A 53,721-nucleotide genomic window follows, 5' to 3' on the forward strand; every position below is an offset into this window, starting at 1 on the left:
CCTGTTTTTGAGTCACTGGAAGAAGACACCACCCGACATGTCTATTTTGTGTAGTCTGGAGTACTGCTCCGAGTTTCTTTCCTCTAAGTAGAGATTTTCGGGTAACATCCATGCCCAGCTGTCACTTAAATAATAGGTTCTGCCTCATACACATTTCCTGGTTCTTGTTTCCTATCAAGACTGCCGCCCTCTCCCCTTTTGGGGCAATGGGGCAACCCCCCAGTAACCCAAGCTTTTCCCTCCCTATCTGCATGCTTCTTTAGCCATTTCTCTGCAAATATCTTCCTCACCCCCCTCCTCCACATCCCCACAAGCTGTTGCTCCACCCACATCCTTCCTCCAGGGACACTTCTCCTGTCTACCACTCCCCCATCCACACCTGAAGTTAACAGTTCCCTGCTTCCTGCTCCTCCCTCCTTGAAGTGAGGCATAGGACCATGACACAGTAGGTGAAAGGGGAGTGGAGATGACCCAGCTTCCAGGTGGGAAAGGTCATAGCCAACGTCTGGGTCATAGTCCCAAGAGTGTTGGGAATACACTCTTCCATTCTTCTTACTTTTACTTCGGCCACCAAGGTCTGTACCAGCCTCATGGTTTCCTGAGCAGACTACTGAGCAGGTCTCCCAGGAATCTTCTTTAGATTCCTTCCGTGTTAACCATCTGCTGGGTTGAATAGTAACTTCCAAATGTACACTTCCCCAGCCTTTGCGAACAGTATTGCATTAGGAAATAGCTGGTGTGGCTTGTTTTCATTTTCTGATGATTAGTTGAAATGAGATTGCCTTAATCACACTTCTCTAGAGGGACAGACCTCATAGAATAAGCCTTGTAAAATGGCTGGCTGTGTGCTGGAGAGGCTGAGAGCCTAGTTGGTGCTCAGTCTACACAGCTAAACACCTCAGCAGTCCTCATCTGCTGATGAAGACCTGTAGGACTCCTGGAGAAATCTTCAGTCTACACTGAAGGCCTAAGAAAGTGGCTTCTAGCATCAGTGAGCAGTCAGGAACAGAAACAGTGGGATAGACTCACTGGCCAGCCAGAAGCAAAAAAGGCACAGGGAAAGTCTTCTTCTGGCAGATAATTATTGGAAACACATCACAGATGGAACCAGAGGCTGTCTCTTAGTTGAGTTCAGATCCAGTCGAGTGAGCAATCACAATTAACCACCACAGATAGGGCCAGCAAGCTGGCTCAGCAGGTAAAGGCAGATGTCACTCGATGCAAGCTTGCCAACTAGAGTTCCATCTGCAGAACCTATACAAAGATGGAAGGAGACAATTGGCTCTACAAAGTTGTCCTCTGGGGCCAGAGAGACCCACATCAGGCAGCTCACAAATATTTGTAACTCTGGCTCCAAGGGATCTGGCACCCTTTTGAGTTTGAGTTCCCTTAGGTGCTTGGACACATGAAGCACACATACACACACAGAGACACACATGCACACACACACACACACACACAGAGAGAGAGAGAGAGAAAGAGAGAGAGAGAGAGAGAGAGAGAGAGAGAGAGAGAGAGAGAGAGGACCATATATAAAAACTGTCCCTTGACTACAGTACAATCACTGTAGTAGATGTGCCCACACACATAGCATATATGCACATATACATACATGTAAGAATCATCACATAACTATAATAGAAGTCATTCTGAAAGAACACTTAAGAAGAGGAGACCCAAAGTCAGAGGGAAGGACAGCAAGGACCATCAGTAGCACCAGACCCCAGGCAAAGTTTCCCAAGGAGTAGGCCCCATTTTGTGCCTTGACACTTGCCTCAGTTCTCTGGAACTGAGGGACAATAGCCTTGGTGCCTTTATTTCCCCCCAGATTGTGAGACTTGGTTGTGGTTGTTTTAGCAAGCTCATCTAAGTCAGGAGCCAAGAGACATTACTACCTTCCTGGGGACCAAATGCCACTTCTTCATTTATGCTCGAAATATTTACTCTGTGCTTGGAAGAGAAGCCTCTGTTTTGCCCAGTTTAAGCTCAGTTTTCTTTCACAGATTTCTTAGTGACTCACAGTTGTTCATCACAGAGAACGGGGTCATTTTCCTAGAACCCAAGATAGAAAGGAAGGTATACAAGACACCAGAGATCTCCACATTTTTCCCCAGGAGACCAGCTATCCCTGGGGTCTCTTCCAATCCCAGTACACAACAGACTACAAGAAAGAAAATCAGAAATAGATGAGTCTTGTAGCCATCTAGAAATCTAAGGTGTTGCCCAATAGAAATTTCCAGTGCCCATTAATCTAGAAAATCTAATCTCGCCCTGTGCGGGGCTGGCAGCCTGTGTGTATTTGCTAAGCAAATCCAATTCTCTTGCTGACCAGCGAGAAAGAGGACTCATTCCAACAGCTCAGTGCAGTGAGAGCCACTTTCAGCTCAACAGACTCTGCTGCCTCAGCTGGCCTGGGCTGGGGAGGTGGGTGTCCAGGCAGGGCTCAGCTCCCTGGTGGGTGACCTAAATTGAGAGCAAGCCTCTACCATCCTGGGTGTGCCTTCACAATGGCATTAGGGAAGTCTCTTACCTATGCTTTTGTGCTGTAGCCACACACATTTGCTTCCCCCAATACTCAATGGACCAATCAATTGTATCAGGAACGGAAATGACGGCTGTTTTGGGGTAGGGCAACTTACAGTATGTTGAATTCAAATGGCCATTATTCAGAACATTCCCGAGGTGATTTGGATATGTGGTTAGAAGGTCCCTGCTATGAAAATTCTACACCAGGGTCCAGTGGTTCCTCCTACCTCTGCTCTTCTCTCTTCCACTCTCCTGACCCCGTTTTCTTACTGTTGTTGTTTTGAGGCACGGTTTTCCTACATAGCCCATGCTGGTCTTGGCAATCCCCCTGCTGTAACCTCCTGAGGGCTGGAATCGCAGGTGTGCCATCGTGGCCCAGCTTGTCCAGCTGAGAATTTAGTGCTGCAGGTTGCCTAGAAGGTCTGGCTTCCTCCACACAGACTCAGCTCCCACATGCAACATACTCAAGACTTCAGCTGCAGGTCTGGGCTGTTCTACATGCTTTGTCTTAAATGAAGACTTCCTCAAATGGACAGGAAATGGCTTCTGCTGGCAAAATGCCTTCCTTCAGTCCACAGTGATGCTACATTTCCCATTGCTGGGAAGGTCGACAACACTACCAGCATTTCAAATGGGACAGGCACTCGTTGACAGGGAGCAAACTGTCGGTACTCAATAACTGTTTGTTGAAAGCCAAAACGGAAGACTCTGGGGAAATGATTGTTAGTGGGGTTTGTTAACCAGCAGGATGGCTCCCAAGGATGCCAGTGTTCACTCTCATGGCCCTAGGGTCTAGGGCGTTCTTGAATATAGTAGGTGCTTAGTACAGCTACATACTGAATAATCTCAGGTTAGCCATCTCCTACCGATGTCCTGGGACACTGAAATCTTAGGGCTCAATTTTGCTATACTCTCAAAACAAAGGGCTTTCCTTTTTTTAGTTCTTTTCCAGTGCCTTTGCACAGGCCAGGTTCAAAAAGCAGCTTCCTAGATATTCCTAGACCAACAAAATGAGGGCCAGGGTATCTAGAGCAAAGAGGAGTGTGGGTACTGGGCTTTGAGGTTATGGTTTAGTAGGAGTGGGAGGAGAAGGCCACTTGGGACAGAGAGGTTGAACAGGTGGCCTTGAGACAATGACTAGACTGGGCCTAGTTGTGACTCAGTCTCTCTATTCACAATGTTTTCTCGGTGCTGGGTGCTGAGGTTCTCAATGCGGTTTCATATTAGAGCCAATCGGGTAGTATTTGTTTATTTAGTAGGGATGGGGAATGTGGGTTCTGAGGAAAACATGGTAGTGGGTTCTCTTCTTTTACATTTTAGTTTCTGGGCATGGAATTTAGGTTCTCAGGTTTGCCAGGCAAGCACCTTCACCATGTGAGCCATCATGCTGCACCCATTGCGGAGCCTTTTTAAAAAGCCCCAGTGTTGGTGAACACGCCCCAAGATTCTGACTAAGCTGCTCTGAGGTGTAGCCAGATATCCACCTGCTTAAGAAAGGCCTCTCTAGAGAGTCTCCGGTGGAGGTCAGGGCTGAAAATCTGATAACAGGCAGGTCAAGATTTTTTAGAACAGCACCAACGCCCGGGCCGGTCATGGTTGAAAAGGTTGAAACTCTGCAAGTTCTGGTGACCACGAAGGCAGCCTGTAGAGTTCTCACTGCTGACCATGCAGGTTGGTGTAGCAGGGAGACCGCCACTCGGGACCGGTTGCTGCGTATAGAATTGGAAAGGGCCCAGTCGTGGGCCGCCAGGATCCTAGAGAATAAAGAGAGCTTAGGCTACGCGGGGAAGGAACCTGGAGAGAAAGTCTGGAGCCTTGGCTGTAAATGGGGCTCCTGAGTGACTACGTGGAGACCCGCAGGAAGTGGATGTGCCGCCCAGTAGGGCGTGGCGCCGACATAAAGCTTAGGAAACTCCAAGAAGGCGATAGGGGCCACGCGGCCGCGCAGAGATACAAGGAAGCCCGCAGGCATACGCACGAGCGCGCACGGGAACACACACAACCACTCGGTGCACACACGTCCGCAGCGCACGCCGCGGCCCCTAGAGGGGATTGCAGGGAGGAGCCAGAGCCCGGGCCTGGCAGTCCCTCCCGCCGCGCCCCTGCAAAGGCTTGCGCAACAGGCGGCGGCTCCAGCCCGCCCAGCCCAGCCCAGGCTGGGTGCAGTGTGGGGCGAGCCCGGGAAAGGGGTGTGTCCCCCCCCCCGCAGGCGCCGTGAGCCGAGGGTCGGGGAGGGGCAAGGCCCTGAGGGCGGGGCCCCGGCGCCTATAAATTCGCCCTACGCCCGGACATAAACAAATCTTGCCAGGCCAACCTCTACCGCGGCTGATTGCTCGCTCACTCATCCTCGCCTCTCTCTTCACCTCCCGCTGGGCACCTCGCCGCCAACCTTGTTGGCATCTTTCCGTGCTCGCTCATTAGGTAAGCCCCCCCCCCCCACCCCGTATGCCTTTTTCCTCCGGGGCACAACAAGGACCCTCAGGAGGCTTGTCTTCGAGGTGCTGTTAGACTCCCCGTCTGCCTTGGTGGCCCTTGCGAGGACCTCATGGCTCCGGCGCGGGAGAGGGACTCTTGGCATCACTGGAGGGCGTTTCGATTACTATAAGAGGGAAAAACATGTTCTGTCTCGCTTCTTTCTAACTGGGGACAGGGGTCGAAATTGGAGCGGAGAGCCTAGGAACACCTGGGTCCTTCTTCCTGGCGTCACCTCCAAGTCACAGCTGACTCTTCTGAGTAGGCTCATGGGAACACCTTGTGTGTTGAGAGTGTGAAGGGGTGTGGATGGGTGTTGGGATGGCCAGGGAAAGAGTGACTGACTGTACAGCGTGTTCCCGCGGGGTGAGTAGTGTTGGGGCCCGGGGAGGGGGGATTTTGCCGAAGGGGGCAAGGGTATGTCTGCTTCGGAGCCTGGTCCCGAACCAGTGTGATCTGAGCCCAGGTTCCCATCCCGTCGCAGAGCCGCGTGCTTTTCAAGCTGTGCGTGTGAGAGAACGTGTGTGTGCTGGGGGAGAGTCCGGGGTGTGTCCCGGCGCGTGCTGCACGCGCCAAAGCGAGTGTCCGCGGCGAGCGCTGCACGGGCAGGGTTAGGCCCTCTAGGTATTCCGGGGTTGGCGCTGTGGCTGGTGCCGCAGGGTCGCTTGGGCACCTGGCAGCCCCCAAGTCGGCTGAAGCTCCGAAGCTCCGAGTGCCGTCATTTTCGCCTCCGCCTACACCCCTCCCCTTTTTTCTCTTAGGCAGTTCTCCCTGCTGTTCTAGCCCGGAGAGCAGCTGGAACTAACTGCTCGTCCGTTCCCGGGGGACCCTTCGCGGTCTCTGATTCAGCCTGTTGGGGGAGATTCGGGAGGGGCGTGCGGAATGCTGCAGACTCGGGGGAAACACGCTGTCACCGCCTCTCTCAAATTAGCTGAAGCTGGGATTCATAGATAGCTTCCTTACTCTGCCACCTTCCCTCTTCCCTATCGGTCGCCCCTGCTGGCAGTTGTCACAGATCCCCAAAGCACCACCCCTTGGGCTTGAAAGAGGGATTCAGCTCTTCCTCACAGGTTTCCTGGGCATGCCAGCCTGTTAGTGTTCTTTAAGCTCCTGTAGAAGGTGGGAAATTCAGCTCGCCAATGTACTACCTCCAAGTGAACTGATGGGTGAAATGAGTTTCAAGGCAAATCTTTCAGGTTGTTTTTTCCAGTTAAAAATCCTAGCATTTTTTAAGCCCAGCACTCGGGAGGCAGAGGCAGGTGGATCTCTGTGAGTTCGAGACCAGCCTGGTCTACAAGAGCTAGTTCCAGGATAGGCTCCAAAATCACAGAGAAACCCTGTCTCAAAAAACCAAAAAAAAAAAAAAATCCTAGCATTTTGTTAGTTTCAACTTCTCGGGCAGTGGCAGGGAAGGGACAGACCACTGTTGGTGTGTGGGGTAGGTGGCTCAACCAGATCCAGGCCAGGATGGGTACTAAATGGGGGGGGGGGGCTAAGAAAGGTGTGAGGGAGACTTTTCAGGAAGGGCTGGAGAAGCTTCAAGGGGTGGAGCTTTATAGTTGATGATGTCAGGGAGTTAATCCTACCTGTACCTTCTTTGCTTGGTGGGGCTTGGTTTCCTAGTAGCCAGTAGCACCAGGTACTTGGGTAAGGATGCTTGCTACCCCTAGGACAGTAGCCTGGCTCACAGGAAGGGTTCACACATACATTAAAAATGACTGGGACAACCCTGCCTTCTGCGCTGACTTCCTTTGGTCCCAGGTAGGCGTCTGATGCAATCCTATGCCTGAAGGAATTGCTTGGTTCCTGTAGGGTCTCCTGCCCTGGCAAGCCTTCTTCCGGTGAAGGCAAACCAGAGATGGCTAACCACTGACTGGCTGGACTGTTTGGACTTCCTTAGTCCAACCAAGCTCATTCACCATCCTGTCCCATCTCTTGCCGCTTTAGAGATGTGACCTGAGATCAGAGATCAGTGTCGGTGTCAGCGTGAGCCAGAACTGTATCCAGGGTCCCTTCTCAGAGGTCTCTTGGTTGGCATGGAACATGATTTTTTGCCTGTATGCTGCAGAATGAGAATGAAAATTTGTCTTTTTACTAAGTTTCAGGTGAGGCTACCTGGAGGGAAAGGCACAGTAGAAGTGGTTTTTGTTTTGATTGTTTTCTTTATAAGCATTTAAATCAGGTGCTGAGGTTGAAGCCAAGTCAGTTTAGTGAAGACGAAAAAAGGGTCAGAGTGAACTGATGGGTGCTTTTCTGGTGGCTTTCTGAGTTCGCTGCCCCTTCCCCAACAGTGCTGGGGCCCCCGGGTACATTGACCCCTGGTGGCCTGAGCTCATCCCAGCAGAGAGCAGAAAGGCCATGTGTTTTTTCTGATGTCCCCACAGCTGCAGGGCTTCCCTTACGACCTAGTTCCAGAGGAGCCATTTAAGGTATGCCTCAAAGGTCTTGTGGCTTCGGAGCTAAACCACCATGATAACTAGCATCCTTGGATCTAGCCAGAGCAGGGAGAATACAGGCTAGGAAGGAAGTTTGGGATGGGATGGACAGAGTATCCTGGGGTCCCTTTAGTTCTTCCAGTCTCCACAGAGATGCTGCCTACGCTGTATTATCTCTATTGAGTCGATGTGGAACCCAAAGGCTTGTGTGAAGCTGTGTGTCTAAAAATGGGAGAACCAGACTGAATGAACCCTTTGAGTCAGTCCTCAAAAATATGTGTTCTAGCCTAACAATATATATATGTATATATGTGTGTGTGTGTGTGTGTGTGTGTGTGTGTGTGTGTAAATATCTCCAGGTCCCTGGTGAAAGCAGGGCAGAATGAAACACGCAGGAGCTTTGTGCCTTAGGTTTCCCCTTCTAGAAAGGGAGAATAACCCAAACAATCTCATCTGGCTGTGTAGAACTTGGTTAGGCTAATTTGTGTGAAGTGAGGCCAGGGCTCAGCACGTGGGGGGCGGGCACTGTGTGGATGTTTCCCATAACAACTGCAAAGGGCACTAAAGAGCCACCTCCTTGACAATGGGTCTGGATCACTGTTTGTTATAACCCTAGCCAGGTCTAAATACTCCCAATGGACCCAGACTTTTCTTTTTGAGAGTCTTCAAAAAGCTAAACAATAGGATTAGGTTGAAGGTACTAGGCACTGCCCCCAGGAGCATTTTGCTCCAGGAGGCTGGAGGACAGCAGACTGGAGGAGGCCATACCTGTCACGCCTTCTTGCCCCCCTGGGTTGGGAATTCATAGTTGCTCAATTCCTAGTCCCTTGTCTACCTAGGTTGCCTTGTGGTCTAGCATATTGGCTCAGGCAATTGAGGTAGGAGATTCTTAAGTCCCAGGTTAGAAAACAGGTTGGGCACTTCTTCAAAACCAGGTGAGTGGATCTGGGCCAAATGCATTCACCCCTGACCACGTTCACACCCTACCCCTGCCCCTCAGGCCACAGAGAGCCTCTGGGGTGGGTGGTCAACCTGGTTGGACACACTGCAGGCCCTGGGGCCTTCTTGGTCACTTCCGATTCTAGGCTAGCCCTTCTCACTTGCTCTTTCTCTTCTTGGGAAATGGAGCTGCTAAACCTGGCCACCAGTTGTTTTATTGGAAGGGGGTTTGTAGAGATGCAGATGGGAGCACTGTGATCCCACAGGAGGTCAACTTCAGAGGTGGAGGACAGCATTTGGGTTTAGGTGTTGGCATGGAACTTAATTGTCTAGGGTGGAGAGAGCTCAAGCCCTTAAGGAGAACATGAGGAAGTCTGCCTTGGCACCCCAGAATAAGAACATGCTTATTAACATACAAAATGAGGCCCACAAACAGCCTCTTTGGACCGAGAGTTTCTTATTTTTCTATCTGTTTTGTAGACCTGTATGCCCACTGCCTACCCCTGGACTGTCCAGGACTGTCGGTCTAGCCAGCCCTTCCCTACCCAAGGGGGCCAAAGAAAGGCTCAGGAACCTGGGAACTTGCAGTTCATGTTTTGTTTGTTTGTTTTGTTGTTGTTTCTTTGTTTTTGTTTTAATTTTTTCTAGAGAGGGTTTCTCTGTGTAACAGCTCTGGTTGTCCTGGAACCTGCTTTGTAGACCAGGCTGGCCTAAAACTTACAGATATTCTCCTACCTCTGCCCCCTGGGTACTGGGATTAAAGAAGTGTATCACCACTGCCTAAAGCAGTTGATTTTTTAAAAATAGGTTCACTCTTTCCTTAAATCTGAAGAAACCGTTAAGCCTTCCTCAGCTAGCCAGCCTCTGCCCTTCCTTCCAGACCCTCCCATGGCTCCCACCCTGCTCCCATTTGTCCTGTGGGACCACACTGTCCTGTCGTCTCTGCTCTCCCATGCCCCCTCCCAGGGCCCAAGAGCCTGGAGCTCACTGAGTACTCTCTCCGTGTGCACCCGAAGGAAATCTCCACTGATGAGGGCAATAAACCAGCCTATCCATACAGGAAAAACTACAAGGGACTGTTATGGAGTATGGAAGTGATAGAGCCGTTTGGGGGAAGGATCTCATTAGGGAGGGTGACCAGTGTGCTGTCTGATCTTGGGGACAAAGGGCTCGGTATGAGGATCCATTTCCGTCCTAGGCTAACACTGGCTCTGTGATGTTAATAAAGTGTCTCAGCCCTGCCAGCACAGCTTACACCCATCCTACGGATTCACAGAATAGTCCTCTAGTGCGACCAATGTCCTTCTTCGGACTTCCAGTTACTGGCTTAGGCCTCAGACAGCCGTCTGCCAAGCCACTAACTGCCAGAACTCCGGTGCCAAGACACCACTGGGCACTGTGGGAAGATCACGGAGGGCAGGTTCCAGGCACTTGCTCTTCCTACTGTTCAGTTCTAGCCCGCCCTCTACTCTGCCCTACCTCACTGCTCGTTGCTCCATTACTCTGATTGAACACGCATGTGCACACACACACCCTTTCAGCAGGTGGGGGAAACCCGAGCACGTCCCAAGGTAGTTTTTCCTGGGTTAACGCAGGAGTGAGACTGCCTTCCAGACCTTCCTGGGGTTACCATATTATGCTGTGCAACCCTTGGTAGCACACACTGATCTCCAGCCCAGGCTCGGTAAAGGGCAGGCTGGGAATATCCATGCTTCTGTGACTGCTACCTGAAGGGCAGAATCTGGGCCAGCTGCTGACTTAACAGTCAATGCTGAGCCAGCCATGGTCCCCTCCAGTTTTCCTTTCTCTGCTTCAGTACAGGACTCCAAGGGCCTGTTGTCTGCCTCCAGCAAAGGAGTGAGTTGTGGCTATCCTCCAGGCTGGAGGATTGAGATGTGGAATTGTTGGCAAGCCACATGAGGGACATTCACAAGGCTCCTGATTCCTTTCTGTGAAGTTGGCAATGCCCCTGCCGAGGACTTCTTTGAACACAGGAATGAGTGGGGTGCCATAGAAGTGACCCTGGCACTTACTGTGGTGTAGCCATGTGGGGTTTCATGCTGTCCAGTTTCCATGGATACTCTTCCTGGGAGACTGGGTCCTGGAAGCCCTGGAACAGTTCATAAATGGGTCTTTACTGAATGCCTCTTGTTTCATCCCATGGGGAATCTAGGAGATCCAGGAGAACTTTCCCAAGAGGGTACACGGAAGGCTGAGCTCCACAGAGTAGCTTCAGCTTCAAGGAGTGATAGAATTAAGTAGAAAACTCAGTGTGAGGGATCTGAGGCCTGATGAAGAAGAGGGTGAGTGAGGCATTCAGCCAGAGCTGCGCACAATGCAGGTGGCACTCTGGTCTCAGGTCTACCACTTCCTACCTAGGTCCCCATGTGTACCAAGTTTGTTAGGACTTCTGCAGTGTCCAAAGGACAGATATGCATCCTTTGTGGGAGATCAACTTCGACAAGGATACCACTTAAAAGGGTAGGGGCATGGGGATAAGAAAAATAAGAGAACAAAGATACAAGTGAAAATAATAAAGCAGAAACATTGGATAGTACCGGGAGGGAGTTCCAGTGAATACTGAGAAATCACCCATGTTTCATTTCCATTTGCTTAAGTACCCTGACCCCAAAAGGTAGGACTAAGATTAAAACAAACAAACAAACAAATAAACAAAAACTGCATTAACATGATACAAGGAAATGAACAGACCAATTGAAGGATTATGGTCGACATTCTTAAACAGTCTGTTGCCAGAATAAGACAAGTAACGCTTACACCCTAGACCAAAACATTCTGGAGGCAAACCACTCCCTGGGTGGAATCCTTACTTATCTCCCTAAGGGAGTAGGGATCTAGTTGGATCCTTAGACTTTTGTTTGAGGTAGAAACAGATCTACTTCTTAATACCTGAAATATCAGGTCTGGATATTAGCCACACCTGTTGACAGCAACCTTGAGAGAACAGAACTCTCTGCTCTAAATCAAGGTGAAATGGACCTGTGCCCAAGGGCCCTGTCAGTCCTTTGCAAGTGGACACACTGAGGCTCCTGGGGGTGATGACTTGGAGTCATAAGGCAAGAAGGTGACATGATTCCCATGCTAGGAACTCTTAATCATGTCCTGCCACTTCTCTGAGGGTTCTTAAGAATCCTAGACTCTAGCCGGGCAGTGGTGGCGCACGCCTTTAATCCCAGCACTTGGGAGGCAGAGGCAGGCAGATCTCTGTGGGTTTGAGGCCAGCCTGGTCTACAAGTGCTAGTTCCAGGACAGGAACCAAAACCACAGAGAAACCCTGTCTCGAAAAACCAAAAAAAAAAAAAAAAAAAAAAAAAGAATCCCAGACTCTGTCCCCACCGTCCTCAGAGATTGACTAATGACTCTCAAGGGACTTTGGGTTGGGGAGGGGGCCACACATTGCCCTTTGAGCCCAGGGCTGCATTCCTACCTGCTCCCAGCAAACATTGGCCTGGCTGGGCCAGGAGTCCTTGAATTCTTGTTCATTGCTGACCAAGATGTGTTTGCCCAGTTTTCTTGAGCCTTGTCACTCATGGTCAAACATTGCTGATATCAGAGGGACCTCATGGTGTTGCGCTGTTTGGCATTTACTGAACATTTTTAACTTGTTCTTCTCCCTCTCGGGCTATTCCAGGACTAACAATGTGTAAAGCACAGGCTGTGTCCTCATAATGCCCCAGGGACTCTCCAGCAACTCGGGAAGGAAGAGACACTGGCTCATTTAACAGCTGTTTGCAGATCCCTTGTTGAGGATAAGCCCTGCTGCTTGCTGGCAGCAGGTCTTACAAAGTCCCTGGCATCATGCACACCTCGATGAGCACACAGAGGTGGAGCTCCAGCTCCAGATAACGTGGGTTTTGAGGCTGGTGGTAATATTAGAGTCTGCTCCTCAGCCTGCTATTTAACTCCAGGTGGCCTTAACTCCTGGAGCAGGCAGGTGGGGCAGGAAGAAGCTGTGCCAGCCAGGATGCTAGCTGGTGGTATGACCTGGGGCCCCACCTCTGTAGGAGACTCTCACTGGGAGGAGATTCTTCCTTCTCTAATCCCTGCAGCTGGTTGTGTGAACGGAAGTTATTAGACTTGGAGGCAAGAGTACATGGTTCTGAATGTGTACTGGATTAAAGAATTGTGTCTAATTGACGTTTCTGGATGCCAACCTCATACCAGGAACGACCGAGCTCAGCCAATCTTGGACAGATTTGATTTTGCATCCAGGGGACATTTGGCCGTGTCAGCAGGCATTTGGGGTTGTCACAGCTTGAGGGGATGGCTAGCCAGGGCCAGGGATATTTCTGCACATTGTAAGATCCTTAGGGTCTGAATGTGATAGTGCTAAGACACACTGGAGGGTCAGTTGTTCGTGATCCTGGAGAGTCAGGCAATGTAGGGACAGACAGATGGGCCACTTTGGTTACAGAGGGAGCCTGAGGGCCACACACAAGCCTGAGCTCTGGAGACTGAGGACCTAGGAGCAGTCATGGCTCTATCAGCAGACCCATCACATGGAAAATTCTCCTCAACATTGCAGTTGCTTTCGTTCCTCATCCTGTGAGGGGCTCTTAATAATGTCCTTCAGAAAGAAATGAAGACTATGTCATGGACTTTGTAAGTTGCCCATGGCATTCAGCTGCTGGCCAAAGGCAACTTTGGAGGGGCAAAGCAGAATGGGTAGGGATGGAGAGGAGGACAAGGGCCCACAGAATGGCCATACCTATAGCCCTAGCTGTATCCAAGTCTCCTGTTGTTGCTTTTGAATCTGTTTTTCTATACTGAGTGTCCTAAAAAAGACCATATTTGTACAGAAGCATATGGAAAAATAAACATTTAGAAGATGCTTTTGCTGGGCTGCCAAAGCCAGTTAGGGAATGCAGCCGCCCACCCTCCACATTGGTCCTGTGAGGAGAGAGAATGGAGAAGGATGATACTCTGGGTCCCAGCAGCTGATGGAGATATGGAACAGAAGTAGCCTGTGGTCGCCCAGTGTCTGTAGTCCTGGTTACGGCACAGTCTTGATCACTGGGAAACAGTGACCTGGATAGCACATGTGTTTTCATATGTAGAACATTCTGTCCCCGAGCATGCCCCCTGGCCTGCTGGAAGATGTGGTCCTCCCCACCAGCTTCTGCGTCTCACTCTGCATGGCTAGCATCGTGCGTCAGGCGGTCTTTACCGTGCTGCTGTCCTGTGCACTGGAGGATCTTTAGCAGTGTCTCATCATCAAGATGATTCCAAGGAATATTCCATTCATGAGCATCAAAAGAAATGGTGGCACGCGCCTTTAATTCCAGCACTCGGGAGGCAGAGACAGGTAGATCTCTGTGAGTTCAAGGCCAGCCTGGTCTACAGAGCTTGTTCCAGGATAGCGAGGGCTGTTACACAGAGAAACCCTGTCTTGAAAAAACAAAAACAAAAGGTCTTGAAGTACTGCGAAAAGGTCTCTTGGAGACAAATCAATCAGAGTGGAGACGATATTTAGTGTCCTTCACCTTTGGGCTTCCATCAGGGCTTGAGTTGGTTGAAGCCCTGTCGGAAGAGGGCTCTATGGCTCCAAGGAGCAGACTGGCAAGTGCTTGAGGTGTTGGGAGACTGAGCTCTTCTTGTCCTGTGGTCTAGGGAAAGGGGAAAGGGCGTAAGATGGGTGAATCAGGAAGTTCAGTGAGGGACCCAGAGGCTATGCTTTGATCTCCTTTAGTTTCTGAAGGAGGAGAGAGATGGTAGAGGCTGGCAATATGTTCTAGAACCTGGGAAAACTGACCAAACTGAGCTAGGCTACAGTGTGTGATGAGACTTTGTAAGCGCAGAGGAAGTGCGCAGGGCATTTTGTTCTACAGGTCAGTGACCAACCAAGGGGAATTGAAGCTTCCCCCTGCTGGAGGTGGGAAGCTAGAGCCCAAGGCAGGGTGCTATCTAATGGGTGATGCTCACACAGTCAAGGACTAAAGAGGGCTTGTTGGAACCCTTCCTGTGGGCAAGTTGAAGACCTCATCTTCACCCTGGGCTCTCTGCTGAGCAGAGTTATATCAGGATCCCAGTGAACTGTGAAGTCTTCCACTCTCAGCATGAGAGCTGGTGTTGCCAGAGCCCAGGGCTTTTGGAAGGTCTCTCTAGGCTGTGTAGGCGAGGCATCCCACAGCTAAGGTCTCGGGACTGTGAACATGCTGATTTAGCAAGACTCTCAGGCCATAGCTTTTCATGCCTGCTGCCTCTGAGCTGGCCGAGGCCCAGGAATGTTCACAAATATAAAACTGACTTTGTTTTTGAAATGTTCTGGATCCCAGACCCCAAAGGCTGCATAAAGACATTCTTGTGAGGTGGTTATCTACTGGGGAGAGTCACGTTGGGGCCCCAGATCAGCACACCCCATCCACCCACGGCATGCCATGTTTTGGCTTGGGTATGTATTAGCGTGGCTGCTCTTGCAGGCTGACCTCTAGATGAGGGTCACAGGGTTCCTGTGGGCTTGGGCAGCTGATTCTCAGGAATTTTGGAGACTTTAACTTCCTTTGCTCCAAAATCTACGGGTCCTTGAGCAGCTGGGATTCTTTCTAACTCAGACTCTGCCTATAGGTGGTTAGAAGATCATATCCTGGGCCCAAGTCTTGGCTTTCTCCTCCGCCCCAGAACTCTGTGTACCTTCTGGGACACTTCCGTTCTGTTTTCCAGAATTCTTTGAGCCCCATCCATGCCTGCTCTCCGTGGGCATTTACTTTTCCAACTTGACTGTGGATCTAGAAGTCTGTGTATTTATCTCCTAGGTCTGTGGGTATCACCCTCTGCCCTCTCCTCTCCCCACAAGCCCATTAGGTCAGACTTTCCAGCAGCTCTGAACTCTGTGTCTGTCTATTTCTGTAGCCCTTATTTGTTGACTTACAGGAGTATGTGTCCCAGTGCGAGCCAAGGAGATCCCTATTGCCTCTCTTGTTTGCCCTGGTGGGGTCTGGCTCAGGAAGTACCAGTTGTGTTAGATTCCTTTTTCCACATCCTACCAAGCACTCAATGCCTGTAAGACCCTTGGCCTGGGTTTGTCCCCATGTCCTATTTTTCCACTGTGGTCAAACTACCTGGAGATGTATATAGCACCTGTACATGTTGATACCCAGGTGCTTTTTGGTCCCTTGATGGTTAATCTGAGGATGTCTGCCTTTGGGATGATTGGTAAAGGGGTCTACTTCTAGAATGTATCATGAAGCATGGGGTATGCTTAATGGGTCTGGACTAGATGTGGCGCCTACTTTTGGTTCCCCATCTGCCTGCTTCGTTGTAGCTGTGACTGTAAGCCTGCTTCCTCTTTCAGAAATCTACTACCCAGTTCCGCTAGGAAGCCTGGGAAAGGTTGAGAATAGGAAGGCTTCCTTGCAGCCCATAGCATGGGCATGGCTGTGGGTGGGAAGAGCTGGGGGACAGTGGAGAAGCCTGGCCTTTGTTTGTTCATGTATTAGCTTATTCCAAAAAAGTTATCCTACTGGGAAGTGCTGACCTCCTGGCCTTTTTCTCCTGGTAGGTCTGTAATAGCAGGGACATGTCCCGTGAGCTACAGGACGTGGACCTCGCCGAGGTGAAGCCTCTGGTGGAAAAAGGGGAGGTGAGTGGAGCTGCTTCATACTGCTCCATCTTGTGCTTGTAGTAGACACACACATCCATGGCATACACAGTCATAGCTATGAGTATACATTCATTGTACATGGCATGCACACATGTGAACAAGAGCATAGCATATAAACAAATCTATGGAAAACACACACACGTGTACACACACACATACACACACGCAGTACAGGCATTGATCCCCTTTGTTTCAATCGCATTTAGTGACTCTTGATACTCTTGTCTACCACCCAGTCACAGCCCCTGCAGCAGGGCATCTGTTATGATTGGCTTACAGTTTTCCAGCCCCTGTGGCCCTCTGCACCCTGCTTTGTTTCTTTGGCCGCTTGGGCATTAGACACTGCTGTGCCATCTTCTGTACTGGAGGCTCACGGCTCCGACTGGTGCCTGGTGTTCTACGCTTTGCATTCAATCCTCTCAGAAAATAAGCCAGTAGCAATCCTTAACAGATGCTGGCTGGACCAGTGAGGCTCCAGGTCCTCCCAGAACCACACTACCCTGGCTTCAGTGGAGTCAAGACCTTCTTGAAAAACTGTTCAAGGATGAAAGCTGTTTGGGCTGAAATTTATTATGTATAGATTGAGGGAAAGGCTTTGAAGTTTCCCTTATTCCTTTGTCCCCACAAAAGACTGTATTTAAATACAGAGTGCAGACCTTGACAGGCAGGAGGAGATTGCAAGCGCAGAAGTGACAAGGTCCAATTTGCATCCCGGGAGTTCAGCACATGGGTGTCCATATGAACTGGATAGCCACTTGCAGTGTCTGTCACTCAGGTTTGTGCCTCTCGACTACCTTCAGGTCTCTTTTGGCCAACTGTCCTCAGAATAGGACCTAGCAGATGGGCCAATTGTCCACGGGGCTGCTGCTCCCTGAGATGAAACAGTCTCTCTTTGCAAGGACTAAGGGAAGCCCACTGAGCAGAGTTCGGATTCAGGCACCAGAGAGGACAGTGAGTGTCAATGTTTGTCTCTAACCAAGGAAATTAACCATGACTCTGTCATCTCTCCACAGACCATCACCGGCCTCCTGCAAGAGTTCGATGTCCAGGCAAGTAGAGGGTGTGGGTCTCCATTTATATCCACTGGTCCACCTAAGCCTTTCCCTTTCTTCTTCCTGTCAGTGTGAAGTGGATTGCTGTTTATATGTGAAGCCAGCAGAGAGCAGGGAATGAGCTCAGCCAATCTCCACACTTTGTAGCTTCCCCTGGAGGAAGCAAGTCTGAGTTCCAGCCAGGGACGTGAGAGCTGAGCAGCCCCCAGGAGAGCAGACAGACATACTGCTGTGTGGCCCTGGAGAGCTGGGGTGTGTGTGGGAAATAATGGAAGTCCAGTGGACTTGGGACCCTGTAAGGTGGAGATGTACTGATCTTGGCTGTGTTAGCAAATCTGAAACTGGGGTCCTTTACCCAAGGTTGGAGTATCTAGCCCACTCAGAACTAGCTAGAGGGCCAGTCAGGGGTGTGTTTCCAGCTTCGCCTAAGAGCCATCTGTCGAGAGTGGAGAAAGCCAGGTCTGAACAATGCCCTGTGCCATCCTTCCCAAGCATGAGTACCGTGGAGGGTGGGATAGGCACATGTAGGTTGTCTGCATGCATGCTCACCTAGATCTCCACCAGTTCCCACCCACGCATCTTGACTTTGACATTCGTGTAGGAAACATTCGTGACATCCTTCTGGGTCTCCTTCTCTGATATACACTCGTCCTTCCGCATAGAGGTGGGGATTCTGGCCTTGACTCTAAGGAAATGAAAAAATTAGAACAAGGGTTAGAAGTTTGTTTAGTTCCATCATTGGTCCCCATAAATTGTATAAAGGTATGAGGTAGGCTTTTGAGGGTGTATTATCAGTCTGATCACAGGGTACTTTGACTTTGGGGTTCTAGGGACTCCCAGTGTAGGTCTGAGGCCATGGCTTCTGCCTCTTCTCCTGTGAGGACAACCTATCCCACGTAGCTGGCAACAAGAAGTGGGTATTAAACTATTGCTGTATACAAGCCTCGGAGTCCACTATGAAAAGGTAGCACCTTCACAGTGCAGAGATTTCCCTCTGAACCCCAATAATGCTGTAAAGCAGGGGACACGTCTGTCTCCAAAGCAGAGGTAAATAGCCTAGCCCACACCTGTGCAACTGGTGGGAAATGCTGAGGGGTTTGATCATACAAGCATACACTCATCGTGGCTTTTGAACAGGAGCCCTGAGCCAAGGACAGTGACCATCTGAAGGCTATACAGAGACGACACTTGCTTCCATTGGAGGGTGATGCCCACGGAATTATGAACCCTCACAACTCTGTACCCTCGGCAAAATGAGGATACCTGGAGGATCATGTTGTGGTTTTCACCCAGGGCTCCTGTCTGGAAGCAGCTTAGCCTTTTCCCCTCCAGAGGAGTCTCCTGGACACACAGCCCAGTTCCCAACACCCTGGCTTCCCCAGTCTCTGTCTGTAGCTGATAGATTTCCAGTATGGCTGTCATTTCTGCATTCTATGGGGAATCCATCCAAACCGAGACTTGCCTGATGTGAGAGCAGAGCTCAAACCTCAGCATCTTGAAGAAACTGACCTTTTTAAGAGTATGCAACACTGTTAGTTTTAGCTTACTTGTCAAACTCTGTGCCTTTGATGAGTTACTTCACCTTGCTAAGTAAGCTTCATCCAATGAACATAAGAACGTTCTAGTACTTAATTGTGTACTAAGCATCGTTACGAGCACTCTGAGTCTTACTTTGGTACTTCAACTGTGAGAAGTGCTCATCCAATCTCCACAAGAGCCCTGGGTACAAATTTCTAATCCCCACTTAAATCTCAGTCAGAAGGCCAAGAATTGATGGGCTCTGTGTCATTTCTTGCTGGGAGACTCCATGTTGCCTGGGTGATGACTGATGTGGCTGAGACACATGCCTGGGCCTATTGAGGAGCTCTCCTGGCTGTGCCTCCCATTCTGTGACTGCTAAGATACCAGTAGGACTCCCAGTAGTGGCTCGGAGAAAAGGCTGTGACCTGCAAGGAAGAGTGGGCAGAAGTGGCCTTTAAGATCCAGGCCTTTTTAGCCACCAGTTTCCTTATCTGCATGTTCCTGGTGGGTGAAAAGACATGAGGTTAGGCCAGAAACATGCTTCTAAGGATCACGGGTGGGGACATCAGGAGAAACCCCTCCCCCCAAATTAGTAAGGTAGTATACATTCAGTATTCATCCCATCAGAGATGGGTGAAAAACAAGTAGACCCGGTCCACTGGCGTTGCTCCTTGGGTGCAAAGGATCTAGGCAGGGGCTTAGAGTATTGAAGGCCCACCACGAACTGCTTGTCACTCCACCCCACCACTGCCTGATTACATATATCCCTGTGATCTGGTCCATTGCTCATCGGATAGTTGAGGATTTGGGAGAATCATTTCATTGGCTGTGCCCAGCACCACGAACACATATCTTGGTCTCAAAGGAGAGCGGAGCTCCTGGTGCCCCCAGTTCCACCCACATTCTTGTTAAGAAGGGGAGAGACAGTTCTGGAGAGTGGCTTGCCAGAGGCCACCCTGTGGTTGCTGTAGGAGGCAGTGTCACAGCCTGTCCTTTCCTGTCTCAGACCCACAGATGTCTGGGTGGTATTGATAAAGCCACTGCCTGTTCTCATATGCGAGGCACCATACCAAAGGCTGCCCAGCCAGTACCTCATTTAACTCCTCAACAATCAAGAGAAGCATTGTGTCCACCTAGCTCAGACAGAGGTCAAAGTGGTAGCACTGGGTGTCTCACCAGGTCCACGTTTGGCTACACAGGCAGAAGCGCACTTTTTTTTGTCTCATTGTTTCCAGGTATTAAGCTTGTATGTTTGCTCTCCTTGCTTTGTATGCAATGTCCAGAACTCCACACTTCCCATCTCACTCTCTAGGACTCAGGGATGGACAGGTACTGTGTTGAGCCGGAGGTAAATGGAATGTCCTGAGGACTTTGGCTTATCTTATTCAGCCCTGCTCTGTCCTACTAGAGACATAGAGAGACTGAGTAAGAGTGGAAGATCTATATTGGTGGTGGCTAAGATTGTGACTTTGTTTCTAATCATTATGTTCTCTTATCCCGTGGTAGTAAGAGCCATGAAACTGTCCCCTGAGACCTTGGCTATTTAATTGGCTGTGTGGGCTGAACATAGCTGTGAGAGTCCCAGGGGCCCACCTGTGCCGTCAGGGCTGAGCCACAGAAGCCTCTCCCTGATAAGAGCCTGGTGACTTGCTTTCTTTGCTCTGTGGGCCTTCCTGCTAAGTGCGTGATTGGTCTAGTGTTTATCTGTTCTCGGAGTGAAGGCTGTGTATGGACTCAGAGAGTGGGATGCAAGGACCAGTTGTCCTTTTCTGGTTATCAACTCAGTTTCTCCAGCCTCAGTTTCCTCATTTGTGATACAGGAAAGTCGATAGCCTTTGTAAAGTGACTTTGTGTTATAGAGAGGGTAAAGTGGGGCTATAACGGCAGTGCCATTTCAAGCAGAACACACCCCAACGTATATTGTAGGTTTCCTCTGATTTTCATTGTGGTAAAATACACAGACTAGGTGACATGTTTACCACTTTTAAATGTGAGGCCTGGTGGTAGTATATGCATAAAATTTAAAAGTCCACGTTCCCCCTTCCCCGCCATTCCACCTCCATTTCTCTTTGCTTGAGTTTGTTATTTACAATCTCCTTGTGTAAAAGGGGACACATAACAGCTGTAGCTAATTTTATATAGCTTCATAACCCTGAAGCTTGTCATACTGTAGTAAAATGATGCCACTTATCTGCCATGATGTCCATAGACAAGCAGGGCAGGTGTCCTGTGCTCTTGATGAAAACTCAGGGACCTGTGTTATCATCATCATCGTGGATGATGAGACCATGCCAGCATCGGTCAGGTGGTTCCATGAGTCCACCTTGGCTGGAACTCTTTTCTGAAGAACTTTCCTATAGTTCTAGACTTGGGGATCCCCTGTCCTTAAGACTGCACTGTGGCTCACCCCTGCCATACCTCTTTGGTCTATCTGGCCAGCCACATTGCTGGCACTATTCCATTGATCACACAGAGATCTGTGTGAAGATGCCCAGGGGTACTATCGGGATAGTCCTAAGTTTAAGTCCAGGTTGACTCCTGAAAACACAGTAGTCCAGGAAGGTAGCGCAGTTGAAAGAGCTGACTTCTTAACACAAAATGTCATCTGGAAACTGCCCTGTGCTCTCCACAAATGGTCATATGTGAGTCTCATGACAACTGATAAAGGAAATACCCCCGCTCTTTTTGTGTGAACGTCTAAGATACGACCCTGGGGAAGTCCACATCGTGATGAGATGGGTGTTGATGCTGACTCAATGCCTACATCCAGAGCCAGAGTTTCCTCTGCAAGTATTTTGGGGGCTAAGGTTGGGAGCTCAGGTCCATTCTCTCACTTCTGGTTCCATACTGATTGACTTTTGCTATTTGGTCTGCAGTGGCTAATGCCTTCTACCTAGGCCTTGTGCTTGTTCAAATGGCTTCATCTGATTTGGTTTCCATGGAAATATGTTGGCACACACAGCATACGGAGCACTATGGAAAATGAGCAGCTGTTCCCTGCAGGGCCTCCTGGAGGGGAGAGGGCCAGACAGGGTGGCTGGCCTCGGGGAGGCCTGAGCTCAGTTCCTACTTTCTGCAGCTTCTTGTCTCACTGGAGCAAGCCAGACGGGAGACTGTGTCTTTCCCCTTCTGTTGCAAGCCCATTAGCTCATGGGAAAGCCTGGCAAGTAGCCATCTTGGACTAGTTTCTTTTTCTCTACACATTTGTTTCTTGTTTTCATTCCCTGTGGGTAGAGGGGAGCAGAACTCCCACAGAAGGCAGAGAGTTCTTAATCCCCCATTTCCTGTCCTTTTCCTTTTCCTGGTCTCACTTCCCAACAAAGCTTCTGGGATTCAGAAACCCTATTGGCAGATGGCAGGATGCACATCTGGATGGGTGAGACAAGACAGTTGCTTGCTCTGGGATTTCCTAGCAACATCCTCCTGGAACAGGAAAGCTATCTAGGCCATGGTTTAGGGCTGTGCCAACATGTCTGCCCCAGGTCAGGATCTGTCAGGCTGACCCAGGTAGAAAAAGAGCTTCTAGACTTTTCAGAGCAGGTGAGAGGTGGCCTTTGTCTCACGTCTTCCTGGTTGTGTGACCTCTGAGCTGGGTCACATGCTCTCTGCCTCTGACCTGCTGTAGTGTTGAGTGTGAGACTCTAGAATTGGAGGAACAAGAGACCTGTCCCACAGCATCCCAGCCAGAAGTGTCTCCTGATGACTCCCAGCACAGGGGACTGCCTGTTGTCTGGGACAAGGACAGGTAAAGTACACAGTTCTGACGTCCCTGCAGCCCCAAGCCCTGCTGTGTATAGGCAGCACCTCTGTAGAACAGGAAGCCACACCAGGATAGTATTTTGTTCTTGGGTGGAGGAGAGACCCCTTCGAGTTAAAATCATAATCTGTAAGGCTTCTGAAGAGGTTAACCAAAGTCAGATGTGCATCTCCACCCCTAAAGCTGGTCTTCATGCTAGTGGGTGCTGAGGTCCCCTCTGCCTGGCTGGGCTCCAACTCTCCTCCCCATTGCTGCTGCTGAGGCTCCTGTGTTGGGGACATGCTCTCCCTTTTAAGAGCTGAGGCCCTGAAGGCTTATCAAATGGGACAAGGGCTTGAAGGGTAGTAGCCACAGGGAGACTGGCTTGGCCTATTTTTAGAATGAGCCATGTGGGTTAGCCCCGAAGACAATAAAGAATGTGGCCCCACAATGGACCATTGTTACCATGGTGGCTTCAGGGCTGGCAGATGACCCATGTCCCATGGGGCTGGGCTGATGCTCCTGAACTATGGATTTTTCCAGAGCATGCTCTAGGCAGGAAAGAAGTGCTGAGCCTGAAGTTAAAGGGGGGAGGGAGGCAGGACTGGACTTTGTGTTCCCTGGGGGGAGGGGACTCATTTTGGGGTGACAATATGGATCAGGAGACTCCTGTGCTAGGTACACAAGGAGCAAAATGTCCCTACTTTTCTGTGCCTACCTATCCCTGTCTGTGTTGTCTGCTGGCTGCCTCTGGCTGCCTGTACCTGGCTGTGTCTGTCTGCGCCTATCAGTGCCTGCCTGTGCCTGGGCCAAGGCCTGCCTGTGCTGGGTGTATCATCACTCCCTCATAGACACTGCCACAGGTTCAAATTCGTATTCCATAGAGTTGGGAGGGGAGGGCTCTGGGCTTACTCGCTTTAGAAATCTTCAGGGTTAGGACCCCCTGCATCTCTCTGCCTTGGTGGGGACAGGCCCAGCTCTTGAAAGTGTATGTGTGGTCGTGTGTGTTTGAGAGTATGTGGTCTTCAAACTCTCCATCCTCCTGCATCACCCTCTGTAGCACTGGGGTTTCAATGTGCATGACCACAATCAACTCGGGTGAAGCCTTGGCTAGATGTCGTACTGGGGACTTCGGGTGTAGCTCAGTGGTCAAGTACTTGGCTTGTGGATGCAAGCGAGGCCCTGGGTTCCATCTCCAGTATGTGCAAACAGCAAAAAAGAAAACATAGCACTCAAACACCCTACTCTGTGGGACCCTGGAATGAGGGCTCATTCTGTTTTGTACTAGTGAATTCATGTATGTTCCTTTACTAGTACACCCATGTGTGCTGCTGTACTAATACATCCATGTGTACTGTATGCTAGGACACAAGCATTCCCTGCTCTACTTAAAACGAGTCCATGCATGTCCGTGTGCAGTGTTGTGATCGTATAGTTATGTGTGCTGCTTTACCAATAAATCTGTGAGCACTGTAGTTCCAGTGCATTCATGTAAACCGCATTAGTCATGCATTCATGCTTGCTGCTGTGCTTGTCCATCCATGTGCCATGTTGGACTAGTTCACCCAGATGCATTGTTCTCCTACACACACACACGTGGGCTGCTACTTTAGTATAGGCATGAGCACTGGGGTACAAGTACACACCCCTGTACTCTGTTATATATGCACGAATGTCTGTTTGTGCACCAAGAGTGCCCCAGTCAGGGAATCCCTATCCCCCTGGGTTTCACAGTCTTATTCTGGTCTCCCAAATAAGGAGGGAGGCTGCTCCCAAGACAGTTAGAGTGACTTCCCAGGCCATGGTTCCTGAGTGACTCCCCAATCCTTTCTCCTCTCACATTAGACCATGAGTGCCAATCTTGTTTCTTGTCTCCTGCCTCAAGGGTCTTGTGGGGGTCCTAGATTCTGGGAGAAGATTGGTGGCACCTGGAATTTTTGGTGTCTTTTAGTCTCACATTTTTTGCAAGTCGGTCTATAGTGGCCTGGAGGTTGTGAGAGGGCTCTGATATTTCCAACCTCTGTGAGTGTAGGGAGTGAAAGATTCAGGGAAACACAGCTGATTGACTGGTGCACCTGCCTCTGTGTCATCTGCCTGTCTCTGATCACCAGTTGTGAATGGATGTTGTCACATAGCACCACAGGTTTCTTGCAAGAGATGACCTGGAGAGAAATGCTTCAGCTACATGGAAGGCCTCAATGTCCCCAGATGACCTAGGGAGGGCAGCCAAGAGCTAACCACATCCAAGGAGAAGTTGTTGCTCCCGGGAGACCTGTGTCTTGGGTCCTCAGAAGCCTTGATTGACAGCAAAGACTACAGACAGCACGGAACAAAGGCAGGGTCACAGAAGGTCATCGAGGCTCACAACCATCTACACGGGAGGTTCAAAAGACAATGGCAGGGAAAATCAGCTCACAGGGAGCTGGGGCTTGGAACCAAGACAGAGCCTGTCTTCTTGAGGGCAGAAGAAGGATAGACGTGTTCTTTGCTTTCATGGGAATGCATGGGGAAGACTATGGATTACTGAGGACTGGCCTCAGAGTGGAGCAGGAAAGAGAAGGGATTTGGGTGGATCACTGCAGGTTCTGTGGTCAATTCAGAATGGGAAGTTGTTAGCCCATCACACTGGCAGCCCCAGGAGGTGGCTGTTGTGCTGAGGCTTCTTTCTGCCTTTATCATCCCTTGGATGATGGCTTAACCTTTGCCTTGTGGTTATAGGATGACTGCTAGGTAAGCTTTGCTGGGTCAAGTGCTACCCAACTTGACAAAGTCCAGTCCACTTCCACAGTGAGTGAGGTTGGCTCTAGTTGGTATCATCTAATATTACATGACATTTGAGAGGTGCAAGGTGGGAACTGACCTCAGCCTGTGAAAGAGGAAGGACGAACATCAACAGATGCTAGAGTCAAGGGAGCCACTGCTTTGTGTATTTGTGTGTGTGTCTGTGTGTTACTATTCTATCACTGTGAAGAGACACCACGACTAAGGCAACTTCTATTAAAACAAAACAAACAAAACAATACACAAGCACTTAATTGGGACTAGTTTACAGTTTCAGAGGCTTAGTCCGTTATCCTCCTGGCAAGGAACACAGCAGTGCTATGGAGGTGGACCAGTAGCTGAGAACTATATCCTGATCCACAGGCCAAGGGATGGGGCGAGGAGCAGGAGAAAGACCAATAGGAGGCCATTTGCCAGCTTTTGAAAACCCCAAAGCCCACCCCCAGTGGTTTTCCAACAAGGCCTTGCCTTCTAATTTCCTAATTCTAATCCTATTAATGAGTTCCATTTCCTGCTGATTTAGCATTCAAATATTGAGCCTATGGAGTCCATTCTTCAAAATACCACATCGTGTGTTCCCACAGGAAACTGAGGTTGTCCTTTGAAATGGGAGTGACTTCTAGAAAACCTCAAATAAACAAGTATTTGTTGCCTGTAGGATAGGTGAGACCCAGGAACAGGAAATCAAGGAAGCTTATGCCAGATGCAGAAAACAAAGTCCTTTTCAGGGAGGGTGGCTGGGGCCACCTGTCCCTGGAGAGTGGTGCACAACCTCCCAGGACCCTGTCTTCTGCTTCCTGACACAACTTTGCTTTGCACTCCCTTCCCTTCCCTTTTCCTCCCCTCCCTTCCCTTTTCCTCCCCTCCCCTCCTGTCCTCTCCCTTCCCCTCCCCTCCCCTTCTCTTCCCTTCCCTACCTCTTTTGGCCTCAGACATCTCTTGTTGCCAGTGCAGAGCTCTGGGTGACCAAAGGAGTGTGTACTTGGGTCATCCTCAGAACAGCTGGGAGCATGGCAGGTGCTCACCGCCAATGAGTCAGCCACACTGTTGCTGTGAATCTCACCTGACGAGCCTCTGTCTGTGATCTCTCCTCAGGAGCAGGACATTGAGACTCTTCATGGCTCCCTGCACGTCACACTGTGTGGGACCCCCAAGGGCAACCGTCCAGTCATTCTCACATATCACGACATTGGCATGAACCGTGAGTTTGGAGAGCCCAGTCACCTGGGGAGGGAAATGCCAGCGAGGGAGGGCTGGTGGTAGTCAGCTTCTCTTTCGGCTTTGGGGATTTCTTGGAGCTATTCCAGAAGGAACTCCTGCCTTAGCCTGGAAAATCCTGAGTCACACTGTGTGTGGTCCAAAGCTATTAGTACAGGATGCTCTGGAGACGGGAAGCAAGTGACTCTGCCACCTAACAACCTGTTATAGTGACTTAAAAAATGCGTGCATCAGACTTCGATATCACCACAGAGCTGTGCAGCCATCAGCATAAACATCTTTAGGACACTATAGTGACTCTGAAAAGAAGCCTTGAACCCTTTCTCCTCTGCCCAGATCTCCCACACTCTCCAGTGCTGCTGAGGACACTCTGTCTCCTTCTGTATGTCTCTAGACTCTCACATAAGCACACCCCTCCAGTGTGTGGTCTTTCACGATTGGCTCATGACTGGCCTTGTCCATGTTTTCAAGATTTTTATGTGCTGTGGACTTTGGCAGTACTTCACTTCTGAATCCTACTGAATAGAGACAACACTTGTTAGTCTGTATTTCTTCAACAAATATCATGGTCAGGCCTGTATAGTAATACCCCACTCCCAGCACCAGCTTATGTCTGAGTCATTGTTCCATTGTTGTGAAGCGATGCCATGACCAAGGCAACTCTTGGAAAAGAAAGCATTTAATTGAGAGCTTGCCTACAGTTTTAGAGACTTGGTCCATGGTCATGGCAGGGAGCATGGAGGCAGGCAGGAATGGTGTTGGACAGTTAGCTGAGTGCTACATCCTGATCTGCAGGGAGACAGAGAGAGAGAGAGAGAGAGAGAGAGAGAGAGAGAGAGAGAGAGAGAGACTTGGCCTGGCATGCACTTTTGACACCTCAAAGCCCACTCCCAGTGATACATTCCTTCCCCTAAGGCCACACCTACTCCAACAAGACCACTCCTAAATCCTTCTCATCTTTTAAAAATAATACCACTTCCTGATGATGACTAGGTATTTAAATACATGAGCCTGTGGGGGCCGTTTTTATTCAAATCACCACACTGGATGGTGGGTACTTGGGCTCTTTGAACTTAACTGTGTTATACACAGTGTTGTAGTAAGTGTTGGCTCATTGACTTTTAAGATGACAGGAAGTAACAGACTTGATGGCCTATGCTTGTCATCCCAGCATTTGGGAAGCTGAAGCCAGGGGATCATTGCGAGTTGGAGACTAACCTAGACTACATAGTAAGTTACGGGTCCACCTGAGCTACAGAAAACAACAAAAAGCCAGGTGTGTGGTGGTGGTGCACCTCTCTGTAGTCCTAATCCTATGGGTAGAGGCAGGAAGATCAGGAATTCAAGGGCAGTCTCAGTTACACAGCTGGCTGTTTTTGCGTCCGCCCCCTAGCAAGTGTGTGTATGGAGGGGTCATTCCAGGAGATCCAAGTGGATAATTCTTGTTTGAAAATCAAGATGTCCCAGATCCTACAGCCTGGTAGTCCCAGAGAAGTGGTTATGCCTTGTACTAGCCCCATGGCGATCTTGCAAGGAACTTAAAGCCCACCCAGTTCTACCCTATACCAGATCTTAGCTCTGACTTTTTCCTGCCTCTGTCATCAGAGGGAGGCCTGGAGATGAGGTGGGAAGAATTGTATCTTTCGTTTGAGATAGGGTTTCATTCAGTACGTGAAACTGTGGTCTAGAACTTTCTGTGTGTAGATCAGGTTAGCCTCGAACTCACAGAGGCACACAATTCTTGGGAGCTCTGCCCTGCTGCTGCTAAGTGAAGGAGTAACTGAGTGTGCTTTGCTGTAGCCCCCTCTCCTAACTTCTTTCTCATGTCCTGCAGACAAGACCTGCTACAACCCCCTCTTCAACTCTGAGGACATGCAGGAGATCACACAACATTTTGCTGTCTGCCATGTGGATGCCCCTGGGCAACAGGATGGTGCCCCTTCCTTCCCAGTGGGGTAAGAGCAGAGACCTTCACCCCAGGAGCAGGTGGGGCTGCAGGTAGAGTGGGAAATGTCAATCAGCATAAAATAAAAGTTAGCTATGGTAAAAATACTAGGTTTATTATTTCTAAGCTGGGCATGGTGACGTGTACATGGAATCGTACGTAGCACTTAAGAAGCTGAGGCAGGAGGTTCACTAGTTTGAGGTTAGTTTGGACTCATTATAAAACCATCTCCAAAAAGTTTTTTATGAAGAAAAGAAAGAAAACCCAAAACAATATAGCTTATTTCAACAACTTTTTATGGCTACCGTGTGTTTAACATGGCATTTACCCTTTAACTTGTTCCTTTTTCCATTTGTGTATGTGTGCTATGCACTTATGTGTGTATACATTTTTATATGTAGGAGTGCATGTGCATTTATGTACATTTATGTGTAGATAGCCAAAGTTGATGTTGGGAATCACTCCCTAGGCTACTTTATTCATTGAGTCAGGCTCCCTCTATCAAACCTGAGTTCACTAATAATGGTTAATCTCCCTAGCTGCTTTGCTTTACGGATGCCCTGTCTCCACCCTCTGTGGCTGGAATTACAGGCAGGCCACCATGCTTGCCCAGGATTTGCAGAAGGTTCTCAGGATCCAAACCCTGGTTCTTATGCTTGTATGGCTAGAGCTCTAACCACTGAGCAATCTCTCTAGCCCTATTTGATGGGATATATTGTAACATGGTGTGCGGCAAGAGCTTTAACCATTGAGCAATCTCTCCAGACCTATTTGATGGGATATATTGTAACAACTGCTGAGCAATCTCTCCAGCCCTATTTGATGGGATACATTGTAACAACTGCTGAGCAATCCCAGCCCTATTTGATGGGATACATTGTAACAACTGCTGAGCAATCCCAGCCCTATTTGATGGGATACATTGTAACAACCGTTGAGCAATCTCTCCAGCCCTATTTGATGGGATACATTGTAACAACCGTTGAGCAATCTCTCCAGCCCTATTTGATGGGATACATTGTAACATGGTGTGGCGGCAGTCATTCTCCAGATTCTTCCTCTGTCAAGATGGAGATACTGTGTCCAGTAAACTCTGACTCCACATGCCAGCTTGGCTGGCTTGAGACAGTTGTGTCTCCTCTGTGCAGACCCAACGGGGCAGTAGAGAAACCCTTGACAGGGAAAAGGAAAAGGGGAGGGAGGGACATGACCGCTGCCATGCTTCCCAATGACAAATGCCACTTAATCCTTATCAGCCAGTAGTCTGTGGCTGAGGTTATTAGCTTATTCTTGGTGAAGATGCTAAGGCATGGAGAGGGCTTCAGAGCTTACAAAAGGCCACACAGTAGAGATAGAAAGTTGGGCTTCACTTCTGGTCTACACTAGAGGCTTCTGTCTCTGGTCAATCAAGGTTCCTTGTCCAGGGTATCTTTTTGTCACTGATTCCAGTTCTTTCAACTTTTATCAGTGAAGGGAAGGAACACCTAGCCCCTCAGGGTCAGGCCCAGACATAAAGAACTTGTTCAACAATGGGGTACAGTGAACTCTTAATCAGCTGACAATACCAGGGCTTTCTCTGCTAAGTCAGCCTGGACAAGTGTCTGCAAGATTGGGGGGGGGGTGTCATGTGGAGGCTCTTACTCCCCAAGTGAAGCCTCATGATGCTCCTAGGCTTGCCTTTCTCAGAGAAAAATGTGAAGTTTATCTGCAGATTAAGATGTAAGGTGTGTGTCCCCAAGTTTACCAGGCAACTTCAGTGTGCCTAAGGTAGAAAGAACATGTTGGAACAGGATGTGGCTTTTCCCTGCTCTCTGGAATTGAGACTAGGTGACATTCCCTATCTTGGTTGTCACCAAAGCAGGATTGGGGATAAGTGGCTGTCTCTTCCCTTTTGGAATCTACTTCTTGCTTGGGAGTGTCTTCACACAGTGGATGCCAAGGGGTGGGAATATCATGCCTGTATTGCTCCGTGGAAGGGTTAGCTGGTGTCTGGGCTTTTAGAATATCCCAATATGGACAACTTGTTTCTTTAAGGGTCTGGATTCTCAAGCTCTACCTCTCCATGTCTCTCCCAGGTACATGTACCCCTCAATGGATCAGCTGGCTGAAATGCTTCCTGGAGTCCTTCACCAGTTTGGGTAAGAGCCAGGGACTCTTTCTTCTAAGCGTGTCAGCTTGGTCAGAAGGAAAGGTACGGCCTCCTTCTCTTCCTTAGCCTGACCACTAAAATACAGATTGGAATTCTCAGATGAGTCCAAAAATGAGCTTGCTGCGGCTGGTACCCACTGCTTCTCCCAGCTCAGCACCACTCTTTGTCCTATGGTTTTGCTTCTTTAGTGGCCCCAATGCCCACTTCGTCCTTGCTTTCTTATCCCATAGAACCTTCTGGAATAGTGTTCTTGAGAGCTTGGCTTCTGTCTCCAGATTCTCATTCTGCCCCTGCAAACTCCTTTTCCATTCTCACCGGAGCCTCTCCTCGGGTTAAACCCTATGGCTCCCCAATTTGTTCTCACTCCAAGTTTCAGAGTCCAGAATAAAGCATGGAAGTGGGGTGAGGCAAATTCTTCATGGGGCTTCCTGTAAATGCTCAACATCTCAGAGTCTGGCTGCAGCAAGGGGGAAAGGAGCAAGATGGAAGAGGCTCCCTAGGTCACAGCTGGACTTGGAGGGCACATCAGGGCTGCCTGCCTTTCATGGCATGAGCTAGCTTGTTGGCATCCTCAGCAAAGATATCTAAGGGGCAGAGCTTTTCAGAGCAAGTGAGGGAAGTTGATAGGGGTAAGCAGGGGCTCTATCATGTCTCCCTTCAGCTACCTGAATGTCTGTTTGGTTTCCAGGCTCAAGAGTGTCATTGGCATGGGGACAGGAGCTGGCGCCTACATCCTGACCCGCTTTGCAGTAAGTTTCTCTACAGTTTGTAAAATTATATTTAAAAAAAATTATTTAGGTGCTGGGGAGCTAGCTCAGTAGGAAAGAGTGTTATCATGCAAGTGTAGAGACTTGAGGCCTGGGGTTCAAATCCCCAGAACCCATGTAAAGACAGACATGGCTGCAGGTGCCTGCAACCTCAGTATGGAGTGGATTGGAGATAGGTCTCTGGCTGGCCAGCCTAGCCTAAAAGGTGAGCTTCCTATTTGATGAGAGACCCTGTTTCAAGGGAACACAGTGGAGAGAAACAGAGATAGATTCCGGTGCCTTGCCCTGGCTTCTTCATGGTTATGCTCTGTGTATCTATCTGCACGCTGGTGTATGTAACCCACACACAGACCCACAAATAAATAATGAATAAAATTTGAAAAGTGTTTAAAAAAAACAAACAGGAAAAGGAAATGAGCCGTGCTTCCATTTCCCAAGGGAGAACCCCTGGGGCCCTTGTGGCCTGTGCCTCATCCTTTCATGCTAACAGCTGAAATGCCACTGGTAGACAGGGTCACTGGCCTTGCTTCCTGAGTAGGAAATGTGGATGGTTTCCCTCTCATAGCTTCCTCTGATCCTGCATTGTGTTAGCTCAGGGTTTTGTGACCTAGGTCCTCTGGGATCCTGGTGGAGTCTACGTAAGAGTCAGACACATAAATGTGGCATACCCACTGCTGGCACTATGGGTAGCCTTTGTGACTTTTCCCTAAAGTGGATCATGTCATCCAATGCAAGGTATTTTGATGCCTGCTAAGTGCAGCGCCTCGATAGTGTTCACGCATACTGTTAAAGTGCAAACGAGTTTGGGCATCAGCTTCAAGTAGATGCTGGATGGGTCTTAGAGTCCTAAATACATATGCATTCCAGGTGACAGAGCCAGAGAGCATTACTGGGCCCTTCTCACTCTAGGGTGGCTTGGCTGTTGCACCATTGGACATCTGAGATAGCCGAGGCTCTGTGAGGTGAAGGGACATGATTGACAGGTCCCCAAAGTGTGAGTGCGTTCTTTCTTCTTCTACAGCTTCTTCCTTCTGCTCTCGTGAGGACCTGATCCACTTTTGCCTGAGCTAGACCCTCCGTTCTGCACTGACAAGGCCAGGGAGCCATCCACACCTGCTCCAAGTTTCCCCTGTTGTTGGCTTCAAAGCCTCAGTGTTTTTCTCTCTTGAGTGTTATAGCTCACGTTGTGTCTCTGATTGCAGCTCAACAACCCTGAGATGGTGGAGGGCCTCGTGCTCATGAATGTGAACCCCTGTGCGGAAGGCTGGATGGACTGGGCTGCTTCCAAGGTGAGATTTGGCAGGGCAAGGCAGGCAGGTGGGGTCCCAACCTCCCCTTAGGGGAGCGCCTTCTTGGCCCTACTAGTCCCTTTCCCCACCGCCTAAGAGAGCAACCTTCCCTGGCCCTGTTTAGGCTAGCAACCATTTGCTGCTGCTCAGATGAGCTAAGTAACTCTGCCCTGGCTGCTGTCCCAAGGGTCCCTGTTGAGTCTGTTGATTTATTTTAAAACAATAATTATTGCTTTTCTTTTTCCTGTGAAGTCCCCAGTGATTTCCAAGGATAGGGAGAAGCTTCCAATCAGGGTGGGATAAAGCCGCTCCGGCTGGAGTGATTGGTCTCTGATTGGGATGGTGGTTTTGTTAGTATGGGCAGCTGTTGAGAAAGCAGGCATGAACTGTACCCATCCCACTTCCTGTCTGCTAGATGCTGTGAGTCTTCCTAAAGCATTGATAGTCCTGTCTCTGCCTGTAGGGCAGCCAGGAGCAAAGCATCCTCCCTGGTTTTTATTTTATTTTCCAGCCCAGAGAGGGACATTCCATTTGGGCCCACTTGGCTGTTGCTCAGCTGTTCCGAGCCAAACAAGGACGGCTGGGGCACTGACCTCCAGCTGAGACAGGCTGTGGTTTCAATGAATTCCCCATGCCTGTCAAGGCCAGAGGGACGGACATACCTAGGGGCTTTAGTATGCCAGGCGTAAATGCCAGAGTCTGTGATGCCTGGCAGCCATATTGGATCCTTACTGTGGGAGCCTTGCTATGTCCTGATGGCATGGTTTTTAACACCTCCAGTTATAACCAAGAGACCTGAGGTTCAGGGCCTTCAGCCAGTCTGGTGCTCTTTAGCTTTAGGCAGCCGTCAAGCCAGTCCAGGATCCTAGGTCAAATGTTCATCTTTCTTACCACGTCTAGCCAAACAGGGCTACCTGTGATATCTGACTTATCTGTCAAGTACCCACAGTGCACACGTAGCATTTATACAGCTCCTGTTGTATAACTGGTGGTTTGGATTTTATGTCATAGTCTGAACATTTATTGAGCATCAGCTGCAAAAACTACTGGGCTTTTAGATCCTGCTGTATACAGTCTTTTTGGAGGTGCTGTGGGAATCATTAGTGACTTCAGAGACTTCAAGGAATTCACAGACCAGAAACCAGACTGGAGGGGAGAAGCTGGGGGATGATGGAGGAGGAGGAATTAGGGCCAAGTGTACCCTGCCTAGTGGAGAAGGGAGGTCATGCGTTGGGGTGATAGGGCCGCAGTACTGAGGACTTGGGAGCAGGGTAAGCTTGGCCTCGCTAGGCTGTGTTTCCACCCCACTTGCTGGATGTCTCCTCTGTGTAGGCTCTAAGAGGGAGGAACTGGATGGAAAGCCAGGCCTGGTCTGCCCTGGGTTGTAGGTTCAGAAGGGGACCAGAGACAGAAGCTTTTCTGCTACACAAGCGGTTGTGTGAGATAACTGAGTTCTGCTGAGGGAAGGTTTGTGTGGACTCACATGTTTGGAGGGTTTGGTCCCTATGGCAAAACCAAGTCATGGCAGTAGGCCAGCTTGTGGCTGGTGGCAAAAATGAAATAAACTACCTCCCTGCCCTGGAGGCCTACTGTGGACCTCAACCTTTTAAAAGTTCCCCCTTACCTCTCAATAGTGCTAAGCTAGTGAGCAGGTCTGTACTAAATTGGTCTATGGCATCCATCCCAGAGCCAAGCTCTGGCCAGGCTGTCATGGCGACCTGGGTGAGGCTCAGGGAGCCAGGTGTTACTCTGCCCCCAGGGCCCTGAGCTGGCTGACTTTCTTTTTCTACTGCTAAGTTCCAGTTGCCAATTTTTCCTCGTTCTCCCTCCACAGATCTCAGGATGGACCCAAGCCCTGCCAGACATGGTCGTGTCCCACCTCTTTGGCAAGGTGAGTGGTGGGGGTATCTTGCTGTCCTCGCCGAGCAGTTAACCATGTGGCACCCGGCACAAGGCCACATGGGCAGGTGGCACACACAAGGTACAATCAAGGGGTGACCCAGGCTGGAGTCTGTGAATTGTGTAATATCAGCTCACAGTCAACAAGCCACTCACACTGCTTTCTACCCACCCCTCTGGAGAATTTCATACATGTGTACAAGATCTTTTGATCAAATGTACCCTGAGTTTTTCCCCTCCAGATCTCCCTCCCAACTAAATGTGTGTGTTTTTAAAAATTACTAGATCCTGCTTGGGCTGCTATTATAAGCAAGAGTATAGGGCTATCTGCTGGCATGGGCAGCCTACCTGGGGCACCATCCTTGAAGAAAACTGATCCTCCTCCTTCCCCCCAGCAGCCATCAACAGCCAATGGCTCCTCAGCCAGGGGTGGAGCTTCTCGATAACCTGTCTTTGTTGAAGCACAATGTGCGGCCTATATTTGATCAAATCCATCAGACCTCAGAGTGACTAAGATGGCGGAAGTGTCCTTCACACACCCCTTGTGTCCTTGAACCTCTTCTCCTCCCAGGCACCTCTGGTCTGCTCTCTGTCACTCTAGATTTGTCCTTGAGTCCCATACTCTCTGTGGCTGAGTATGGGATGAGAGAGGATATGTATTTTTGGCTCACATTCAAGTTCAATGTCTGGAAAACCCCTTGGTTGCCCAGACTCCGCAATGCATCGCTTTTCTGAATGGGGCATTCTCCGCTGCTGAGGTAACGAATGTGATGACACTTTGATGTCCCCTGAGTTTCAGGGCAGCAGAAAACATCCCCCTTTGTTTTGGGGTCACCCTGAGCTTGTAATTGAAATGACTCCGAGCAACTCGAGGGTATCATCACACAGTTCAGACTGTCCTCAAGTCCCTGAAATCTGGCCGATGCCCCCAAGTTGCAGCTGTTCATTTTGGTCAGATCCCCCAGGTGTCTGTCATGGCTTAGCCTCCTTGCTGACAAACGTTTCTTCTGATCCTATAAGTGACAGGACAGATCGCTCAGAGGTCTACCGTGAAGCAGGAATCCTGAGTTTAGATGAGGCTCCTGAGGGAAAGCTGGACCTCCCTGGTGGAATCCTTCTGGGTGCCCATCGCTGTCACTCAGTAGTCTGCACTGACCACCACAGACATGCCATGAACCTACATCACAGTTGTCTCTGCCTCAGCCATGCTCTTCCTCCCTACCGCTGGGGCTTGAGCAATGACAAGCCTTTCCCTCTGTCCCCACAGGAGGAGATGCACAACAACGTGGAGGTGGTGCACACATACCGCCAGCACATCCTCAATGATATGAACCCCAGCAACCTACACCTGTTCATCAGCGCCTACAACAGGTAAGAGCCCTTGGGCAGGGGTGGGCTTGGCCATGTCTAACTGGGGTCCTCATCTGCCTCCTGCAGCAGGCCTGCAGTGGAGGAGAAAACCAGGGCTGTACAGCTGGAGGTTAGTAGAGTGGAGTCTGGGGAGGACGATGCTGGGTGGATGCTGCCTGGCCCTTAGCACTCAGTGAGCTCTGCCAGGATCTGTCTGATGCTTCTATCCAGACTGTGGGACCAGGTGAGTAGGAACTAGCTGAGCAGTCAGGGTGGAGAGTTGAGGCCTGTGCCCAAGGCTAACTAAGAGTAAAAGCTGCTGTGGCAACAGAAACCGTGGGTATGTAGAACCCTGGAGGCTGCTGGGAAGCTTGAGGACCTTGTTAGGAGCTTTCCTGGGGAGGGGACTACACAGGGTTATTAGAATCAGTGACGGATTCTGGAAGGCGCACTCACGCAGCCTGCAGAGGCACTTCTGCTGTACTTCCAGAACAGGAGCCAGGAGTGAGCCTTGCATGCATCTAACCTAGGACAGTGCTTAGGACTTAAGCTCCTCACAGTGAGTTTGCATTTGCAATGACCTTAGCATCTCTGATGGGCTTTGATGCTCTTTTCACGATCCTGTCAGCGTCTCAGTGCAGAAGACCTGTGGCATTCTCACTGCTGTCTGAAGATGCAAATGGGTACCAAGAAGAGGGGGGTGGGCTCCTGGATGGACAGTGGGAATCACAGGAATGAACTGGTGCCTGCACAGCAGCCAATGGAAAGGGGCTGAGACCATTTCCTGGAGAGGAAGCAAAACACAGAAAGGTTTAGTGTTCTTCACAAGGTCACACAGCTAGGAAATGGCGGGGTATGATTTGAATGCTGCAATGCTGGCTTTGGTCTCAGAACTTCAGAGGGCAGAGGGGTCAAGTGTTCACATGCAGGGACCAGGTCCACCCTGGACCTCTGCTAGCACAGTGGGACACTAGTGCAGGCTTTGGGACACAGAGAGGACAGGTTTGAGTTTTAGAGATGGCTTCTTGTGTTGAGGCTTCAGAATTGCTGGAGACAGCCTCCAGTTAGGAGTAGAGGGGAGGGGTGCCAGAAGGCCATTCTGGAGCTTTTGCAATGGTGGGTGGTGGGTGGGGGCTCTAGGTAGGGGGACAGGGAGGCAGAGACATTTAGTGAATACCTGCTTTGTTTTCCTGTAGAAATAATATTAACACTGATAAATTCCAGGAAAAATGAGGAAGGCTTCATTAGAAACGAATGAGACCTGTTGACTCATAATTACTTTTATGGACACTAAGTGGTCCTGGGGTTTTGAGAGCTACATGAACCTCATAAAGATGATCTGTGGGTCTTCTTCTAGAATGGTCTAAGGTGGGATCTCCAGTACTGGCATAGTGGGAGTGGCTTCTGGGACAGGTCTGCCAATGCTAACAATGTTCATGTTGTCTACAGCCGACGGGACCTGGAGATTGAGCGGCCAATGCCTGGAACCCACACCGTCACCCTGCAGTGAGTGGCTTCCTTCCCCTCTGTGGCCAGGCTATCATGCTCCACTCAGGGCTGCTGGTGCAGGCTTCTGCTGGGTACCAGAAATGCCCCCGTAGGGTGGAACACTTTGGTAGAGATGACTGACCGTATCTTACCCAAGTGATCTGACTTAAACCTCTCCTTGTGTAGCTGGAGTCAACATTGGAGCAGGGAGTTTGCGACCATAACTGGAGCCTTTGAATCAGGAGGCTGACTGCCTCTGTTAAGCACATTCAGCACCAGTGGCTAAGTTAGGCTGTGCTTCCCAAAGCCTAGAGCTGAAAGATACAGGACCTGGCATGAGTGTTCTGTATATTTAGTAGTCAGTGGTTGCAGCTGACACATTCTGCTGGCAGTGATGGTGTCTTTCTATGGTTCTCCGTGTGCACCACACTGTTGAATACTTGTGGATCTGGTCAGTGTCATTTTCTTTGTCATTCATGCCAGATTGTTTTTGTTCTCTTAATCCCTGGAAAATTCCTATTCCTCCTTCCCCAGGTAGAGGTTGCCTTGGAACAAGCATTAAGACACAGGAATCATTGGGCTGAATTTTTTTTTTTTACCAAGATAGAAAAAACTACTAGCCCACTCTATTCAAAGTTCAAAACAGAGGATGCTAATGTAGGGACATCGAGGTGCAAAAGGTGCTAGGAAATCTAAGTAGCCTTTTAGAATCCTGCTGCAGCCCAGAGTCTAGCGTGTGGGAACCTGAAGCTGGTTCCTGGGATGACTCCTCTTTCCCTGTCCTGTGCAGGTGCCCTGCTCTGCTGGTGGTTGGGGACAACTCTCCTGCCGTGGATGCTGTGGTAGGTATCAGTTCAGCAGACCCCGGATGCTCATCTGTATGAGTTTCTCTGCATTTCCCTCCCAATGCAAGGATATTGTTTAAATGCCATGCCAGGTTTGGAGCAGAGCTCAGGTCAGCTTCTCAGTGTGGCCCTCAGTCCTGGCTGCCCGGCCAGGGCACCTCAGCTACATGGCAGGATTAAGGCTAGGCTTCATGGCTAGGCGTTCTCCCCCAGTCTCGGCAACAGGTGGGCTTTTCCCTTAGCAGAAAAGCAATGCTTAGAGCTGGATCATGCAGAGCTTTCTGCCTCGGTGTCCCCTCTAATTCTCACCTGCAGTGTTAGGGAGATACAGAGAGAATGCCTGCTTCCGGACATCCCCACACCTGGGGAGATGTGTGGCATGAGGTTGTTAGAGTCCAGACCGTTGCTCTGCCTCTCCAGTGCTCCACAGAGCTGGATGTAACCTGTTTGGCTTGTCTCCCGGTCACAAAGAACTAGTCATGGCAGGGCCAGGCTCCAAAATCGCAGGTGTTGAACAAACCAATGCCCACCTTCTTTCTTCATGACTGATGGGACGGGGGTGTTCCGGATGGTGGGGCGGAGTACAGGGGAGACCAGGGCACTCCTGACTTCAGCTATGAGTCAAGCACTCACCTAGTCTTTCCTCTTGTGCAGGTGGAATGCAACTCCAAGTTGGACCCCACGAAGACCACCCTGCTCAAGGTATGAGCAACAGCAGGGCTGCAGCTGGCATAGTTTAGAGGCCCCCAAATGTTTTCAGACCTGAGCCGAGCTAGTTGAAACACAGGACTGTTCTAAGAGTCTTGAGAGTGAGGGTTTGGAGTTGGGTGTCATGCATATCCCGGTATTCCCAGCACTCCAGAGGCAGAGGCAGGAGGATCTCAAGTGTGAGGCCCTCCCAGATGACACAACCTTTTTTTTCTAGGCTAGCCTAGACCGTACTTGAGACCCTGCCTCTGAAAGGGAAGAAGGAAAGGACACATGGAGACAGGGAGTTAGTTAAGAAAGCAAGCAAGCTTGGAGCCAATCTGAGGTTGCAAAACAAAGTGGTCCATTCTGGGGACCATACTGCAGGGGGGCTACGTACTTTTGTACATGCAGGTGGAGGAAGACAGACTGGGACACAGGACCAGAGTCTCCTTTTCCTAGGATGGGGCAAGGACATCCCTGCACCAGAGGAATACACCACACCCCTGTGTAGTGAGAGGGTGCGAGGCTCGGCAGCCTCCTCTGGCAGTGTCCCCTGAGTTCAGTGTGATTGCTGCCTTGTGCTGGGTTAGAGTTCTGCAGAAAACCCACAGCATGCAGTCAGGGCTGTTTGCACCCCTAAAGCCACCTGTGAGTGGCAGCTGTGCCTGGGTTGTGCCACAGGCTCAGGCTCTTTCCTGAGGATCTCCCCCCTGGTATACTCTGGAGGCCAGGATCTTGAAAGTTCCATAAGCCGCCCTGGCTCCCTAAGTGACATAGTTGATCCAGGTGTGCTCTCAGGGGTTACATGGAGTGCTCTGTGGGGTTTGTTGCTATGAGTAAGCATCAAGGAGTAGTCACCAAGGAAGATAAGGGATTACAGTCAACAGCAGCACCCACCCACAGTCAACCCCTTTAGAGCAGAGTCGGGTGGGTAACCCAGGGGCAGAGCACAGACTGCCGCAGCTATGATCTAGGTGTTCAGTGCTAACCAGCCTCCCTCCCTTCTAGATGGCAGACTGTGGCGGCCTCCCGCAGATCTCTCAGGTGAGTGAAACTGTGGCTTTCTCACTCAACACCTGTCGCCTCCCACTGGTGGGGCGTGAGTGCCTTTGTGACCTAAGAACTCCCTTTTCCCCACTCCCTCTCTGTGGCATCTAATGGCAGTTTATGCATATATTCTCATAAAATGTGCTTTATAACTGTGGGTTTACTAGATCTCCATCAAGCAGCTTTGGGGGATTGGGTAACTGAGGTCCGCAGGCTTAAGAGATTTGCCAGATAAACCTGGCTTGGCCATGGGGTCAGAATCTTGGTTGTCTTGCTCTATCTAGCCAGGGGCTACTGGGAGCTCAAGCCCAGAAAAGAGGGACAGAGAGACTATAACACCACAATGTGGTGGCTCTGCCTTGGACAGAGCTCTGGCTTGCAGAGACAGATGGCCGATGCTGATCTGGACCTCCAGAAACTGACCGCATATTCCCTCTCTTTCCTACAGCCCGCCAAGCTGGCTGAAGCCTTCAAGTACTTTGTGCAGGGCATGGGATACAGTGAGTATGACACTTTGGGCACTAGGCAGATGTGGGGATGGTAATGTCCCAGCTAGAGGTATGGGGCGGGTGGAGGGGGCTCGGTCATCTTGGGTAGCTTTAGTTCTTTAGCATTAGGCAGGTTTGAGAAAGGAGCCATCACAACCACGCTGGCTGAATGAGGAATGAATCAGCAACCAATTTGGTTTCCATGCAGCCCACATCACATAGGACGTCGACACAATTAAGATGGTGACAGTGTCTCTGAGCAGTGTGGTCTCAGGAGACCTCGTCGTGTATCCAGCCCCTTAAATGAGACGCCATTATGTGTGCATGAACAGTGGATCCGACATTTATTTAGTTTTGCGTGAGAATCATTTAATGATTATTTGAGGACAGGAGTGAGACAGAATATCCCTCCCTATTGGTCAGGCTGGTCTTGAACTTATAATATCTTCCTTCTTCAGTTTTCCAAGTGCTAGGATTACAGAGAAGAACGGCTATCCTAAGCTATGACTGTCCCTTTAAATCCCTCTCCCCTTCAAAAAACAATGGCCAACAGATGAACAAGGAATGCCCCTAATTTTGACATGCTTGCTCAAAAGACCAGAGTTGTAGCAAAAGTGGGGAGGAAGATTAGTACATCTTCCCACTCCCTTCATTTATTTAACCATCACAATAATCCTGCATGGGAGGGCCCAAAGGCTGGTGAAGCCCCAGCTCCATGTAACAGAGACCAGAGTGCCTGAGACCAAAAGCATACCACCTTTTTGCTAGGTCATTAAGTCAGGGAACTGAAGGACCGAGCAGCCTGCTTTAGGGACTTCTTTCTTCCTGCTTCAAGAGTAAGTGTGTCACCATGTGGCCTCTTTTTTCAGAAATGCCAAGCTGTGACCAGGACTCACAGGTTTGGCTGGGTTGCCTTGGTTGACACTGGTTGATTGACGTGTTGGTTACGGTTCTGGCCCAAAGCAGTTCTTGCGGCTCTTCCTGCCTGCTGCTTAGAGTTACCATCCATGCGAACTTCTTATCTGGAAAAGTCTAACCTCGTGTTTCTTCCCTACACCACCCACCCATTTAGAAACAGATGGGCCTATTTGGTGAAGCACTATGAATTCCCCATGGGCCTTCACCCGCACTTGCTTCTCAGCAAGACAGAGTGAGGCAGCCTGATGTGAGTGCCTCAGATGAGGTCCATGTCCCCAGCTGTCCCTCACCAACAGAACACATTTGCCTGTGGACCTCCCCCTCCCCCAGCATGCTTTCCCTAGTGGAAATGGGTGAAAATTGTCAGGTAGTCCAGTTTCTCTTGCTGGGGGTGTATCCCAGCCTGTTTGCTGTGTATTCTGGAAGGGAAAGAAGCAAAAGTTAGGCCTTGGTTGTTCCCAAAATCTGTCTCACTTCTGTCTCCCAGTTCAGTCTGACAAATAGGCCTTGGAGAGATACTAGTAAGAGCCACAGCAAAGGCATTGCTGAAAGAGGAGGTTCTGGCTCACAGAGTGTCTTCCTGTGATGCTGGCCTCATAGGTCCCGTCCATTGTGTGCCTGATGTCATAGGAAATTACCATTTCCTGGTGAGGTCATCAGGACTCACGGATTTGGGTGGAGAAATAAAGACTCAGGGTAAAAAACATATGAGCCACAGATGTGCACTGACCCCAGTTCTTCCTGAATTAAAAATGGGCTGTCAGTTGTGTGGTGGTCCACTTTTGTAACCTCAGTATTTAGGATGCAGAAGCAGAAGGATGTTCAGTGAGTTCAAGGTCATCTCAGACACATAGAGTTGGAGGTCTGCCTGGACTTAATGGATCCTTACCAAAAAGAAAGACAGAAAGGAAAGAAGGAAGGAAGGAAGGAAGGAAGGAAGGAAGGAAGGAAGGAAGGAAGGAAACAACATCGATTCTTTAAGAAGGGAATTCAACTGAGCAAGGACTAATCCAGTTATCCAAATGTGGGTGTCTGCTCTAGGGCACTGCTTCATTGGGGAGTGGCATTAATCCCCCCAGTGAGTATCCTAAGAGACCCCCCCCCCCAGATAGGACACTTAAATATCAGGAATGCATTTTCCAACAAGCCTCAGAGGCTGCAGGTATGAGGTCAAAGTGTGGTCAGGGCTGGCTTACTTTGCAAGACCTTTTCTTGCCTGCTGACTTCTGTTGCATCAGTCAGAGGCCTTGTGTGGCTTGTGGCTGCATCACACCAGTCTCCATCCATATGGGTTTGGCCCTCTGCTGTTGTTGTTGTTATTATTATTATTATTGAGACTGCTTTTGGTTTAGGGCTCATCCTAATCTAGAAGGATCTCTTCTTAACTAAGTATCTCTAAAAAGTATTCCAAACAAGGTCGTATTCTGAGGTTTTAAGTGGGCATGGATTTGGGGGAAGCGCTGGAACCCCAGACAGGGTGAGGATCGTTTTGTTCTATTCTGTCAGTCCCCTGCTGTGTCATGGGCAGTCGGTGTCTTGCTGGAGCTTGAGAGCTAGCAGGATCTTAGAAGGTAGACAGACTGCTAACATCTCCATATGAACCATGTGGTGAGACCTTGGGTCCTTCCCGGGATGGGCAGAGACTAGCCTTGCTGGCCTCCATGTTCTCCTGCCTCCTAACAGTATGTTGCAGAGAAGGTTCTGTGACCATACGAAGGTCTTTATTTTGCAGACAGGGACAGGAAAGCTTCAGAAGTGACTCTCCTGCAGCTACCCAGCTAATAAGCACATAACAGACTGTAGCTCATACCCATAATGGCTCTGGTCTCTCGCCATGTGATCGTTGTATGCCTTTCCCAAATCTAGGTCCTTTGTGAGGAACATAGAAGGTGGATGGCCCCAAGAATGAAAGCAATAGGGAAGGGGCGTACATTTGGGTTCTTAGAAGGACACCATGGCTGAGACAGGGCTACGGTCCCACACCTGTAGAGGCTTCCCATATCCTAACCACATTGTTTTCTATGTTCCCAGTGCCCTCTGCCAGCATGACCCGCCTGATGCGGTCCCGCACAGCCTCTGGATCCAGCGTCACATCCCTGGAGGGTCCCCGCAGTCGTTCCCATACCAGCGAGGGCCCCCGCAGCCGCTCCCACACCAGCGAGGGGTCCCGGAGCCGCTCCCACACCAGTGAAGATGCCCGCCTCAACATCACCCCCAACTCGGGTGCCACTGGGAACAATGCCGGGCCCAAGTCGATGGAAGTGTCCTGCTAGGCGGTCTGCGCATCAGTCGTCCTGGACTGGTGGGCTCTCCCTTAGCACCCAACCCCTGCCTGTCACCCGCCACCCTGCGCTAATGCGGTATTAATCCAAAGCTGCTTTTCTACAAATGAACTCTGGCGGTGGCAGACCCAAGCTGTTCAGGCTGCTACCCGGGACCAGAGTGGGTGGTGGTGGACAAAGGAAGAAGCAGTTCGGAGTTCTGTTCTGCTAGCAAGTGGCCGCGGTGGCCCCTCTCTCTATCCTCAGACAACAAACTGCCAAAACTAAGAAAAGTAGACCTGTAACACTGCCTAGCCCAAGCCCAGGCTGAGCCAGCAGCATCCTGGTTCACGGGCATTTTGCCAGCCCCTCCCCCCTGCTTCCTGTTTCCTCACCCACTAAACTCCTTCCTGGAAACAAACTTATTTCTGATTTGAAAGAGGAGTGAGGCAGGGAAGTTGGGAGTCTTATTTTAAGAAGGAAAAACAAGATGAGGAGGGAAAGAGGTGGGATCTAGGGCAGGTAGAAGAAACCAAGTCCATACAGTTCACTTGAAGGAATTGGATTTAAAGTTCTGGATGCCAAAACCCACAGCCTGTTTTTCTGACAACCTTTTAATTTGCAGGGGAGACTGGTTAAAAAAAAAAAAGTCCGGGCTATGTAAAGAAAGTGATCCAGCAAATATTGGATGTCACAGTGGTTTAAGACTCCTGCCCTACAGCCTATCTGCCCCACTGTCCTTGGCTCCCATCCCACAGTGTGAATGAGTGGGTTACACCTTTGTTCCCGGGGAAGGTGGTTTTGATTTGTAGTTGCATTCCTTGAGACAGAGAACTCAACAGGTGACAATGATCCTTGTCTGGGATGAGTCTCTAAACTGGGAAGGGCTGGGGTTGCAGTAGGTATAGGATTGGGTGATTTATAGAAGAACCCAAGTGCTAGAATCTGGTGGGTGTGATTTCAGTGAATGCTCCCGTTGACATCTGGGGCTGGCTCTAAACTTGATAACTAAATGTCTCTCAACTGGCCCATTGCTGGTTCTTCAGAGTGAACCATGTACTCTGGTGGGGGATGGGCTGAGAAGGTGGTTCCAGAAGCTGTACATTCCATGGGAAGTCACTTGCCTCTCCTGCTGCCCCTCTTCCTGCCCTTCCTGCTGACCGGGTTAGTGGTGATGCCAGCCTAATGCCCACGCCCTGTACTACTGTCTTGAATCTCACCGTGGCTAACCGTGGACTTCCCTATAGGAAATGTGGTCAGATTAGACCTTTGGAAGTCAGTTATCAAGGCCTGGTGAGGAAGGTAGTCACGCCCTATAGGAGGCGTGGGAGGCAAGGACCAGTTTACCCACCAACTCCTACCATGGAAGCGTCCTCCAGCCTTGTAGAGAAAGATCAGGGATCCAGACCAGGGTGCCTGAAAGAGGACAAGAAACCATTGTACACGTCTTTCCAGGGCAGTTTCTTAATGACATGTTTGTATTTATTTCCAGACCAATAAATTTGTAACTTTGCAGTGGCTTGTGTCTTTTCCTTCCCTCCCTGTGAGGGTGTGTGGGACACTGTGAAACAGGAAGGGGTGGAGCTTTACCCATGACACTCAGAGCCCCTGTGTGCCCCTTACTGTTGGAGCTCTTTGCCACAGACTGGTACTGGCCAGTAGAAATGGCACTGTCAGTCATACGGGTTCCTAAACTTTCAGGTAGTAATACTGAAGAAAGAAGAAACAGGTGAAGGTAATTTACATATTACATCCCTTTAGCCCAATATATCTAAACGATCACCATTTCTATGCAAACTGACAGACACATCTTTTTCTGTACTAAGGAACCTCCTGTGTAGTCAGCCTAGCTACACACTAGGCATCCCATAGCAGGTCACCATAGTGATGAGAGGAAAACGCTGTAACTCCTCACTTTATTAAGCATTTTGTAGTTAATGTAAAATCTATAGACTATGTGTAGTGAGTTTCAGTCAGTTTTCTGTGGCTATGCCAGAATCCCTGACATAAATATCTGGAGGGTTTATTTCAGCACACAGTTTTTGGAGTTCAGTCTGGTTGGCTGACTTGACCACAGTGACCCTATGGTTCAGCAATCATGGTAGCAGGACTATGGGAGAGGAAAGTGTCACATAATGACAGCCAGGAGGAAAGAGCAAGAGCTGAGACAATGAATATCCAGAAAGGACATACCTGAAAAGCACTTCGTTTTTCCCAATCAGGCCCCGCTTTCTATGGCTGACCACCCCTAGACAGTCCATTCAGTTCTGAATCCTCTGATGGAGTAAACCCACTCATGGTCAGTGCCCTCCTAGTTGTACTGAGGACTAAGCACGTGAGGGTTTCAGTTTTTTGGAGCAGGTTCAATTTATATCCAAGTCATTGCTCAATCACTCCAGAGACTCCCCATTACAGGTCCTTGGGGCACTGTCTCTAAAAAGCGAACACTAGTACCTCACTTTTAACTGGGTCGGACACCAGCAGGATGGCGCTGGTTCTCTCTTAGTGTTTCCTCTGTATCATGGAATACTTCATGATAGAACGCTGTGTCTTATTTTATTATTGTGTGTCTTTTTGCAGGTCTTTCTTACTTGAAGCTGGTTTCAGAATTAAGTGTTTCCATGAAGGTCACTCACTTGAGAGCTGTGTAGGGTTTTTCTCATCAGGAGGATGGCCATGGAAATCAATGCCTCTTGTTGTGGAGGTGCACAGCTGTGCTCTTAGAGTCTAGAGAATAATCTCTGTGCTGTTGTTATGGTTTACTTATTTTTCAAGACATAGTGTCTCTCTAGCCTGGAATTCATCAAGTAGGCTAGGCTGACTGGCCAGAGTGTCCCGGTGATCTTTCCATCTCTATCTCCCTAGCACTGAGATTACAGGCATTCACCACCATGCCTGGTTTTCTAAAAAAGTGTTTTATGTGTATAGATGTTTGCATGACTATACTTCATGTGTGCTTGCTTTGTGCCTGTGGAGGTCAGAAGAGGGTGTCAGATCTCTCTCTCTCTCTCTCTCTCTCTCTCTCTCTCTCTCTCTGTGTGTGTGTGTGTGTGTGTGTGAGAGAGAGAGAGAGAGAGAGAGAGAGAGAGAGAGAGAGAGAGAGAGAGAGAGAGAGATTGTGGAGATTGTGTTCTTGGGAATTGAATTCAGGTTTTCATGATTACAGGGCAAGTATTTTACCAACTGAGTCATCTTCCAAGCCTTCAGGTGCCTTTGCCACATGCCAAGGACATGTGCTACAGCATGGATTCTCCAAGGTGAGATATAGCTTGGTCTTCAGCCAGGATCATGTATGTTGGGGTTCTCCACTACCAAGGAGCTCCTCTGCTTTTCACTTTCTTGGAAGCAAGTCACTAGGTACTCAGCATTTACTTCCTACTGTTACTTATCTTGGAGTATCTTCACTTTCCTTGAACTTCCTACCCTGTGCTATAAACACACAAAATCTATAGCATGGTAGAGCCACAGTTCAGCACACTTCTGTTTAGGACATAAATATACCCCAAATGACAAAAGGGCAACAGTCTCAGCACAGAAGGAAAGGAGATGTCAACTACACATTGTCCAGCTTGAGTACCAGCACACAGCATAGACGAGGAACCTGATATGTGGACATGGCCAGGTGACCTAGTATCCTCTGTGGCAGAAAGCAAGGCTAGAGAGGTGGGGATGGGGCCAGCTCTTCTACAGCTCTGTGTGGTCCCAGCAGAGGCCAAGGGAAGGCAGTACCTGTTGAGGCCACATGTGAGTTTGAGAAGTCTTTGGAGCCCTCTCAAAAGTTTTAAATGTATAGAACAAAATTTCTAGTATTACCGAAGGAATTGGCTATACTAATGTGCGATTATCCAACAATCAATCATAGGACAAACTTTCTTATAAGTATACTGAAGGGAAGGTTGGGGCAGGCCCCAGCATACATGCAATTTCAAAGCAAAGGCCAGCATGTGTCCACTGCCCAAGCTGTGCTGAGACACCAGTCTGCAATCATAACTGGTGAAATTTGGGGGATTTACCCTCTACATTTAAGCAAGAGGAAGTGCTAAATTGCAACCGGAGACTAGCAGAAACAGAGTCTAGTTGTTCCTCATTCAAGATCACTACTACCAAATTCAATGCATGGATTCCCCAGGACCTGACAGCTAACTTTAGACAAGGGGAGGGGAGTAATGGTCAACATTCAAATGACAGAGGATGTGTCTTAGTTACTTTTATATTGCTGTGATAAAGCCCCATGACCAAAGCAACTCATAAAAGTAAACATTTCATTTGGCTTATCATTTCAGAGGGTTAGAGTCCATAACAGTGGAGTGAGGGAATAATTGATAGCTCATATCTTAATCTACAACCACAGGGCAGACAGGGACACACACACACACACACACACACAACAAATGGTGCAGTCTTTTGAAATTTTGAAGCTCACCTTCATCTCTGGTGACACACTTCTTCCAACAAGGCCACACCTTCTAATCCTTCCCAAAAGTTCCACCAACTGGATACCAAGGATTCAAATATATGAGTCTATGTGGGTCATTTTTATTCAAACCACCACAAGAAGGAAATACCTATCCAGCTAGGTGAGCATGGTGCCAAACAATCAGCTTTGAAATTTGGGGTCCAGAAATGCCTGGCCCTGACAGGAAAGCTGCACCAACCAGATATTTGCATGTCTGGTGCTATTCAGGGTTAGTGTCCCCGAGGCTGCCTCTCCACCTAAGGAATCTAGTTCCCGTGCAGAGAGTTATTTGTGGAAGGCCACGGTTTAAAATTTTGACCTTGCATTTCAGGAGTGATTGTGAGATCAGAAGTTTATTGGAATATACCCAAGAGAGGCCCTATCATACAACAAAAGTATATGCTCAACTATGTTCATGGCAGCATTGTTTGTAATAGCCAGAACCTGGAAACAACCTAGATGCCCTTAAATGGAAGAATGGATGAAGAAAGTATGGAATATATACATATTAGAGTATTACTCAGCAGTAAAAAACAAGGACTTCTTGAATTTTGCATACAAATGGATGGAAATAGAAAACACTATCCTGAGTGAGGTAAGCCAGACCCAAAAAGAGGAACATGGGATGTACTCACTCATATTTGGTTTCTAGCCATAAATAAAGGACATTGGGCTTATAATGCATGTTCCTAGAGAAGCTAAGTAAGAAGGTGAACCCAAAGACAAACACATAGGCATCCTCATGAATATTAACCTTCATCAGGCGATGAAAGGAGACAGAGACAGAGGAGCACGGGACAGAAATCTCAAGGTCCAAATCAGGAGCAGAAGGAGACGGAGCACGAGCAAGGAACTCAGGACCGCGAGGGGTGCACCCACACACTGAGACAATGGGGATGTTCTATCGGGAACTCACCAAGGCCAGCTGGCCTGGGTCTGAAAAAGCATGGGATAAATCCGGACTAGCTGAACATAGAGGACAATGAGGAATACTGAGAACTCAAGAACAATCGCAGTGGGTTTTTGATCCTACTGCACGTACTGGCTTTGGGGGAGCCTAGGCAGTTTGGATGCTCACCTTAGGAGACCTGGATAGAGGTGGGCGGTCCTTGGGCTTCCCACAGGTCAGGGAACCCTGATTGCTCTTAGAGCAGATGAGGGAGGGTGACTTGATAGGGGGAGGGGGAGGGAAATGGGAGGCAGTTGCGAGGAGGAGGCAGAAATCCTTAATAAATAAATAAATTAAAAAAAAAAGAAGAAGAAGTTTATTGAGCTCAGCCACACCCAGAGAGACAACCCAGTCTCTTGCTGCCCTCTTCCTCCAGGTCCCTTCTCAAACTCTGGAAGAGCCCTGGGCTGATCTCTAGATGGAGTCACACCTACCTCCTCATGCTTATCTGGAGCTTTTTAGGCAGCATAGAGACTCTTCCACAGTGGCCATTGTAGAATCCTGGAGTGGGAGAGGCTGAAGGAGTGCTCATAAATCAGTCTCCTAGAATGTATTCTTCTGCAAGTCTGAGGTATAAATGTGGGCCTAATCGAAAGATAGCCTAATCATTCTGTTTTTGAACCCAGAACCAATATCCAATTCTCTCTTTCCTCTCTTATTCTCTCTCTCTCTCTCTCTCTCTCTCTCTCTCTCTCTCTCTCTCTCTCTCTCTCTCTCTCTCTCTCTGTGTGTGTGTGTGTGTGTATACATGTGTGTCTGTACTTTTATAAGTCTTAGGACAATATGAAGTGTCTTTCTTGTTTTCTCCACCTTATATTTGAGACAAGGCCCCTCATTCAGGGGCTCAATTGAATCTGGGACTCATCAATTCAGTCACACAGGCTAGACAATTAGACATAGGGGCCCACCTTTTTTCACTCTCTCAGCCATGAGATTACAGACAATTTACTTTCTTGACCAGTTTTTGTTTGTTGTTTTAATTATTAATGCGGGCCCTGGGTGCCTTGAATTCAGATCCTCATACTTGTTGGGAAACACTCTACTGACTGAGTCATCTTCCAGCCCCTCTTTAGTAAGGAGAATTCCAATTGGTCCAGCTTGCTTTGGGGACTCAGTCAACTCTGACAGGGCTCACATTATTCCTTTGCACCCCACCAAGCGGCAGGGGCTCTGTAATGATTTGAAAGAGAATGGTCCCCATGGGCTCATATGTTTGAATGCTTGGCCCCTAGTTGGTTCTGGAAGGGTTAGAAGGTGTGACCTCTTGAATGAGATATGTTACTGGGCATAGACTTTGAAATTTCAATATCCTACCTATTTCCAGTTAACTCTCTCTTTCTCTCTCCTCTCCTCTCCTCTCCTCTCCTCTCCTCTCCTCTCCTCTCCTCTCCTCTCCTCTCCTCTCCTCTCCTCTCCTCTCCTCTTCTCTCTCTCTCTCTCTCTCTCTCTCTCTCTCACTCTCTCTCTCTCTCTCTCTCCCCCTCTCTCTCCCTTGTGCTTGTAGGTCTACATGTAAGCTCTCAGCTACAGCTCCTGCTCCATAACTTTCTGCTGCCACGCTTCCCACCATTGTGGTCATGGACTCTAACCCTCTGAGACAGAAAATCTCAAATTAAATGCCTTCCTTTTGTTTTGTTTTGTTGAGACAGGGTTTCTCTGTTATAGTTGTCCTGAACTAACTCTTGTAGACCAGGCTGGCCTCAAACTCACAGAGCTCTGCCTGCCTCTGCCTCCTGAGTGCTGGGATTAAAGGCGTGCACCACCACACCGCCTAGCTAAATGCTTTCTTTTATAAGCTGCCTCTGTCATGGTGTTTTATCAGAGTAATAGAAAAATAACTAAGACAAGCTCTCAGGAATCAGAGCAGTTGAGTTAATGACTTGACAGTGACATCATCTGATGAGGGCCAAGTCCATGGGTACAAAACCCATTGTCACTCATCCCTGCTCTGAGAAGGGATTCTTGCAGGCCCAGCATTCTCAGGGAGCAAGGAGACTTGCAGCTGCATACTGTATGCTACCTTGTTTTCTCCACTCCCAAACTACTGATTTTTAAAAAAAAATAATTTGTAATTGCATTTATTTGGTGCATATTTTGTGTGTGTGTGTGTGTGTGTACATGTGTGCATGTGCTTAGAGGCCTGAGGTCAACATCAGACACCTTCCCTAATTGCTCCCCACCTTATGGTTTGAGGCAGAGTCTTTCACTGAGCTCAGGACTCATCAATTTGGCTAGACCAGCTGGCCAATGAGCCTAGGGGAGCCTCCATTCCCCAATAGAGTCATTTTCAAAACCCAGACAGACTGAGTGGCTTGACTAGCCATTCCTGTGATTTATTGTCTCTCTGCGGGTAAATCCTGAACACAGGACTGGCTGGGGCTCTCACTTTCCAATGTGGAGGGATGGTGGAACATCTGTTGGCTTCAGGGATCAGCACTGTGGGCCCAAAAGGTTTTCACTGGCCCCAGGTGCCTTTGTTCTTCCATTAAATGCTCCCATTTGAACTTGCAAGACACAAAAGCTTTGATGTGGTTTTGAGTCTCTCCCTTTCCTCCACTGGCATTTCTTAATCTTCTCAGTGAGCCTGCTTCTAGCCGCTCTCTCTCCCTTTTACTGAAATGGCTAAAAAAACCCACAGTTTTTATTTTGTATTATATAAAAGCCAGAGCAATGAGGCTTAGAGTGAAGAGCCTGAGGTGTGCTCTACAGAGAGTACCAAACAGTGAGTAGACTGTGCCGGCATCTCCTAAGAATCCGTGTCTGAACAGTTCTATGTCAGAAAGAGCCGCTATTCCTAAAGGACACAGATTTCTGAATATGATGCCACTAAGGTGTGGATAGGTAGGTGGATGATGATGATAGACAGAAGATATGTATATATATATATATAGATAGATGATAGATAGATACAGATATAGATACAAAGATAGATGATAAAAAATAGATGATAGACCATAGACTGATAGATGATAGGTAATTGATAGATGATACCTAGAGATAGATGACAGATTTATGACAGATGGATAGATAGATAGATAGATAGATAGATAGATAGATAGATAGATAGACAGACAGACTTCTTTTTTTGATAGAGTGTCTTGCTCTATTGCCCAGGCTGGCCTCAATACTGTACTCTTAAGCAATTGTCTTGCCTTAGCCCATGGAACAGGATTCCAGGATCACCACCCTGCCCTGCAATCATTATATACGTCTTTACAATTTCCTTCAGGTCCCATTTTCTCCAACTTCAACCAGCTGATATCCAGCAAATGTCAGCTAAGGTCCACTCATCCCCCTGTACCTGAGGCATCCCCAGAACTCCAGGCTCCAGCTTCTAATTTGTTTTAAGTTTTGTTTATACCTTGATTACTTTACAGGAGCAGGTTTTCTTGTAGCAAGATGTTATGCACCTAGTTCCAGTCTTGTTCTCTCACCCCCTCCTCTCTACAATCTCCCTACCCCACCCTTCTTATTCTCGTCCATCCCCAGTATCCTGCTTTCCACTGTCATGTTACATGTGCCTATTAATCTCCCAAATTCTCTCCCTTAAAGCCATTTCTCCCCTCTAACGGGCCTCTTTCTGGTTTCCTGGAATCTGTCTATTCACATTCAATTCCCACATAAATATACATATTAAAACTCAGAAGCTAGACCCATATATGAGAGGGAATACATGGCAATTGTCTGAGCCCCCAGTCACTATATTTTCCAGTTCCATCCATTACCCAGCAAGTCACAGTATTTCACTTTTCTTCATGGATGAGTAAAATTCTTCTGTGCATATGTAGCGTGTTTTCCCTTTCCATTCATCCGTGTATGTACTTCTCGGTTGTTTCCATCCCCTGGCTGTTGTGAACGGAGCAGCAGTGAGAGTGGACATACCCATATCTCCCTGACAAGATGCAGAGTCCTTCTGAGAAAATGAAAATCTGTGCTTGAGTACAGAGGTGTGAATGGAAATAAGTGCTGTGGCTGTTCTAAACTGGAACTGAGTGTCCCCTTGGTCTGTATAGTGATACCACTTGCTTTGGGAGAGGTTGTCTAAAAGGACTGGGTGTCATTCACCTCACCCAGCATGGCCATTGACAGCTGCTCATATGACTAAACATACCACTGTGTGGAGAAAAGCACCATGCTCTTCCTGTCTTGGAGAAGCTGCTCTGTAAATCAAGTTACAACTTAAAACAAAAACACGCCAAGGACAAACATTTGGTGATTAAACAGTTCATGATTAAAATGAAAAAGTGCAACTAAATAGTGATGACGTTTCATATTTACTACCTTAAATAATGACTACCTTAAAAAATATATATACATATATATATATGTATATATATATATAAAATGTTAAGTCTTCCTATGACTTAGATGACTACCACCACATTTGCCATGACACAACTCAGCTAGTGTTTGTGTGGATGCACATGTTTGCACACGCACAGGTGTGTGAGTGTGTGTCAGGGCCAGTAGTCAACCTTGGTTGTCATTCCTCAGTTGCTTTTTCAGGCAGTCTTTTGTTAGTTTGGCTTTTGCTGATTTAAGCAGACTGGCTACCCGGGGAGTCTCAGGGATTCACTTGTCTCTGCTTCCCGAGTACCTGTCTCCACGGTCAGATTTTTATTTCTAACGTGGGTTCTGGGGGATCCAACTTAGGTCCCTCTGTTCGCCAGCTAAACATTTTACTTTATGCTAGCCCTCTATTTAAAAAAGGTGCATGCTCCCAAGAGGTAGGTGCTATCACTTTGTGAATTCTCCGGTCTGAGGAGACTGTGTTGAGGTATCCCAGCAAGGAGTACTGTCTTTTAAGACCCGCCGAGTGCTAATGGCAGGACTGTTTCTGTGACAACTTGCAGCCTGCTTTATGCTTCTCTGAGCTCCT

The 53,721-nt window shown here is 49.0% G+C and overlaps 1 protein-coding gene across 1 annotated transcript; it reads left to right on the forward strand.

The window, feature by feature from the left end:
* Positions 1-4,669: 4,669 nt before the first annotated feature.
* On the forward strand, positions 4,670-44,952 carry Ndrg1 (N-myc downstream regulated 1). The gene is made up of 16 exons (XM_075960881.1): positions 4,670-4,947; positions 15,892-15,972; positions 17,007-17,042; positions 26,179-26,284; positions 28,136-28,256; positions 30,322-30,384; positions 31,084-31,144; positions 32,365-32,451; positions 34,286-34,342; positions 35,618-35,721; positions 37,150-37,206; positions 37,979-38,030; positions 38,688-38,735; positions 39,732-39,767; positions 40,219-40,270; positions 43,208-44,952. Exons 2-16 carry the CDS (start codon positions 15,910-15,912, stop codon positions 43,447-43,449), a joined length of 1,185 nt encoding a protein of 394 aa, XP_075816996.1. The 5' UTR covers positions 4,670-4,947; positions 15,892-15,909; the 3' UTR covers positions 43,450-44,952.
* The last annotated feature ends 8,769 nt before the right edge of the window (positions 44,953-53,721 follow it).

The sequence above is a fragment of the Microtus pennsylvanicus genome, chromosome 2 (assembly GCF_037038515.1).
Source record: "Microtus pennsylvanicus isolate mMicPen1 chromosome 2, mMicPen1.hap1, whole genome shotgun sequence".
NCBI lineage: Eukaryota > Metazoa > Chordata > Mammalia > Rodentia > Cricetidae > Microtus > Microtus pennsylvanicus.

Coding starts and splice junctions, on each gene's coding strand:
- Ndrg1 (XM_075960881.1), top strand. CDS start 15,910: ATGTCCCGTGAGCTACAGGACGTGGACCTCGCCGAGGTGAAGCCTCTG. Junction 15,973..17,006: donor CTCTGGTGGAAAAAGGGGAG/GTGAGTGGAGCT, acceptor ATCTCTCCACAG/ACCATCACCGGCCTCCTGCA. Junction 17,043..26,178: donor TGCAAGAGTTCGATGTCCAG/GCAAGTAGAGGG, acceptor ATCTCTCCTCAG/GAGCAGGACATTGAGACTCT.